General features: G+C 31.0%; 1 protein-coding gene across 1 annotated transcript; it reads right to left on the bottom strand.

Moving 5' to 3' along the window:
• Positions 1-36,732: 36,732 nt before the first annotated feature.
• LOC137929857 (nose resistant to fluoxetine protein 6-like) lies at positions 36,733-69,114 on the bottom strand. The gene is made up of 12 exons (XM_068772978.1): positions 68,874-69,114; positions 47,668-47,849; positions 44,611-44,810; positions 43,914-44,049; positions 43,096-43,171; positions 42,898-43,006; positions 42,513-42,668; positions 40,797-41,306; positions 39,876-40,045; positions 38,708-38,884; positions 37,613-37,809; positions 36,733-36,864 (listed from the first exon to the last, which is right to left on the bottom strand). Exons 1-12 carry the CDS (start codon positions 69,112-69,114, stop codon positions 36,733-36,735), a joined length of 2,286 nt encoding a protein of 761 aa, XP_068629079.1.
• Between the last annotated feature and the right edge of the window lie 2,975 nt (positions 69,115-72,089).

Raw genomic sequence — 72,089 nt, 5'->3', positions numbered from 1 at the left:
GGAGGGTAATATCGCTGGATGCAGACAGCGCAAGACCGGTAGTCGTGGCAAGGTGGCCTACACCTTGCAGTGGGCGTCTATCGGCTGAAAAGAAGAAGCAACTTCATCGTAATTCTAGATACGTTGCGGTTATTATTATATTTAAGCAGGTTTATAATTATTAATATATTGAATACCTTCATCAGGAAACTGGCATATCTTATGACATACATGTTTCGCACTGTACCTACTTTGTAGAGTATATACCCATTTATTGAAAGTAATATTTTGTTTTAGAAGTTAGAAAGAAATTAAGAAATGAGAAAAAGGATAATTTCGCTACTATATGTAAGTCTAAAAGTAGTTGTGGCTTTTAAAGGGGACAAATCACTAGCGGTAGTATTTTACGGTGATACATGGAAAATACGTCCTCCCTTTTCTTGCCAAATCACTCTCGCTGACGAAGATTTTAATACCTAAGTATATGATATTAAATTGAATTAAATTTGTTTTAAGTTCAAAACTTCAACATTATTTTACAATTTACGAGTCACATCGCGATGGATTGTTTAGAAAAGTAAAGTAATTATGGAAGTTCTGTCAGACGACAAAAGAGCGACGTTTTTTGTCGTCTTATATATATAATAGTGAAGAAACGAGAGGGGTTTTTGCCTCACGTTTGAAGATATGCCCTACAAACAATATGACCGCAGTCTTGATAATCAAAAAGCTTGCACCGTCGTCGTTATCACCGTCTTATAACAAAACTGCATCTACAGAAACTAAGCGTTCGTGCTCTTTTCATTCCGATTCATCTGGTTTTTTTTTTAATTTTCTTGCAACAGTCTTGTATGTAATGGATACAACTTATATTGCTAATCTTACGATCGTTGTCGAAAGTTTACCGCCTGGGGATTTATATATTGATTTATTATATAGTTTTTATTCACTAATCTGTATATGTATCCGTGCATGTAATAAATAGTGTTATTATTTCTATTTTTAATAATTATTGATAAGTTACAGTATTGTTTATTTATTATTTAAGAATGTTATTAATTATCCTACTTACAATTGCTATTATTTTTGTTTGCTATTAATTTGCTATTTATTGCTATTTATTTAATTTATATGCTATTTATTTACTATGTGTTCTTATGACGGGGTTGCCTAGCCCAGGAGAACAGAGCTTCAATGTCTTTCGTGTCATTAGATTTTTATACATTTTAGGAGTATGCTTTAGATGGATTATAAGGCCTCTCGTCGATCGCGTCATCATCGTTGTCGGTGTAGACACAGGTTTTAGTCTGTGAAGCCACCGCGACCACTGCGTGTCGCACGCTTTTCTTAGATTAGAAGTTTTGCACTTTTGGTCTGGACGTTGATGATATTATCAACGTTTCTGTAGTAGGACCTCCACTAATAGACATAGATTTTGCTCATAAATTTTTAATAGTACTGGTTGGAAACAGTTTGCATCCAACTTCTTTCGACGATCTTAATATGGTTGTACATCCACCTTGTGGGTGAACCGCCCACTCTAGAAATCTTAAAGCCCCAACTGGCATCTGTTCTGCTCATTTTAGGATTGCTCACTGTTCTTCTCATTATCGCCATAGCCCTCCCAGTTGTTTGATGAGCAACTGTACGCTTGCCACTGAGGCTTGAACTGCACCTTACTAGTATGGTTGAAATTATCAAAAACATATTTGTCAATGTGAATACCTTCTTTAATAACTTATTACGAAATGAAAAAAGTTTATTAAATTAACATGATTAATTTATAAAAGATTTGAGAAAAGTTGTTGACCTTATATAAGGTTACAGGTTAAAAGCGCAACCTTTAGAGGTCGCTATATATTTGAATTGCTCCAGACGAAGCATTTGCTACTCGTTGAACTTTTTATTGTCATAATATCATTTTAACGAAATTTAGTTTTAAATTAAAAGGATTTCAATTAAATTTTATTTTTAATATTAAAACACAACTGTACAAAATGTTACTGCTATGAACTAGAACAATGCAATTATCAACGAAAATCTACACGGCACTGTAAAATTTGCAATTATGTTTATATTTGTAAAAGAATTTACGTAAAAAATGTATTCGAATTTAAGCAAAAACTATTACGCCCTGAGGAAATCATGAACAGAGTAATGAGTGAAGTTGTCACGTCTAATAAATTTGTTAAATTTGCTCCAGCAATTTGAACAAACGTTAGAATATTATAAAATGCTCTTAAGATAGACGACTTCCTTGATTATGTACAGTAACATACTTATTTGAAATAAAAGAAATATCTTTATCTATCTATCTCAGGTGAACGGAACATTGATATGGAAAGACTTTCAAAGTACAAGTTTTGTTTCATAATGTATATCAAAAAAGTTGATGTCATAAATAATCGAGTGTTTGTTAACACACAATAAATATACCAATTTTGTTTCCTCCGTTTCTAACAGACACTTTGTCGCAGTTCGATTCTTATTCTAGGATAATAGACTTAACAGGAAGCTTTAAGTTGTAATTGTTTTTTTTTTCAATAATTTTAAGAAGTATCAAGAAATGTAAAAGTCAAGAAGCTGACGTGATTTATAATTTTGTTTTAAAATTTGTACACACAAATATTTAGATTAATTTAGTATTAATAGATAATTCAATGAGATAAAATTCAAATTTAGATATAAAAGAGAATAGTGTTAAACCGAGCTATGCAAACAACAAGTTCCATTTCGGTGAACGGAACGTGCAGGGAAATATCTTAAGAACATCGTCGCAGCTTAGGATTTAAATTTCCGTATAGCTGGAACACCCGGCACTGAAACCAAATAAGATTTCAATTTAAGTAGCTTTCGCAAGGAATATAAAATAATATTAGCTCTAAATCGTACGAAGAATAATATTTCGGGAACTACGTAAAATAGTTCATGTTTTTTAAATGAAACTGTAAATAATAATTTCGATAAACCCATGTAACGAAAGGAGTAATTTATTGGGTTTATTAGAAATGTTATATAATAATTCAGAATTGATACAAGCTAGAACCCGCTTGTTCAGTTAAAACATGGCAAATACTTAAAACAGACCGACGTGCAAAGAATAAAAAATGCTCAAATTTGATTATGCTGCATCATCGATCGCCGATGCGACAGTAAAACCAAAATGAAAATATAACCTGAATAGTGTTTCAAAAAATAAACAACTGTGATTTCGTGTTCGCAGATTAAATTCACTACAGCTGAACGTTGAAATTGAATCCAACGATCCGCCGCACAGTTATTTCACGCCTGTTCCGTTCGGCTTAGCGTTCCTACAAAACAAGGGCACTCCCGAACGCCAAACAACATTTAACTTCCATGCTTTCAGACAGAATGATTTATAACTTTGAATATTCATATAAAAAAAACAGTACGATATGTCCCTTATCTTTTATATAAATCATAAGAGATAAATTAGCTTAAATATTTTTGGTAAAATATTGCAACGTCAGTTTTGCTGACATCAGCAGTGTGATTTTGTTGATAACAACACATTTTAAATACAACATAATTTCAAACAATCTTTTTATATACGCCTAGGTAACAACAACGTGTTGAGATAACTAACAACTAAGAACTCAATTTATGCCAACTTTTTATTCTTTAAACCTCAATTTTATCGTTACTTTTGTAAAACATATGACGAAATTACGAAAATATGTATAATTATAACGTTTGATCAATTTATTCGTTCATATTTGTATCTACTAAGCCGCGTACTATTTTTGAGTTAACCAGACGAAGTGTAATAAGTGTGTTGAGCATGAAATGTTCAACGGAATCAAATAGTCTCGTATTTCAGGGACCGTAATTATGTTCGCAACACATTTGTGTTATTACTACCCTCATATGCTGCAAAAATTATTACGCTGGCGGCGAGTTCTCAAATTATCCCATCCTTATCTCGCGACGACCGTGTGCTAGTTTAGGACGAAATATTTATTTTGCTTACAGTATACTCATAAATCATATATTGTGTTCCTGACCATTTTGTTGATAAAATAAAAAGTTACACAAAAATAACCTTTTTGGTTTATTAATAAATAAGGGTATCTTTCTCTTACAGGTGTGGTTTTTATTTTATAAAACTTTAGTAAACCATCTGAAAAACCAAATATGTCCATTAATCATCATCATCTCAGCAGTAAGACGTCCATTACTGGACATGCTGAACCGATTGGAAGAAGTTCATTGAGCTTTTTCCAATGTTAACGAGGCACCTGTTCAGCTTGTAGATGGGTGTTGCTCTTGTCGATCCAGAACCTCAAAGCCATGGGCCACTTGTTCTGTGCGTTGTTATGTGGCTTCCCCACTGCCACTTTCATTTGCCAATTTCCTGGGCTCTGTTGGCTACTTACGTTCGTCTACGGACCTCCTCATCCCTGTTTTGTGCTCGTAGAGAAATCCCAGGCACAGATCTCTCCATGTCTCGTAGAGAAGACCATGTTTTACCGCCGTAAGCCTTCACTGACACAAACATAGATCGTATACCTTCGTCTTAAGGTTCTGAGGAATATTGGACGGGAAAATGTTTCGTAATTTCTCGAATTTTACCATTCAACTCGGAATGGATTCGACGTTAGAACTCTATCCCAACATTAACCGGTCTGTTATTGCTTAAAAACTTATAATTGGAATAATGCTTTGAATAATCTATTGATGTACGAAGCTCTTTGATATTAGTTACCAAATTTTATCAATATACCCAAATTAGTCCTCTGCTCTGCGGATTAATTTTAATATAGAAATGTTCTTTTCTATTTTATCTAAACTTTATTATTTACAATATATACATGTAGGTAAAATTATTGATTAAAATGAACATAAGGTTTACATGAGTGCAAAATAGCTTTAATATATATAGTAAGAATGACTTTCAAGTGAAGTAAATCGTCTTCGATTACTCGACCTTGTGGAGAAAGAGATGGCTTACACCCCACACTTATGTTTATACATATTTATTTATGCTGGCGTAACATAACTGATATTACGAGTATTATTGTAGTATCAAACTTTATAAATATAGACTTCAAATCCAAAGTACTATAATATTGTTTACCGTCCTTTTACTAATGATTTAGTTGAAAAAATTACGTGTTCTCAACTGCCGGCCGGAATGTTGTAATTATTGCTATACAATCTTCATGTAACAATAACAAACAATAAAATCACCTGATTTTAAAAAATAGGAGCAAAATACCGTTGAACTAAGAAGTTAAAATATAAGTATAACAAAAAAGATATAAATCTCCCTGTACCAAAAATAATATTCTCTCGAAGCGTAAATCTTTCTAAACTTTATTACTTTTCACGATTCTGTAGACAGTTGCTTAAAAATATATATTTATCTTAGAGTTACCTTGTGGAAGAATGTAGGAAAATATTATATTGTTTTGGTTTTGAGTATTTGTTTTATTTCTTTGAAATTAATCGATGATCGCAGAGAGGTATATTGGTACGTAGACCACGTTGCTGCTCATTTTCTGAAAAATTGTTTGTGAGCAGTGGCAGTCCAATAAATAATGCATAAAGTGTGAATTATTTAAGATCCCGGATAGCGAGCCCGCGCATCTCTACTACTGCGAACTTTTCTCTGAAGAATCTAAATGAAGTCATTCTATTTATTAATTCAAATAATTTGTATTTTTCTTAATGTTATAGTTTAGAAAAGCTTATGGTTACTAAAATGACAGACATGATAAATACCGTCGAGATCTAAGATCTGAGCGAAATAACAAAATAAATGTTAGTTAGTGTTAAATGAACGATAGTTAAATAATGTATTTTTTATTCAACAATAACATAACTGAAAAAAGACTGCCGAGTATATTGCTTTAAATTATTTTCCGTACCATTAACTTCGTATCGATTATTTGTAGCTTAATATTATTATTCAGAAAGCCTTTTTCATTTTTATTCATTTATTAACTTCTAGAACAAGGCTGTGGGGTTTAATTAATGAAAATATATTTAAATCTGTTATAGGAAACATATGTAAATCTATATTTTATTTTTTTATTAGCATGTTTAAATAAAATAAATATACGCTGAAGAAGATTCTGAACAAATAAGAAGAGACACTATTATATTGAAACTTATATTACATGATAGTCGTGCGACTATTTTATTAACAATTATATAAAGTGCGCGTTAAAAAGTAATTCTATTACTTTAGTACAGAAAAAAATGAAGGGGTTATTATTAAATGTTTATAATTTAATTTACTACTATCGACAGTCTGTTTGGTTAAAATACTCTATAACTTTGGCAACATTGTACGGAAGAGCTCGAATAATCTGAAGAAGATAAAAGTGATCGCCAATTTGCACCCTGCACAAGAGGGTCAGAGAGCGATTACCTACTTGCTAGACTGTCAAAATTCCAAAAGCGTGCAACAGCACCAGGCTGGGAACAAAATGTTAGTTGAAACTGATGTACCTATGTTACGTGGAAGCGACGAAGATGCAAAAATTTAATTAATCTTGAGAGAATACATATGTGGCACGGTATAAATATAATAAACGAATTTATTCTGGTTATTTATTTGTCTCTTAATGAAAGCCGCGTTGAGCGATTTAGGGTGAATTATGGTTTGATCGTTCGCCGTTCCCCCTTTGTTATTTGATGTTCGTATAAGACGTTCTGGAAGTTCTTTAAACGAAAATAATTAAAATATTTTCTTGTGCAATAAAGTTTCACCCAAGACATGAAACATTTACAACAGATATTTTTGTGAACATTTTAATGGAAAACATTGTACAAAAAATCTTCGGTGTTAAAATCAAAGCAATTGAAAAAGGTAGATAGAAGTGTTAATTTGATTCTAGTTCGGGCTTTTCTGGTATTATTCTCATGATGTACACAATCATCATCAATGATCATTTGAGACTTAAGATGTTTGCTGCTGGTTGTAGGCCTCCCGCATAAAGTCTAATAGGACAGTTAGGATGGAAGCGGCTTACATCCATCCTACCGACGTCTAATTAAAAAATTAACAAATAAAACAAAAAGTGTACCTTCGAAATATTAAAAGTTAATAGCTTTATTTGCCTACATTACGTAATAGGCTTTTTCATTCGGTTGTTACATTAAATTCGGCGTTTTAAATTTTAAATTCAGCTATTGCAACTAAAATACATTTCATAATTGTGTTTTTAATTTAAAATTGTTAATATTTTTGCATTTAAAAGTCGCTTTTCAAATTAGCTGTTATATTTTTTACTATTGTAAAGATATACAACAACAAACTAAGTCATTAAATAATTTAAGCTTTTGACTTTCGCTTGACTGCTATGTTAAATCTCATATAATAAAATTTTCCTTTTTCTTTTTAAAAAAATCTGAAGAAAAGACTTTCTCAAAAAATGTTTACTTAAAATATAGCTTTTAATAAATTAATATTTTGTTCCCGAAGAATACGTTTGAAAATTTTAAATTGATTAAAAAGGGCAATGATGAATAAACAAAATTGTTTTTAGAAAAAGAGCCATTGCAGCTAGATCCAAGATGAATCAGCGCATCTATTTCTTTAGAAGAGCTTTAAATCGACACAGATTTATGAAGCATTTTCCACTTCGTTTTGATTTATGGTAGCATAAGCTGATTGTCACCCGATGAGCCGGGCTTTGTCCTTTAATGGATTTTGTTCTAAAGAAGGAACGGACGATATGGTACAAAAAAATGATCAATTACTTTTCAAAATGGAGAGATCCTTTTACTGGGATGAATGGAGTAAGTAGCTTTTCTAAGTGATAAATTATAGTTAGTTCAATATACAGGGATATTTATGAGAATATATCTGTTTGAAGCTACCGTAAAACGGATTAAATTACTTTCGAAATTAGAAAGTTTTTGTGATGCGTTTAGTTATAAATATTATCTAAAGTATACCCATCTGATGTAAACGTTAAGCAGAGGAAAAATGTCCGCTCAAATAATCCATTTCAAATTATTCATATGCCTAAATGGACAGCTTTTTTTGATATATGCTTAGAAATGTTTAGTACATCAATGGATGTGGATACATGTTACTGAATTTTTACACACAGTACGCATAAATAACTTATGCAATGATTTGAGATCAAGACTTTTTTGAAATAATACTTTCAGGATAATAGGTGATGAATTTAGCGATATCTTTCTCTAATGGGACAAAATTTAAGGTGATCTGTGCCTTTACAAAAAATACAGTGTGTATATTTATAAATATATTATATTTTAAGTAATTTTGTATAAATGACAAAATAATTTGAAAAAGACCAATACTGCTAGCAATAAATATAAGATTTAGTTGTAACTATAAGTAGCGTAGCTATAAAGATTTCGAAAAGATCTATAAATCTTCTATAAAGAGCTGTTGTTATTCCGCTTATAAAACTATTTGAACAACACCAGTAACAGGAAACTATTTATTTCCATTCATTTTACTATATTTCAATTTTATGTTGTTACTGAAGATATTCTGAAGTTAATGTTACTAAAACATTTATTATATTATATATAATCGATTTACTTAAAACGATCCTGTCGGATTGGGAAACACGTATAATTCAGAATACATTACAGATAGGTTAATAAAGGGTCGTTTGTATCGAACAGAGACTGAGGAATTTCTGAAAGTGGAGAGTCATTAATCGGTCTCTTTGAACATCCTGGATTTTACCAGGAATTTCTTTACGAGATTGAATAGAGAATAAGGAAATCTATAGACGTATGACAGTAACCGACCCAGCCCCGAGTATTAGGAAGCTGGGGCAGTGTCCAGGCCACATATCGCGCAGATCAGATGGTCAAGTATGGTCAAGTACAGTAAAAAGTTCACCTACGGGAAGGACAGATGACTTTTTCCAATAAGCCGCTGAATACGGCCGCTTTAAACCGGCCTTATAGAAGGGCGCGTATGTCTAATATTGAACCTTCAACGGCTGAATTGATGATAAATAATGAGTAATCTCAATATAAATGTAAATGTAAGCAAAAATGTAAGCACCTGCTCGGTGATCTTTGATCTCTGATCACTTCACGGAACTTACGTCGAAATTAGTTAAGAGCAAAGTTGGTAAAGGCCAAGTTCAGACTTTTGTGAATGCTCCCCCTGAAAAAAGAAAGCATCAGTAAAGCCAATTGCCTCCAGAGCTGTGCCGCCATAACACTACTTATCTTTTTCTTTCTTTTTGCATTTGTCAAATTGAAATCTGTATCTGTATACTTGCAACTGTTTCTTTCATGCATGTGTTAGTACCCAATATAAAATTCAAACATGTAATAATAAATCATTAAAATACTATGCCATGTAGGAAAGCATTTTATTTCAATTCTAACCAAATACTAGGCAATTTTGAAGAGAAAAATAAATCTGTTTTTTTTTTGTGAAAATTGGGAGGAGTATTGTACTAAATTAGAAAGATTCCGTTTACGTATAAACAATATTTCACAGGCAAATACTGTCGAACAAGCATCACGGATACCGATATTTCACTAGAGACAGTTATTTGCCGTTAAAGAGACTAACGTTATTTTGGAAGAATGGGTGGCCGCTGAGGTTCTAAGTTTCTAGAATAGAGACGACGGACTGGCAAGCACAGCATAGAACGTCCATCTACAAGGAGGACATATGACCTTATTAAAGTTATACGCTTGAAGCAGGCCGCTTCCAACCGGCTTTATTAGAAGTCTATAGAGAGGCCTAAGTAATGATGTTGACATAATAGACTCACCGAGTAATATATATAAGTGTATCTAAAATGTCTATATTTGTTACTAACGCTATTCTGTATTGTATTGTAAGAATTAAATGATTTATTATTTTTTTTATGTACATATTGAATAATAATGAAAATATCGATATGGTGGTTACAAAATAAAGACTTATTTTCTTTCTTCTCTAAGACATATTTTCTTTTGATAAAATTGACTCCTTTGTAAGCCTTTACAGTGAATTTCTTTTAACGCCTAAAACTTAGTACACAATACATTTAAATGTTTAATTCACCGAGCGAAAGCTTGTAAAAGAAAAATCTTACAATAGTCTTAATGGTTTTGTAATAATGCATCATGAAAATGTTTTTTTTTGTTACTGTATTATACTCTAATTATATGTTTTGAATATGATAAATAAGACCTGAATATGCTACGGGCTGTTTTAAAATCAGAACGTGCAACTGAAGCCCGAGAAGCTTTCTTTAATGATTTCATTACAGACCAACTCAATTTGGTACTACAGTCCGTTCGGGATAACAATGCAGTGAATTATCATTGTTCGCTCGCCTGAAGTATGCTTTCAACAAGGCATTCTTTCGAATGCAATAGTTAATTAGGATCATCTGGCATTCTTTCGTTCACGTACACAATGTTCATTATAATTAATTCAATTTTGAAGATATGAATACATATAATAGTTGAATTGATGAATATTTATATTTAATATCATATCCTTTTCTAGAGACGGATAAAAGTAACCGACGCAGCAGGCTTCGAAGTGTCAGTAGGAAGGTTTTGATGTAGAAACCATAAACTGGCAAGCGCATCACCAGCACGTCCACCCACAATGAAAAGACCGGATACAGGCTGCTTCGCATCGATCTATGGAGTGAGACTTACGCCCAGAAGTAGATTTCTTGTTTTAAATTTGATCATCATATTTACTGGAATACATATCTATTTATTTGTTTGGATTTTGGGATATTATCTGCTCGAATTCCACACTAGTAAATGATAGGCATGAATCCGTATTTAACGTAAAACTATGTACACATAAAGCTCTCCTGATAAGATCGATTTTCGTATTGAGAACGATGTCACCACTAACGTCGAATATATAGCGTGAATGTGCCGTGAATAGAGTGACGAAATTCCTGTACATAATCGTAAAACGTGAAATATACAGGATGTCTTATAAATCAGAGTCAAGTCGAAATCTAGTAATAGAAAAGGTTGTGGCTTACTAAATAAAACTTAAAAGAAGTATCTTAGTTAATCTTTATATTTTGATGTCACTTTCCAACATTTATCAAAATATTGGATGTTTAATCATGTTAAATAAATTGTTTGATAAAAATGAAATATTTTTTCAAAATTAGACTATTGCGTTATTACATGTAATGAACTATTCACGGTAGCATAAATTAGAAGAAAATCAAGAGAAAATGTAGATTTGTAGTTATAGTAATAAAAAGAATATCTCAGATTACATACAATTCATTTACTTTATTGAATGGCAATAATTTTTTCATTTATTTCCTTGAGTTAGTAATTAAATATAATATGATACTAGGATTAACCGCTGATTATATTGGTGATATGATTTTAAATTTATATAAATTGTAAATCAGAATAATTTACATAAAATATACGTCAGATTATATCCTAAACGTTTTTCAAGAATCCTTCGATAATTTAAGGATCACTAATCTTCAGTTACCATAAGAAACATATAAATTATATGAAAATGCCAAGAATTAAACTTGGGTTAAGACAATTAATGTATAAAGGCAATGATTTAATTTTCATCAATAATATTTAATAATAGTTGATAATTAACAAACGTGTACAATCACTTTTGGTCGTCTGTAAACACGAAATTTAATTAATTGCGTATTGCCTGTGATTTTGACATCGGGTTACCGAAATTAATTAGCGGGTTCTGTTCACGAAATTATCCACAGCAGCTAACAACTTTGACAGCGAATGACTTTATTAATTATTAAACTGTAGTTTTAAAAATAAAGTTTATTATTTAACGCAATTTTTATTTACAGTACTTTCACATATTAATTAAGATGTTGAGCATTAACTTCCTTACAAAAATTATATGAATTTTCCACTAGGCAGGTTCAGTGATTTACTGTCTTTTGTACAATCAAACGATTCTAGAGTAAACAAAAGACATTGATTTCGTCTATTTCTTGTAATAGAATTCCTGTAATTAATATTTTCTCTTAAACGTGAATCAACCAAGATATGAATTGTCCATTGTATAAGTTTGAAACAATTAATGGAATGAGAATTCTTACCGGCTCCAAATATATTTAAAAGATATTAATTTTTGGATATTTCGTCTGCAAATAGAACATATCAACATATCGAAGTTAGTTATCTGCTTCCTAAATGTAATAGAGAAGTTCATTGCTTCATTTCTGAATTCAAATACATAGCGACTAAACATATATTTTCTATAATATATCAGATCCTCCGGTCCGAATAATATTCGCATGAAGATTGAGTTTCTGTATGAAACCTCATTTGTATAACAAATTTAATATAATTAAACATTCCAGCTTAGCTTTTACATACTTTAAAATAACATCACAACACAAATAATTGATAAATTGTTCAAGCATTGAAAGCATCAAGCGTTGTAATTTTTTTGTCTTTTTTCATGAGTATTATGCTAGTGTTCATATTTTATGTAATTATAGTGTAAATTAGTTTATATTAGGCTAGTGCAAAGTGTGTTCTTAAGAAATAAGTTTTGTTATAATTCTGTTGTCATAAAATTAGTATTGTTATTGACTTGGCCAGAAAAGGGACCACGCCTTAACCGAGTACCACCATAAATACTCCTGCTAGTCATTAGTGCAATTTAAAGGCCCCATGGGCACACCTTAGCCTTAAGTAATATGTTGATAGTTCAAGATTATATCGGTATATTATAGTTTATATACGGTGTATTAACTTATCTCTTACACCTTGTAATCTAAAAGTAATTGTCAATTTGTTTTTAATTCAGCTTGATCTTTTGGTTTTCGTTTTTTAATAATTATAATTTTATTACAGAAATCAACTGTTATATTTATTTGTAAATAAATTTGGCTTAATGAATTTTTTACTTGTTACTTTTATATGTTAGAGTAAAAAAAATAATATAAAAACAAATTATAATTATTCTTTATTAGCTGATTAGCAAGTGGACAGGCCACATATTGCGCAGAACAGAAGAACGAAACAGATTTTGGAATAGGCAACTATACAGAGAGCATATACACCCCCTCTTTGAGGTCATCGAAAAAGGCAGGCAACTTCTAACCGGTTCTATTTTAAATTTCTGTGGGAGACCTTTGGTCACCAAAGGGCGTTCTACGACATGAAATGATGAATGGAAGGTGTAAGTCTGTAACCGCTAGGTGTTACAATTTTATGAATATTCAGTACAATACGTTATAGAACGTTTGACATTGGTTACTCCACGATTAGATTTCTTTCGATTTTGTGCTCGATAAATGTAGCTATTAGCAACGATGGTAATGGTAATAAAAACTAATACTGCTGACTCGCTACGACTGAGTAGGTTCAATGATCAAGTGGCATTAGATTGGCGGATTGACTTTTATTTTTGAACCTGAGGTGGGGTAATGGAAAGAGAAGAGAATCGATATTACCAGATTGCAACTTGTGGCTGTAGGAATAGTACGGTTACCAACGGAGCCATATTTGGTTCCATTGGTAACGATCGTCAGATGAATGACAATGGTTTTTACTTGTGAGTTCTCCGTGTTCGTCTCATACGTTGGACGAAGAGGCCAAAAAGGAAAACTCGCTCACGTGTGCGTCTTGTTTTTGGTACAAGAGAAGAAGGTTTTCCACTCCTGATACAGAGCGTCGCACATGGCTGACGCTGACGAGACTACGAATATCGGAGTTAAGATTTTTGTTCCCCTGCCATATAGTACAAATCGGTTATAACCCCTTTTAGTCTTTTCCTTTAAGTCATTTTACTTCCAAATAAAAACAAAAAATATTTAAAATTTTACAAATTAATTAATTTTCCGCAAACTTTTAGTCATGTTTCTCTTAAAGAGATTATTACACGAAAACGCTATCGGAAACATTAAAAAGATCTTTTAATTTAAATTACTCCTAAAATCCTATAATTACTGCAACGAGTTTATGTAACGCCATAAAATAGTAAAATTTAAATATACTTTCAAGTTGTTGCATTAAATTACAAGTAATATTGGCGTTTTGTTAAACTAATCCTTTTCACTGTCTCTTTCAGTCGACTTAGTCGATGTTATGTTAATAATCATATATGTTTTTATTAATATATTTCAACGAACGCGTATAATATAAATGTCAAAACGTGTATATTCAAATTGATCATGTGTGCGTGTTTCCCAATTTGAGTCATTTATCAATCAGTGTTCAAAGGCTTCAATCCGCTTTGATACTACCAAATTGATTGAGTACTGACAATTTAAGTATTTATCGTCATTGTTAACGTAGTGATATGTGCGATTTAGTAACTTTTGTCTTTTATTTAAAAGCTTTTATAAAACTTTTATTGATTACTTGTGAGTATTTAAAGGAAAATCAAATACACATTTTTCTTTCTATTTATTTCTACCATTTCTGTAACGATGCATTTTGACAAATTAATTAAGTGAAACTCATCAACTATAAAATTAGATTCCTACTTCATAATAATGTCATAGCAATATAATATACAAACAGAAAACTCCTTATAAATATTATATATACATACATCATATAACGAACTTACGTTACAATACGAAAAAATAATTTATTACCGAAGAAATAATTAATAACATTTAAATTAATAATATATTTTATAGTTCATAGACTTATAGGTTATCGCAAGTTGTTGTTAATGACATAGCAGATTTATAACATACTATATTAAAACTTTAAAAATATATTTACCTTGTTTCTAGTTACAATGATGTCTGCCATGGTTGCCCTTTCTAAATGATACGTTACAGTACTGAGAATATTTGCGTTAGGGATTAATTAATAGTAGGGTATGTTGTAGCGGCTTCGGGTCTCCCCCTTCACAAAAATCTTTTCACAACAGATTTGGAAAGGTTTGAGTGGGGACAAGGGATTGTACTTAAAATAATAAGTATATACGCATTTACGAATTTACTCAGCTAGTTAGATGCAATTTTTTACTTTTAACGCATGTAATGTTACATGATATTAAAAAACTGTGTAGCACAGATGAAAGCCGTCATTTCATCATTTCAGATCTAGGATGTTCACTGCTGAACATAAACTTCACGCATAGATATCACTAAACACCGGTTGAAATCCGTTGCTAATGTAAAATATCTAAAATATCCAATATTTCAGAAAGACAAATATTTTTACTTGGTTATTACCATTGCATAACCTACCACACTTTCAATCCTTAACACACTAATACGTTTGTAGCTTAACATAAATATTATGTATTTCTTTCGATGCAGGCTGAAGCAAGGAAAAATATTCGGTTAATAACATGAACCATATGGTCTCAAAACGATCATTTTATGTTTAGAAAACCCAACAGGGTTATTACTCTAAGTGAAGATTGAAGCTTCCTCATCGGAGAGATTTAAAATGCCATACTTTTAGATATATTATGCTCATCTACTAGCCTCCTATTTTATAAACATAGCGACAAAAATAATAAAAATAATGAAGTACACAGTTCAGCTTTTAAATATTAAAACCAAATACTGTTCTTTCGGTTTCATAAATTTGTAACACTTTGGTTTACTGTGCAACTGCGTATGTTTTTAGAATGAAGACTCTTGTATTTTCCTGCAATAAATTTAAAAAGCTCTTGAAACAAAGAAGTTTAAATCTTTGCTTAAGTAATAGCGCAATACGGCAGTGAATTACTCTAACTGATGTATTAAGGACGTTTGTGAAAATTATCCAAAATTCGACTGAATTTATGTGGACTCTATTTAGATCATCAGCGCGATAGAAACTTTCGTACCCATGTATTTAAAATTGAATGATGTCATAACAGTGGATCTAAAATTGATCGTAGTTTCTGTCTTATTCGGCACCTCTGCTTTTACTCTCGATCTATGTAAGTGATCAAATAATTAAATGAATAATGTTGTGGATGTTCACGGACGGTATTGGACCGTTAAAGAGAACCGTAGAAAATGAACGCCCGAAACTTTCTGCGGATGAAAGATTAATTAAAATGAGAAGGTAATTATTTTTCCTAAAAGCTCGATTTTGCTTTTAATATAACTTCGGATCACCGACATCGTCTGAAATCAAACGAATTAGCTTGTAAATACACAGATATATTGATATTTACTAAAAGGGTCTATAGTTTGCAATGTAAATTTTTATTATTTTTTATATTTATTTGAATTGTCTTTAATAATAATGTTAAAGTAAACCTATTTTTAAGGTTAATATTTAATTGGGAATTTAATAAAATAATGTGTGACTTTTATTACCGTATTCATATATACTTTGTTATTACTAACAATTATAAAACCAGTTTCGTCTTTTGGATATAGAAGTAACTGGCAAAGTTAATAATGTATCTTACAAAGTCTGTCATATTTATATATATATATAAGACATACTTTGTAACCTCGACAATTTGTAGTCATAAAATTATCATAACTGAGGCTATCCTTCTTTATATGTGTTAAACGTATTGAAATGTACAATATGTTCAATAACTAAAAAATAAAATATTTTACCACAATATAATCATATTTCTTGCAACAAAATTTTTCATTCAACAGGAAAAAAACTACTATTTCAATCTTTCAACTCGTCTACAACATTTCCAGTGATAACAGACCGTCGTATTTTACAGGTCGTTTGATATTGTAGGGATAAAACCTTTGAGTTTATTGACGAAAGGATAATTTGACCCTCGTACCTTGTTAAAGTTGTTGTTCAACATAATACCTCGACAGAATGATAAGTACACGTATAATGCTATTATTAAATTTAACACTAAACCCACCTTCTTCTTACTAGTATAGAAGTTATCCTGGCATATACAGCTCTATTTAAAGAGACATACTTACATCATAATTGTTGTAATTATTAATAGTCTTGTAATGATGCTAATATAAAGACAAGTCTTTTGCACGAGACAGTACCGACTGTAAAACTAAACTAGTGATGAACGTAGATCAGTGGATGCTACAATTTTTTCGAATTTCGAAATTCTCTATGAGAAATTTCCTTGAGTGATAAAATTATCCATCTAGCTTTTTTACTTACTTTTTACTGCAAGACAGAGGCCTGCCCAAAAATGTGCATGGAGGGATCTAGTATAATCGCTACGCTTGCCATTCGGATAGGTAATCGCAGTGTGGTATTATGGTAGAGGACGCTGCTGCCCATCCCACATTCGCAATCCTATATTATTAATGCACAAAATGTGAACTTTACGGGATTGTATCCCAGGAATCGAACTTGCGACGTAATAACGCAAGTATCAGTTTTTATCTCTGGGCTACGACTGCTCATACTACTACTACTTTTTACGCTATAGTAATTCCAAAGAGTACTAAATAAAATTAAATATAAAAATAGTTTTGTGCAAGTTCTGACGAATAGCTTATTGTATTATCTGGTCTTTATCTAATTTATAGCTAGAAAGATCTTTAGAAAGGCTTTTCCTTTATTATTACTGTTTAGTTTATCTACAGCGTAAAAACAAGAGAAAGAGAGCAAACAATATTACGATAATTTTCTTAATGACAAGAAAAATTTAAAATAATTTATAATAAAATTTGCATCGCAGTAAAACATTTATGAGTTTTAACGTAACAAGAGAGAAGAACTTTTAATAGAAAAGTTTTAAGCGTCTATTACAGTGTCGCGTGGTGCTAGCCGTCATGAAATTTCAACTAACATCAATTTTATTCTTAGTTTTCTTGCGGGAAATATTCAGTTGTTAATAAAGCATAATAACGAAGCATACGAGTTTGCTAAATTATTAGCCGAATATCCACGAAAGTACTTTCGGACCTCACAAAATTTTAATGGCATGCCGTCAAGGGTACGTGAGATTAATGGACAATCAGAATTAATACTGCGAATGAAAATTTTCATGTGGTGTAAATACATATTTTGGCAGTAACAATGCTAGTTTCATAACTTATAAAGATATTACTTAAATCATGTCTGTTTAATTCAAAATATTAATTCATAAATTTATTAACATTAGTTGATATTAATCTTAGAACGAAAACATCTTAAATGTATTTTTATCTTTCCGCCAAAAATTCTTTGCTACGCAAGATAACAAGCATTAAGCATTAAAATAAAGTGCGTAACCAAAAGATTTTGATTATTTCAGTGATAAAAACTAATAATGACCAAACTAATGATTAAAAAAATATTATTGACCCTTACACTTCAATTTTTGTGTTCTGGATTCGTTAATTATTGTCATACAAAAACTATGTGCTTTAATTCATTTAACAACAGCGAATGGCCTTTTTAATTAAGAGTCATTGCTTAATCTTAGTTTTAATAATAAGTTATTATGACGTGTACTTAAAACGTGCTACGTGTAGGTATTCCGACCTTAGTAATTTACTCCTATTACTCAGGAGAAATGTCTCAAGGGTCTATACAAATATAATAAAAATATGTACACAAAAGACATTTAGAACCCCATATACGTTAATACACTTAATAGTTAATATTTTACTTAACAAATTAGGGGGACCAGAAAGTAATGTCGTTTCTGTCGACATATTTTACAGAAAAACCGATTAATTTTTACCGCTCCGGCGTTGAAAATTTGTTTACTAGATGCCAATAGATTATTGATAACGAAGGTGAATACATTGTTGATTAGAAATAAAAAAAACTTGTTAAAAATGTATTATAAATGTGTGAATTTATCTTAAGAAAGCGAAATCATTTTCCGTTCCCCCTAATACATTATATAGTTACAATAATTTTGAGATTTACGCTATTATAACCCAAATATAACTGAAATTTTAGAGGCTTGAAATTTGGCAGGAATATTCCTTTTACCAAATAGGGCGCAACCATGAACGTGTTTTACGAAATTCAACCTATAAAGGGATTTGAAGAGGCTTACATCTAGTTCGCGGAGCTGGCGAAAGATAGCTAGTATAATACAATTTGCTTACTATTAACTTTTAATTTAGCAACATAAGTTCATTTAATATAAAATTTTAGGCCGATACCTTCGCTCCTCCTGAATAATATCATACTTACCTAAATAGTAATATCTGCAAATGTACCCAAATATAAGTAAAATAAAATCAACACTATGTATAAACAAAATCAAATATTTACTTGTGTTTGTGGAAGCGTGTGTACATGTGTAGGTTTACGTGCATGTGCGTGCTGTGAAAAACATATGTTATCTAGTCCTATAAGAAAGTTATGGCTAAGTCCTAAGTCTAGCAGACATCTTACGTCGGATGATAATGATAACGATGATGAAGTCTGATGCCAGAAGAAAAATGGTCTTCATGTGTGCTTCTAGAAGTTTCTTAAAGTCTCAATATATTCAGTAATTATTATACCTAAATATTAGAACTTTTATTAAGTCAAACAAATTTTGAAAAAAATAAATAACTATGTAAGATCTATAATATTTTCAGTTAATATGTGTACATTATCAGTAGCACAAAATATCTTAGTTAAGTCTGTATTTTAGTTCAGCTTTTAATGGTCACACATCTGTGTATGTATTTCGCTGTAACTATTTAAGTACTCTTATTTATTAATTCTAATGAGATAAACTTTTTACTTTTTCATTCTTACACGAAGTATTGGTTTTCCATTTTTACGGCGAAATTCTAGAGGAAGTTTTTCCATCCAGTCTCATTATTCTCTGTTTCCCGTTACTAGTTGACCTACTGTTGTCTATTTATGCAAATTTATTTTCCGATAGCACATGCTCTAGTTTAAGTGTATCCGAGCAGTCGCTATTGAATTGTAATGTCTATTAAAAAGCTTTTAATTCTGTTTCATAAAATCCAGTTGAAAATTGCCTAGAGCTTTAATATAATTTTTTTACTAAAAAGCTTATGAATGTTTTGTTTTAATTTAGGTAAATAACGTAATATATTTTATATTATATAAAGAGAAACGGATTTTAGTATTTAGTCAAAAAGATACAAAGAGATTAATAGCGTAGCCCTCGTTTGACTTAATTGTCCTTTTGCCTAAGGCGCAACAAGGCAAAGTTTTTATTACGAAATAATTAAGCAGTTTTTTATTACAACAATACGCTAAATTCTAAATAATATATTCTTTTTTAATAAATTAATAAGATATTACATATGTATACTAGTTGATTGGTTATAGGGTCAAAGCTTTGAAGAAAATGTGAATGTATTACTCATTTGATGTCAATGAATGTATAGCCCTTTCCAAGAATTAATGGTTTCAAAAGAAAATATGGTAATGAATAAATATTTAGAAAAACCGTTTTTAAAATCTTTTTCAGTGACATTGTACAGTATGTATGTAACATATTTCACAGTAATCACATTGTAATTATAGATTGAAAATAGGTGTAAATTTTTTTTATTGATAAATGATTATAATTTTATACCTCTATACTGCTTTTACATCGATAATCAATCGCTCTGTATACCATGCCTATTTGTACTGATTATAATTTTTGTTCAAATCATCCTGAACTCTTGCAATGTAGACCATTTTTAAAATATCTTATTAACACACTAAAGTCAGACGCAAATACTTTATTTTTTAGAACCTATTTCGTCTGGAAGGCTGACATCATTGCTCTTCTGACAACAGCAACCACACTTCATGCTTTGTAGAACATTATAAATATATTTTTTTACTTTTGTAATTTTTAAATTAATACTTTGTCTACTTTTAATATTTATGTTATACATAAAGTACGGTTATGGATTTTCAACAATAAAACCTTATATTGACTTATCTTGAAAGTTAGTAGACCAATGTTGAGAAAGATTGTCAAGGGATTATTATATTCAGCGCAGTAGCGTTGAGTTATTGAAAATAGAGCTAAATATTCCCTGCCTGCCGTCTCAAGTGATTTAAAGGAGCTTCAGGGATGCGGAATTTTAAGATGAGGTCTCTCATCCTTCAATAAAGCAAATTTGGCGGCGGTACGAATTGGTAACAAGAGGGACAATAGAGGAGGAGGTCGAACCTTTCCGCGACGTGCACTGTACTCATGTATCGTAACATTTTTAGTACATAGGTCGCCTTCAAATTATTAATAATGAAAACTGAATGATATTAGGGGGTAAAACATTTCATTGTCTTATAGTAGAAGGTACAGTGTCTTTCAAGATATTACCGCGATGCCTGTGTACATTTTGAAATATAAGAGTCGTTCAGTTGCTGATAATGACAATGACAAATGGCTAATATTATTAAAGTAATCTTTTTTTAAACACAATCTCGAAGAACCTTCATGTATTTAACTAACAGAGTAATAAAGATCCCTATACTCCGACAGTTCGAGCAACAAACTTCATTGTGCCATTGTTATTTATTGCCATAACTATATTTACAAAATATGTCTATAACATCAACAAGGCTTACAAAATATACATCTATCGTATGGTTTATACCTTCGTATCTCTATATAAATACTTAAATGAGGTTTTTGTCGTAAGGCATCAAAAATGTGTTCTTACGTTAATAATTATTTTTTGATAATCTGGCAATTTCATCGCGAACACGCAGATATTTATATGAAAGTACGTCTCGTTAAGAAAAACATCTGGAAATAGTAATTCTTATTATATTCCATCTTATTAACTGGCGCTGTAATACATACTCAAAACGTTGCTAGCAAAAGTATAGTTATTTCTCTAGAATGTAATTCCGTGTAATTAGTTTTAAGAATTATCAACGAAAAATATTAAAAATAGGCATATTATAATATAAATAATGTTTTATTTAAAACGATTTTTTATCGTTTAAACATATTCAGAAACTTCATTGACATTTGTGTATTGTATTACGCAAATATAAGAAAGTAGTACCCGACAAAATTAAACTTAAATAAAGAAAAAACAAAAACTGGGTTAAATTAAAAAAAAATAAGACAGGTTATTTATGCAGATAATTAAGCGTAAAATTTTGAAATGCATATTAAAGTCCTTTGCACATAATTAAAGGATTATTAATGCACTTTACAATTTAAGATAATTTATTATTATAATAAATATATATAGAAAAGTGTGCAAGCGATATGGTTAATAGCAATATTATACATTACCGTGTAACTATGTAATTCATTATTTAAACTCCCTTAATTAAACATATTCTTATGAGACAAATATTCATAGAAATATAGTTTTTAAAGTACATTTTATCGAACATTAATTCGAATAACAGACAAAGGCTATTTAACAAGTTGCCTGTCTGGAATAACCGATAAATCTATTACAATTTGCACTATTATATTTTTTTAAATAAAAATAAACAATGGAACATTCTCATGTTAACACATAAATATTTATTTATTATTTCCAGCATTTAAACATGGTTTAAAATGATAGACTCTTTATTTTGTTTTTGTTTTTGTTCATTTGTAATCTTTATTATTATTACAGTTTTTTAATCTTTTAAAATAGCCACTTTTTAAAAATGTAAAAAGATGTGCAAATATTTTAGAGCCAAATATAGAGCGTAACTGTAATTGTCTCTTTGTATCGTATATTTACTGTTTGCAAATAGTACAAAGCTCTAGTAACATCTGTTCAGGGCAAAATTATGTTCCAGTTCGGAAGCCAGCAGAAGTTTGTGTTTTATTTCAACACGACAATACTGTTGCGGTTCACGGATGTCGCTATTCAAGACCATGACATTTCCTATCGGAAATTGAATTTGCATCGGCAATGACTACTCGCAGCTATGTTTGATATATTGTACGTTGTTATTACCATACAGTATTGGTGTACCGCCAACTTTTAATTAAATTGATTAATTAAAATCAGAAATTTAATTATTACCCTGAAGTATATGTTTTATGTATCTTGTTCTCCATCATCTGTTTATTTTTAATAAAAAGACAAACTTGTCGATGAGTTAAGAGTATATTTAAACTTGTATATTTAAGTATTTTTAACTGGTTGTTAAATATTTATAAAAAAGTTGAATATTACAGCTTTATCAATATATTACAGTTTTGTCTGAAACACGTAAAATAGATTCATTGATTGGTCCGAGCTATTTATTTTTGTATTTTTTTTTATTGAAAACATTATAACGGGGTTAAATTTGATATGTTGACGTTATGAACATCGTATACTGTATATATATGATTAATTTGAAATAAATAGTGTTTATTCATACATTAAAATTATTTAATTTTCAAACAAAAACAAAATAAAATTATAAATAATTTAAAGAAACAAACTAAAAGAAATATTTTTTGTAATAATTTTTGTAATCACAGTTAAGAATTTACGAAATAATTTTATCGTGTTTATCATGTAGTTATATAGTGCCTTGTAGATAAATGTACTGTGTTATTTTATTTAAATAACAACAACGTGAGCTTCGAAATCCATTGAATATCCTTATATATTGAGATCGGTTAATAGTTTGATTGCTTCAATACGTTACAAGAAGTATTCACACTTGAGCGGCTTCTTAAAATTCTAAACACGTTTCGGGAGATCTTCCAGGCTCAATGCCGATACAACTATCAATCGATTCGGTTCAAAAAACTATTTGAAGCATTTATCTCTCACATACCAGCGGGTAGTCTAAACATTACCCACTCGCCATTTCTTTATAAGGTTACAATTAATATAAGAAAAATAATAAAGAGTGCATTTTACTTTTGTAATTTCTTCTCCTTTTTAAAGTGCTATCTTCTTCAAATCGAAGGTCAGCGACGGTCAATCTTAATTTTTGAAATCGCGGCTCGCTCTGCACATCGAACAGGTGCCCGTTCCAAACCATCGTATGTCATATTTTTTTAATTTACACGTATATTATATAATGCGTGTAAATAAAAAATAATAGTATATAGAAATACATATCATTTCATCTTAATCAGAATTATTGGTAAGAAACCATTAAAAAGGTAAATTTTTATTTTATTTGTCAGTAAAAAGCTTCAAAACTTTTCTAATCACAGTATATAAAGTGATCTTTCTGAACTACGGAATGCTACAGGCCAATGACGTTCGGCCTAATAGTAAGTCTGAGTTCAAATTTTTAAAATCATTTTACTTACAGTATTAACGTAACCAAATTTATTATTTTCGAAACCTTTGACTTTTGGACAGGATGTACCTTCATCGATTAAGTAAAAATGAGCATTGACCCCTACAAAGTTTTTACTCATATAACAGAGGACGTATAAAGCTGAGGAATGAGGCTTACCAAGTATCAAGCAATTGATTTTGACAACACTACCTGAAAGAACGTGAAGAAACTGCAGATTTTACCCAAGTGCAAAAATCATCACACCTTTCGAAAACCTTATTGTTTTTATATAATTTAACTATTACATGTATCATCTTTAAACATTATTTGATCTTGTATATAAAAAAAATGGTTTTTATCCATCATTATGCCTGTTAATAATTTCTGCAAAACGCAATAAACCGATGTCGCTTCATTAAATCAATTGACATCGTTATCGAGTTGTATATTCTCTTCGGTATAATGAGTTCAAAAATCATCGAAAGGCTTTTCACTGCATCTGTTTAATAATGCGTTATTACGTAATGAAGGGTATTGAATATAGGTGTACAACCTCTGAATGGACTCATTTGCTGCCATTTAACATATAGTACATCCTACTCAAAAATCAATTATTTTAGAAATAATTAAGAAATTAAATATAATATACTCAAAAAAAGTAGTTTATACATTTCTGATTACAGCAGATTTTATAAATTTCCGATTATTACAGAGGTGACTAGTATATTTCAGAGCGATCAGTTTATACAGGAATTGCAAATAGTTCTAAAAGCTTATAGCTTTTTGATGACAAATAACTTGTACTTACCTATTTAAACCTTTTACACCTATAACCAATCAACCTGTATGTCTGAGTACAATGTAGTCATGATACCATATTTAAAATGACTAGGACTATGTCAAAAATATAATATATATATAAATATTTATTCGGGTTTTTGAAAAAGGAAAACTATTTGAGTAATGGCATGTCTTTTATATTTATATAAAAATAGTTATATTTGTATTAAATGGTTTTTTTATTTGACCTATTTTTATCCTTGTCATTTCCTTTTTTTTCTTTTACAACATTTACTTATTTTATCTAGGTTATTCATGAATCTATCTGTGCACCGCCCAAATATATAGTTCACTGGTAGAAAAAGCCTTCGGTATTAAGTTCGCCGTTATACATACATTGTATAAGAAGTGTTTAAATAAAATAAATAAATAAAGGCTGTTGAAGTAATTGTATTATTCTTGACTAATATAAAAGTTTAAGTGGTAAAATAGACAAGAATATCGAACACGAGCAGTAAAACTTTAATATTCAGTCTATATCACAGAAATATAATTTACACTGAATTACATTTCTACGTAATATGGTTGAATTCAAAAGACATTCAGTGTTTGTATTTAATTTACCTTCGTCATTCGCTTTATTTATATTCAGCCACCAATCCAGGCCTATACATATTTAAATCAAGCGACGATGGTATTGTTTTATTTGCTCGTTCGTTAGAATAATAAATGGGATGCGAAATTATGTATGTCCCAATTTTATTGCGAAAAAATTTTATTTAGCTTTGTGTTAATTTATTGCGAAATAGGCGTAAAACAATTATTTATTTCAAAGCGCAGGAGAGCCTTCATCAGAATTCATGACGTGTGGGCGTGGTCGTGGGAGGGCATGAAAATTTAAAAATTAATTTAACCTTGCGCATGATTCAAAATAATTTTTATGTTTTCTTTCTAATCACTTTCTTTGCATAGTAATAATATAGTAAGAAATCTGAATGATTGACAAAATATTGAGCGATTCGTCCCAGACGCGGTACGCTTGCGACCCTTCAATCAAAAACTGTCTTGATTGAAGTTGGACGCCCCGCTACCAAACACACGATGCTCCGCTAGTGACTCCACTAGTCACTCTTGACGTTGACTTTTGATGCGACTGCGCCGTCATATTTATTTCAGGGAAATATACAGCGATAAAAATTAAGTTAAAAGAAAAAATAAATATAATATAATACATACTAATATTTATATGATAAAAATTAAGTTAAAAGAAAAAATAAATATAATATAATACACTACTTAAATTTTTACGCCTATAGATAAAAATGGAATGTAAAAGAGGAGACTTAAAAATCGCACGATGTGTTTGACTAAGACTAACAAGTTTTGGGATTAAATTAGTAGTTTTACTATTCAGGCTCGTCTTTTACAAAGAGGCAACATTTGGTTGTTAAAATATCAAGAAGGTCTTGTGCAAACTAGGGAAGATGAAAACTAGAGTTTTAAGAGTGAATGATTTGCGTAGCGTGAGAATTTAGAAAACTACGTAACATTTCACTGCTATAGCATTCTTGTGTAAATTATCTTTCTTAAACCAGAATAATGAATAAAAAGAGTAGTTCTAATTAATACTTTATAAAGTAATTTAAATTTAGTACAAATTTATTTAAAAAATGTGTGAAGCAATGTTTTATACTTTAATTAATATTAGCAGCAGCATTTAAAATACAACCTACGTACGTTGAGACTTATGATATTCGATTAATCTATATCGGTTATCAATGAATATCTATTCCAAAAATAAAAACTCTCTAGTAACTTTTTTAGGTTAGTATTTTGTGGGTACTTACTATTTTTGTTTACCAAGCATATTCATTACTGTGAAAAAAAAGGTAAAGAATAATTGAAATAGCACTGCAACTGTTTAAAGACAGAACCCTTATTGATCGGCAACTTTTTTAAATCTATTTAATTTGACTCCACTTTACTTCTGGAAAAGAAGTAGGCAAAACTAAACATCTTTTAAAAAAATTACTAATGTGATTCTATTTTACAACAGAATTTATGCTCATACATTTTCAGTAAGATATAGCCTAAACGGAAACAAAATAATGACGCTACATTTTTTCCTACAATTATTGTAATTTAAATATTCGAATAATTTACTTTTTCCATCAATTTAGTTTTAAAATGCATTTTGAATTTTAAAGATGGTGGACCAATATTGTTTTGCGGAATTTATCAAAGATTTATTAAAAAATCTCATTCCGTTTATCTCAATGAGTTAGAGATTTTTAGCAGTCGAAATTTGGGTACAGCAAATTTTTTACGGTGCCTTGTAAATGTACTATGGACGTCCCCAGTTTTTTTTTTAAATTATAATTATTGTAAACATACTAAATATTACTGTAAATTTTAAGCCGTTTTCTCAAGTTTTCTCATTTCTTATACCCGAAGATTAAAAATTTGAAATTATGAAAAAAGAAGAAACAAATAAAAATGAATCTTAACTATTTTATTTTTTAACATGTTTTTTAATAAAAAAAGAGTCACTGAATGGCGGTAACCAAAAAAATCACATGTTTTTATTAACATTTCAACATGCCTTACAGTAAAACAAAACATTGTAATGGTCTCAATAACAACATACACCTTTTCGTTTGTGGTTTTAAGCGGCACAATAACAGCACATTATGTAAGATAAATTGTACTTTTCGAACAGTAAGTATTCTATTCAAAAGATTTACAGTGTGTTTGTAGTACTCCAAAAGTTGTAGTACTCCGGTTAATTTGTCCTTTTTTGTATTATTTCAGTGATCTTTATTATATATATTTTTAATAATTCTAAGCTTCTGGCGGTTCTTCCTCTTTTTAGTTGACTTAGACATCCACTGCAAGATATGCCTTTCCCAAAGATCGCCACGAAGACCTGTCTTGCACTGCCTGTACTCAGCGACTTCCTCACACTGGACTTGAGAATCTTTCGGCCCTAACGGCCATCGATTGCACGAGCGATATGATCTACCCACTCCCTTCAAACAGGCAACTCTTCGAGCTACGTCATTGACCTTGGTTCTTCTGATACATTTAGGACTAGAATATTATTCGAAGCGTCGCGAGCGCTGCCCACCCGTGATGGAATGGATGAGTGATCTCTTTCCCGAAGATTTTCCCTGAACGGTTTGTCCCACTACTAGAGAAGCACATCAACTTCGTTATGTTCATATCAATGAATAACGTGACGTGACAATGTGTATTATACGCGTTAATAAATCATGGCATTTATTATAACTATATTACATTTTGTTTTTATTAATAAGAAAATATTTCCTTTAGTCATTCTAAAGTCACGTTTTAATAATAAAATTATGAACAAAAAACATATGTTTAATAAGTTCACATGCCAATTTATGAAAAAAGTAAAAATTTTATAAGCTTTATTTATAGTAACATAAGTTTTTTTCTTTCCGTAAGAATAAGTGTGAATTGGATAATGTAAATGTTTAAAAATATATATAAAGTCATTTTGAAGTCTGTCTAAATATTGAACAAATTCTCGATATTTCCAAGCGAATGGTTTATGTTAACCGCTGAAAACTGTTTTCCTTTCGTCCGCCGGCGCCCGCAGCGAGGCTTTGTGAGTACAAATAAATAGGACTTAAATAAATAATTTTCTTCTGTAATATTTGTATGGGTTCGAGGTATCCAATTATTATTCTGTTTTTCACGGAATTTTTGGGCCTCTTTTTTAAATTAATATACTTTTTAAAAAATCCTAGTTTCTCTGTCTAAAACAGCAGTTGCTTTTTTGCTATATATATATATATATATATATATATATGTTAGTTTTAGTTGAATAGAATGTAGTAAATAAACATTCATCATGTTAGAAGAAAATTTATGTTAAAATAAGGAAGTTAACGGAAAAAAATAGAATTGTATATATATATATATATATATATATATATATATATATATATATATATATATATATACATATATATATATATATATATAATTCTATTTTATATATATATATATATATATATATATGTGTAAACTAAGCATAAACTTATCACTTACGCAGCTCTCCCCTGCTTACACTGATAAAAATGTCATAAATAACCAGTTGACTTCAAAACGTGGAGATAAAGTTCATAAAGTTTGTTCTCTTTTTTATTTTGTGGAGCATAATAAATAACAATGATTTACATAGATAAAATGTATAAAAAGTTTAAAAAGGTAATCATGTATGTAAGTTCAGTTCTACCATATAAATTTAAATCATTAATGTTTACGTTGTTAAGTTTGAAAATCAGAATTATTTGATATATTAAATTTCTTCTGATTTTCATAAAGGCTTATATTTCTTTCAGTAATATAATAGGTAATATACGATTTGGTATTCTTTTAAGTATTGATGTAAATAAATCTGAAATACTTTAGAGTATTCCGTAATATCTTGCTAAATGAAAATAAAAACAATTGTTTTTCGGTTGCCATTATTACACGTACAACTCCATGCAAGTAAGAATTTCAGATTGTTTACGTTCCAAGTAAATACGATAGTTATTTTGCTTGAGTAATAAAAAAGAATATTTTGTCGTGTAATACCAGTATTGTGACTACATAGGTGTTGCTTACGAGTTGGTTTCACTGAGACGTTCGAAAATTGATTTCGTTGATATTATTTTACAAAAAGAAAGCCTCAGATAATTTTTTTGATCGTTTACTCTAAAGAATTTAATTTGTTGTCGAATAGATACTTAATAAACATTTCCGGGTTCGCTCCTCCCCGGCCATCACGACTTTGTCATAAAACACCGGACGCGCATCGCTTACGAGATAAGGAGAGGGTAATTTGAAAACCCACCGCCCGGGAGGTTTGTAGCATACGAAGCCTGTAATGTCGTAAATGTGTAAGCATTTTGTAACTTAAAATAGGTGATAATTAAATTTAATGACTAGAGATGGGCCATAAATGAAGCAAGATACTAAAAGGTATTTTGGGTCTAACAAATTCTCTGCATGTTATATGTGTATTAGGTAAATACAAATAAAAGCTTGCAGGTTTTATATATACATATATAAGGTTACACGGATATTCTTAGTCGTTTCCTAATGACTGAAGCTTGTCGCCAAACAGTCATTTTTCGCCGAGATTTTCTGTTTTATAAAAATTTTATGGTGCTGTACACGAGTGGTGTTGCATCCTTTTGTAACTGTTTCAGTCCAGCTATTAGGTGGCCGTTCTCTAGTCGATTTACCTCTTTTTTCGGGTTTTATCGGGCTCATCGTGCTAGCAGTCCAGTTCCTGTGAATTTTCTTTGCGAATAGACAAATTAGCGCGGCGCGACGCACTGTTCACGAAATTCTTAACATTCGGCGCCTGTGTAAGGTTAACTGTACGCATATATTTATGTTGTATATATTAATTAAAATACAGTGAAACATTACGTTTATCAAGAATATCTTAAAAATCAAATACTGCTACAATTTCGTAATGGCAAAGTTAAGGCTTAGCCTGCTGCAAAGGTCTAATAAAAAATGCATAAAGGACACATATTTCAGATATTTCTTATAAGATTTCATATGTTAATAATAACCAATGTTTACTTAAAATATATTTCTAGTGCCATACATTACAAGACTATTTAATATTATTATGTTTTCACTGTTATGCTTCATGGTGCTACAGTAAATTAAAAGGAATGTCCCAAAAATTTTATTTTCATGTTCCTAGGAATTTTAATTATTTTCTCCATAAGAAATTTTCTCATGGCTTAACGAAAATATAAAAAAGTTGGACGATTTGATCTTCGAAGAAAAAGTTATATCATTAAGAGAAAGTCTCATAAAAATAAATTTTGCACGATACGTTTAGTTTATTTTCATAGGTTAACTTTTATTAATATAGGTTATTATTATTTCTGATTCCACGTACCAAAGAAGGTAATATATAAATTTAATCATATTTTATCTGTTTAGATCATTCACAATGGTCACTTGTGTATGTTGTGAGAAGAATACCAAAATACCCAAGATGACTGAAATTATTAGAATTAGATGTAGCTCTCTTGTCATGACATTCTTCCATTTAAAGCTATGGATGTTCCGAACTAACTTTTATCGGGAAATAGCCCGTAACAAACTTATACGGTATTTTCGTGGTCAATTTAAGAATATCCTTAATACTATTACAAGGTCACCGACACTCGAAGAAATGGTCGTCGGTGGTGGCAATGGGCAGAGCACATCGCTCTTGCATCTAATGGCCGTTGGGGATGAAAGGTTCTCGAGTGGTCATCACCAGGCGATAGACGCGGCGCGCGTATGCTCCCCACTTGGAGGACCGACGGTACAGGGAAGGTTCTGGAAAGCGTATGATCGGTCAAAACCTATGCGTTGCAGTGGGCGTCTATCATCAGAAAAGATGAAGTTCAGAGACACTACATAGGTGTGCATTGTTGTACAGTTACTTATACAAGAGTTACTAATTTTAAGAAACCTAGAGAGGGGCATAACAAAGGTACAACAAGATATATCTGACTTCTACATTCTGCTCAATGCAATCTTTCATTCGATTATAAATAATATCCAAATTCACCGTAAAAGATCAATGTAGAAGTGTGTGCTTATTTCTTATTTGTATAGCCTGAGATTTACGAAGTAAATCCCCTAGTGAGAGATTTGCAAAGATTTTCCCCAATTGCAGACAAGTGATTTTCCGGATCATATCATATAACGAGGATAAAGATATTCGTCTGTTCATTGTTTAGTAAATAACTGCTTTATGTAAAAACTTCGATGTTTATTATTTAGTTAATTATATATTTTATGAGAAATTAATAAAAAAAATAGTTTTAGTCTGTGATTGGTGTAATTATATCAAAACTTCATAAGTTAAATCCAACCATAAATATTGTATGGTCCTCAACTACAAAAAAATTTGAATGTTGTCTTATTGTGATGTTTATCTTAGACACGCGTCGAAATGTTTAAAATTTTTGCTATGGCGTTTATGAAAAAGTAACCAGTTTTATAATAGAAATATGTGCTCTTATTCAATAACTAGAATAACTAACCTAAGTTTTGGAAAGGTTTAAATTGCGATTAACGCTCTGAATTCTTCTGATTTTTTTTGGATAAAGAACAATGTTTATATGTACAGCGAAACTAATTTTTGTGACTCTGTGTTAAAATTTTTGGAATTATTACCTGCATTTGCTCTGTAGAAGCCTTTGCTATTATACATACTTTGGGGTAGAATACCCCGCATTTGATTTAGCATAATAGACAAAAAAAGAAGATCGGAAAAATTCGATTTTGTAGAACACTGTCTATATCTTACAGTACTACAATACTTTAGTAAATATGTAGAATAAATAGTTAAAAGCGATTAAGTATGGAAAATGAACATTTCCAATAAAATTTATTTCCGAAGTGACTAAGTGTCGTAACTATACAAATATTTTATAATAAGCATTTATATACCTATGATTTTATATAACATTTTATATACCTTTAAAAGTGTTAGGGCGTATTCCTCTCTTTCATTCGGCAGCGACGCAGTGCACCAAAATATGGTAATTAGCACTTTCAAAGACGCCGCTAACAAATCATGACCGGAGAAAAATAATTTGCTTAAACGTGAAGAAATTTTTAAAATGTTCTATCTATAATTGTTTATAGGTTGAGAAATTTTAATAAAATTATTTTAATAACTATTGTACATATAATATTTAATATATTCGAGTAAAAGATACGGTAAGGCCTCCAAAGATATGATTTTGATATTTAAGTAATAGTATTAATATTACGAATTGAAAGGTTAATATGCTAAGCTAGTAAGCTCAGGTATTGGCATAACATGATATTTGATAACAAAATTTCGGTTTACAATTATAATATAGACTATGTCACGTAAACCTTTCAATAAAAAGTGACAATAAATTATTCCTGAATTATTTTAAATTTATAAGTCATCTTTATGTACAAAACCTATCGATACCAACTTTATATTCAATAATGATTCGTTCGTGGTTTTTCTTTATTATGTCGGGTGCTTTGCAGAAAACATGGTCAAACTTGAACGTCCATATATCATAGCTATTCGTAGATATTTTAAAACTTATAAATCACTTTTGTTAGTCCAAACTAGTGAATATGCTCTGTTTGGTCTTGAATTTAATTTCCATATATAATATTAATTAAGTGTATGAAACACTTAGTCATTTACTATTAAAATTTGTATGCTTTTATAATTTCAATAGCCTCGCAAATCATCCATAGTAGCAAATAATGTTTTTTTTTTCTCTCGAGGATTTGTTGTTTATCAAATCAAATCAAAAATAACGAATAAATTTCATAAACAATATTCGCGTAAATCTATAAGTCAAATTATTTTTTTACACATTTCCAAAATCCATTATGCTAATATCACCGATCATAATCTACCAACGCATTTATATATAGTAGAAACTACTAAGATAGCGACTAAGGGTCATAAAATCGTCGGTAATTTTATTCCAATAGATAATTTCTCTGTTTAAATAGACATTTATGATTCAAAAGTTTCCAACAGTACGTAAAAAACTGTTTTACATGTTCAACGCAGATGAAACGAACTAAAAGTTCCAATGGTAAGAACATAACCTCAATGTGAGGAGAGAAATTTTATTGATGTGGCAAATACGTGACTTGGTTTACGTAGTCCCCGTTTCCGTTTGACATGATTGTTTCCTACCCGTTTCTTCATATCTTCATTTCAAAGCTTTTCTGTTGAAATTTTAAAAGAAAGATAAAAGGGAATTGGATTACACGAATTTAATATTTTACTAAAAATATGCCTATGTACATGCCAATTTAATTAAGAAACTCAACGTACATTTTAACATAATAAGGTAGAATTTAAAACGCAAATATAAATATGATATAGCCATATATATATATATATGTCACGAAGAACACAGTAAGATAGACAATATATTCACATCGTGATGCATGCGCTACAATTTTAATTATTGGATAATTAAAAAACAACGAAAAATTAGAAATTAGGTTAATAGTTATTTCGTCATTTGGTTTACGTATCAACAGGTATTGTACAAAATAAATAAAAACGCCACATCCAGCATATGTCGGAGTACGTTCAAAGTCCTTGTTACAAGTAAACTTGACTAGCAGTTTCATAAGTCTTGAATAGAGAAATGAAATTCGAAATTTAAATTCAAAAAATTTTTCTCTTCATAAAAATTTCATTTCAATTTTTTTTCTATTAGAATGGTTCTATTATTTCACACTGCTGCAAAACTCCGTTGTAAGTGAAATCTTATTGGATTTCCGAAGTACGCTTCAGCACCTTCCAACGGAGAATCCATAATTTAAGCAGGACGCTGACATCACTTCGTTATTTGCTTTTGAAAATATATTCATCAGGGGTATTTTAAAATAACTGTAAAATTATTTATTTACTGTTTGAACTAACAGCATATTTTTTTTATTTTTTAATAAAACACTATTGATAAGTTTATAACTAAATTCTGTTTGTTTTAAAAAATGCTTTTATAATAAGCGCCCTCGTCTTAAAATAGTAAATAAATAATGTAGACAGTAAGTCATAAAAGTTGTGTGTTGTGATATTTAATATAAATTTCTATTTTTAAGATGAGATCTATTTTTCTAAATTATTATGGTAATAACTTGTTTTTTCGTTTGCAAATTCTACGCCTGGCCTAACATATCTTTTAAGGTAAAGAAGCACCAAGTTTTCTTGAGGAGGCTACTGCTAATTGGAGCTACATACTACTATTAACCGAATTGGACAAATTACTATATACTTATTGTATCAAGTCACTATTAGACTCTCCACCGTCTGCCATAAACGAGTACTTAAATGTCAGGACGTCCATTAACTCTGAAAATCACCGGCAAAGTAAAAGAACATGTGGACACAGTCTAATTTATAATTACACCACTGTGTACTTAGCCGTGATCCTACGAATTGAGAAGGATGCAAAAAAGAGGATATATAAAGGGCTTATATGGCTTCCGAATACGGGACGATTTTTGTCCGGTATTGAAAGCCGGTATTTATGTAAAAATACCGGTATTTCGGTATTACATTAGTTGATGAAAATTGAATTTATGTAGAATATAATTCCAATTAAAAATAATATTAATTAATTACAAGAATTTTTTTTAAGATATACTAACAATATCATTGTATTAAAATCTATATCAGGCACATTTATAACACAAACGAAGAGGAGTATGGCACCATCGAGAAGCGGCGGTGTCGGCATTATAAAGCGATTGTTTATGTTTTACGTCTACTGCCCAATGAATAGATCTCGTCTATACAAATACATAAAGTATGTAACACTAAAATTATGAAATAGTTTAGATTAGATTGTTTCATTTTCAAATCAGCTGTAGTGTTAACAAATAAAAATTGAACGATTGAGTGTTAATGTTTTTCAAGAGCATACTTTAATACTCAAAACGCATGTTATTAATATTATTTCAGAAATACTTTCAATTTAATAATATTTTTTTCTTCTTTAATGATATAATACCATACGAGCCTATTATAAAATGTAATATAGAATTTAATATTGGACTTCATACATTATTTGTTAATTTATAATAATTTATTTGCTATATTGACTTGCAATATAGCAACTGAGATAAGTAGAAATGTAACTAGTAAATTTTTATTAATAATACCGGCCTTAATACCGGTATCTAGGTATTTCAAATTGCAAATATGAAATACCGGTATTAAGATTTTAGTTCGGTATTGTAAGCCCTAGATATATTACATTGAATAAGTATTTTATTATTATAATTTAAAGTAAGTAACATTGCCCAACGGATTGCCAAATCGAAGTGGATGTGGGCAGGCTGTGGGCAAACTGGTGGGTGCAGGTGCGTTAGGATTCTGGAGTTGAGGCCAAAGACCGGCAAGCGCAACGCAGGATCTTCACTTTGACATGCAACTTTTACAAGGCCGAAAAACGAAAGAAGCAAGCCGCTTACAACAAGTCCTTTTGAAAATCAGTAGGACCTCTCCATGGACAGCAGTGTTACATCCAAACATTTTCATTGAAGCTTCACATGTCAAATATTATTATCAATTTTTTTAATATGTTCTTACATCTAAATAAAATAAAACAAAAACTGCATTTAAATATTTGTATTATTTAACATTATATTTACAGTCGTATGATTATGGTATTATATAAAACATTTACACGGTTACATAAATGTGGTGTGTCTTAAAACATTGGTCATGATAAAGTTTGGTTTTTGTTTGATGAATATCACATATTGCTTTAAAATCGTCAGTTAATGTCAAATAATGCCTGTTGCTTAACACATTTATTTTATTTTAGATAAAAAGTTTATCGAGTTATATTTACATTGGATAATAAAAAACGCAATGAGTACAGAAATTCCTAGAGATATACAAATAATACATTATTTACAATTATTTTAATAAAAGAAAATTAATAAAAAGAAAATTGTCGTATATACATCATCCATTTCATTTATAAATATATAAAGTCAAATTACATTAATTACAACTATTTGGGCAACTATTGCTTAAAAGTTACTATTTGTAAATACTTAATCGAAATTACATACTAACAGAATAATTTCAAAATATTAAAACGAAAGATAAATATAAGTATTGGAAAAATTGCAGTAGATAAACATGTTCATATAACTAAAGACATTAAAAATATTTCCTTTTATTTATTTACATCGATTTACCTAGAAATATTTATGGTAATTATAACAATAATTAGTAAGAATCATAAAACATTGTCTACAGTATTTTAAGTAACATATATGTTGACTACATTATAAAACGTATATTTAAAATAAAGCTCTTATTCAGAGGCATTCAAATATTTCGAGAAATGCGTTCATCGTCTTATTTCGAGCAACTTCACTAAGGCACTCGTAAAAAAAGGATCAAACACGAGAACTCATGTGTCATTGACCCTTTTTAATATTGCTTCCTCCACTCACAATTTTCAGAAGTCTCACAGCTGGTGCTTCGAAAGCTAGTGATATGGCGAATGATGCCAGAAACGCCATCACAGCATACCCAGCGTATATTGTTAACTGTAACAATTGAAACTTCATAAATAATCAATATTTTCGAAACAGTATTTTTTCAGTATTTTTCAAAATCCATAAGATATAATTAAATCATTAATAGAGTCATTTACAGTAATTTATTTATAAATATAATAATAAAAAGATTTTTTTTTACTAAGAATTAAATGTGATTTCAAATGCGAATCAAAAAACGGTAACGATTTTTTAAAAAGTGTGTATATTGGAACGTTCAAGATTACCTTCTCTAAACTGTTGGGCGAATTATTAGTCGCATAATATGATCATACTAACGTTTTTCTACTAACGTAGATATAAAAGAATACTTCATCATCATAATCATATCAGTTGATAGACGCCCACCGCAAAGGCACGGGCTTTCCCTATAGATCGCCTCAATAACCGATCTTCCTTTTTAAGGTCGCCACTTGAGAACCTTTCAGCCCCTACGGCCGACGGATGCAAGAGTGATGTGCTTCGCCCATTGCCACTACCGACGACTAATTCTTTGAGCGTCGGCGACCTTGTAATAGTATATGGTTAAAATGACCACAAAATACCGTGTAAGTTTGTTACCCACTGTCACTTCAAACGTGTAATTATTCGAGTAACGTTAGTGACTTTGGTTCTTTTGTAGGTCACTCCATTTCGTATTCGTTTTTTGTTCCTAGCATCACATTTGCTTGATTTGCATTTGCCCTCTGAGTAACCTTAAGCCATCGTATTTATAGGAAGCCTTATATATAATACTCACAACTATAGAATTCTGCAGATGCATCGGGCCATCCATAAGGAAAGATGTGTACATCATAATGGTTGGATGGATAAGGTAAGCGCAGTAGGTGAGCCGGCTAAGTGGGAGGAAGCCGTGGTAAGACAAAGCCGAGTTCACAAGACCGCCGTATCCGCAACAGCACGCCACAGCGACCCACGCGAGAGCGACTCCCCATGCTAAGGAATTATATATTTATTATTTTCGAAAACCTACAGCTAGATTAAATTATAATAAGAGAACATATATATAGGAAGGCCGTAAAAGTTTTCACAAATATAAAAAACTACAAATTTATTCTGTCAATACAATACACAATTCGGTTATTTACATATGTATATAATAATCATTATAAAATTAACTTTAGTGAAAATTATAAACGACATTTTAAAACTTAATTTCGTGTGGGTTTTCTTTTTTATGCCTTATGGTTCGTTTTTCACTGGTTCGGCTTTCCTAATCCTGTATATATTTATTAATTTATATACACCAAAGGCGGGCTGAACGATTTGATTACAGTACTAACATATTATACGGTGGTCTTCAATATAAAGTGTACTTGACGTGTTTTTATAATGAACAAGATTTAAGTTATACATAGTGAAAAGAATATAAATGAAAACTAGCAACTATTTATTGTACGTGCATGATATTTACTTGTATTTTACTTAATTTTATAAGTCTGGTTAAATGAGAGAAAAAAAATTAAGGTAACAATTAAGAAAATATTTTGATTTATTTTTATACGTTCACTGCGGGCCCAATTTTGAAGAACTTTCAGCTGGTGCGGCTGAGGTCGAATCAGCCTCAAGCTGAACTTCCTAGTAGTGCGGTTGAGGCCTTTTCTGCCTCATGTTCATCAATATTTTTTTACAATATTGAGTCAATGCTTCGCAGACATAAAGAAAGCTAATTTGTCTTTGTCATACCTCATACGGTTGAGTGTAAACAGTCGCCGCACTAGAGAGAAAACACGAGTTTTACGCGCCGCACCAGTGCAAAGTTTACCATGAGGCTGAATCGACCTCAAGCCGCAGTAAACGTGTTAATAAATAAGGATAATGAAGTTAAATTTACCCGTATGTCCGATGCTGACATAAAAAGCGGTGGGCCAAACTTCAAAGTAGCCATCGACCATGCCGAAAATGAGACTGGCCATTATTACCAAAGCGCTTGGCCATCCAACAGCAACGAGCCAGTACGGAATTTTTACCTGACATTTTGTTTTATGCAAGTACCATCCGACGATCATACCTGTTAGACAAATGAATATTAGCTTATATTTTAAATGTCTTAAAGATTTTGAAGAAGTAGTGTTAGGTCTATTTAACTAAAGTTTGTCAAGAAAGAAACTACCAGACCGTCTATATTTTCCGCTGAACAGTACAAGCATTACTTTGTTCCGCCTGCACTATAGTGTAATTCAGGTTGCAAATTGCTTGGGTATGAAAACTACTCTCCAAATGTTACTAAATCATTAGATGACCGAATTGCGGTTACACAAAATTAACTGAACACTAGTTCGAACTCACTAAAGAGTTTTATGTTCACAATTTTTTGGATTCTTCAAGAAATAATTTTAAATGTGATAAAGAAAACGTGTAGAACCGCTCTTCTACCGTCCAGAACTTTAAGTACGCTGGAATAAAAATCTATGACCTTGGCACATCAAGATTTACCAATCATACCTAGGTGCTTCTCTCCTGATAATTGGTCGACTTGCGACGATTTATTTGGACCTAATATTAATCTCTGGCAGTTCTTTTGGACAACGGTCTCAATGTTAGACGCACTTTTTCTTTTTGCGATTTGGGCGCCAATTAACGAACTACCGACATTGTACAATAAATTCAAAAAAGTAACTGACACTTTCTGTACAAGTTTTGGTATTGTGTTCAAATTTAGGGCTCACTTAATCTAATTTATTTAACATCAACTTAATGTAATTTTTCTGAAGATGTAACTTACGATCCTCTCTTATTAATCTTCCGGTATATTGAGACAGTCGGACCCTGAAGTAATTTGTATCAGTATTATAAATATAATCTGTACCCGTAAAACAAAGAATGATTCGAATGAATTTTTACCGATGGTCTATAAGGACTTAGTGTAGGGAATTTGAAACCGTTTTCCATAAAATAAAGTTTCACGACTTTATGAAAAGGGATCGATTGAGGTAATAAAATGGGATGGGGATTATTTTCGTGCGGTTTCTTTACGGGCGGTGAGGGTTGTACGAACTTACCGACTAAGTAGGGACCAATTCGTGACCACGGCTTATCGTACAACGGGTCGAACATTTCAAAGGGCTCCTGGATACGCGCTTTGTACTGGTACCAAACCGATATGTAGATTGTGGTCGCCCATGAACTGGCCAGCAGCATCAGAAGCGATATCATCGCGAATTTTATATGCCTGTTACAAAGTATAATTTATCATTAAATAATACTTTTAATATAAATAAAATACAAAATATTTCAGTTTGTTTTTTTTTTTAATTTCTATTTAATTTTATTTATTTACAAACTTCATATCTCTTAATTAAAAAAAAACAGTTTTTTCGAGTAACAAATATGGTGGTGGCTAGACCAAATCATCATAGATAAACGTATTTACACTATCATCATCATCATCATTATCATTTCAGCCGTAAGACATCCACTGCTGGATATAAACTTCTTCATAGATTTCCAATAGAATCGGTAGGAAGTCGCTTGCATCCAGCAACGTTCACTTTAAATCTCTATTGCTTACATTTTATATCAAAGTATGACTTCTAATACCTAAGTAAGAAAAGGACCAATATCTAGCCACTTCCGCACATGTAGTGGTAGTCGTGCAATACAATTCACCGCCCGCCAGCCCGCTGATAAATGCGTATGCGGCAAACAATGCGAATCACACAACCGCCACCGCCAAATTACTCAACACGTGTTTCACCCCTCCACGGGGCATCTTCAGGAGTTATGTTACACCGATTAGTGCCAAACACATGTGCGAAAGTGGCTCAATATTGGTCCTTTTCTTACTTAGGATGAACTTCCGCGAGGTAACGCCCGATTACATTAATATTCTAATAGCTAAGTTTTATAATTGAAATAAGAAGAAGAAAATTCCTGTTATTTATTGTATAGTAATGAAAAACTGATAAAAAATTTTTACTCACTTCACAGATATCAATAATAAAATAATTCCAACGACATAAAACTGCGTATCGTTCGCCATGTACCATGACCACACCATACACATTTCCTTCTGTGGGTACAGATTATTTATGTAGAGGAGATTGCGCCACCAGAAGAGATCGCATGTGATGTGGTCGAAAATAGCCGGCTCGAACACAGTACGGTCGTGTGTGTATCTCAGTGCCAACTCATTTACACCAATCACAAAAGCATACGCAGGTGTAAGTCTTACTATCCGATACATGAACAGAACAAAGAATGATTTGGTCATCCTATAAACTTCTTGCAGAGAGTATATATTGGTCTTTGGCTTGTCTAGTAGGTCCTCATAGAAGGATTGTTGACTGATTACAGAGACAGATAGAGCCGAGTTCGTGAAGCCGTTTGTGTTCTTATTTATATCTACATTCGCTTTCTTTTTCTCCCTCAGTAATCTTCTTTTCGTCGCTTTGTCTTCGCTTCTTAAGAAGAGAACTGTTACTAGCAAACCACTGAAAAAATATTTTTACAGTTATGAATACAAAAATGGTTTATTTCAATACACAGTTGCAATGTAGCGAAAGAATAAGATATGTAAAATATACAAAAGTTAGTAACAGACTTGCTGATATCTAATGGTATTACTGATGTAAACATTTTTTCAGATATACAGCCTTGTCAGCCTAGTGTGAAGATCAACGCAAATTATTTGCGACAAAAAAGACAAGTCGTTAACAAAATTATGATAATACATATGGTTTTTTTAATAATTCTAATTTGTATCGTCAGTGATTTTTTTTTAATATTTATTTTTCGCTTTAACTAAACGCAGACAGTTGGGAGAGGGTTGCCGCTATTTGATACGGATCTTTCTTCTCCCAGCTGCGAGGCACGAGAGCGTTTTATAATTTTGTACAATTTTTCTTACACAATTTTCTCTTATACATACAGCTAAATTTTATACATATTAACAATACAATTTGGAAAATCCAATTATATATTTGTTGCTACATTATTTTATTTCAAGTCGTCGTTTTGTTTCAATTCATATGGTGTTATTATATATACATCATCATGAACATCAATCATCGTAATAATTATGAAATTTTTCGAACAGTGGTAGCCCAGCGGCAGACGACTGAGACTTGCGATAGTAGGTCGTAGGTTCGATTCCCGGGTTACAATCCTATATAATTTACACTTTGCGCACAAACAAGTTTTCAGAGGATAGACAGCAGCACCTTTTGCGTACCATATTACCACACTGCGATCGTCAACTCGCCTGTCAAGTGAGGCGATTATGGTATATCCCCTATAGATATCTCTTGCAGCGGGCGTCTATGGCGACGATGACAATATAGATTTAAAATTATAGTTTGATTTATAAGATTATTAATTTAATTTTTATATTAATATTTGTGATTTTTTTATTAACAAAACAACAATGACAATTTATGTAAAAAATAAGTCTAAAGCCAGGGCTGAGTATCATACTCGATTATACTCGATTGATTTAGTACTTAGTTAACTAACGCAAACTCATATTTTATATTGCTGTTGGTGTGCTTGTTCGAAATAAATAAATATTTATATTCAGACATTTCTCATCTTTGTTTAGTGTAAAAAAGTTGCCCGTTTAATTCATATTGCAATATTTTTACACCAATAAATGCGAAAAAAATGTTTAAGTTTAATAACAGCATGGTAATTAATCTCACCTGATAAAAAAGAATGTGTCGACGCAATATGACGCGTTGCCAACTGACTGATATAAAAAGTTCCTCTCGGTCACTATCCTCATCGTCTTATTGTCAGCGATGTAAAACACGGTCAAGTACGTGTGAACCATTATTACCCATATCACCGACATAAATCTTGAAAAAAAATATAAAGTATGAACGTGACATTATGACGTACGTGTTGCTTAAGTTGAAGTAAGAACTTTTAATATTTTTACGCATAAAATTAAATGTAGACATTATTTACCAAGAAGGTTACAAGTTAATTTAATCAAGGCATGAGAGTAGTGTAATAACAGTTTAGTGTTATTTTATTAACCTAGTTTTTTACTGGCCAAAACTAAAAAAATCTTTCTCAACACACCTCATTCCATGTAAGCAAGTTAAAGCTCCGTCGCTTGGTCTTTGTGTGCTAAGTATCGCTCTACCATTAGATAAGATCGAAAATGACAGTAACAGTTCCGACCAAACTCCTGAAATATAAAATAGCACATATTATTCAATAGTTGAATGTTAAATTAGTTATATAATTTATAAAATAATTTACACTTCAATAACTGACCACATCTATCCCTGCGTAATTCTTTAAGTTCTTCATCATCCACTTTTTCTTCATTTTGCGATAAGCTTGTGTCTGGCTGTAAAAGTAATTATAAAAATTTGTACTTATAAATATAAATAAAAACAATATTCTAACGCATTTCAAAAATGCTATGGTAATTTTTTTTTATTACTAACATAATTGTATTTCGTTATATTGAATAGTATTATATAAGTATATTTGGAAATCGATTTTAAAAACAATGTCTGTAAATAGTTAATTTTAACGGAACGGTCATTAATTTCTTTTACAGTCGCCTAAGAATATAGGGGTTGCATTATCCTATCCTATCCTAGTACTGTAGAAGCTACAAACAATGGCACAATTGTTAACCCCCAAGTTCCATAGTAGCGCAGGATATGAACTGCTTGCTGAGGCGACGTTTGTGAACGCGGTGTCTTGTCGTACTTTAGGAGTAGAATACTTTACGCGTTACTCGAAGCTCTTAAAGTCGAGTTGCATGACAAATAAAACAATTGTTCTCGCTTCACTGAAGTGCCATCGGTTGGAACCAGAGGGTTAACAATTGTATACTTCTAGAGAGGCATTTACAGGACTTTAACATTGAAAACTTTTTGTTGACATCTTACTTTTGATCTTTATATAAAAATAAATATGTGTTACATATCGTTATCATATCATATCATCATCGTTTCAGCTGATAGACGCCCGCTTCAAGGCACGGGGCTCCCCCACAATCGCTGCAATGACCAGTCATGTGTAGCCCGCCACCAGCGATTCGATTGTTAAATATATATATCATTATAAATAGTACTAACAGACGATTTGTAGTTGTTGTTCTGTCGGGACACCTCAAGGTCGCGTAACTCTGCGGTCTTCCGATACCTTCTCTCCAAATATCCCTCGTAGAAAGACGCAATCAACATCCATAGCGCGACCACTAGCATGACCGTTCTGCAAAATAAACACAAGTTACATAACTTCTATATACTTACATGCTTTAAATGTTCTTTTATTAATTTCTTTTGTTTAAAACTTTTATATGTCAACTTATGTTTGCAAATCTACTGTAAAAGTTTTACACGAAAGTATTCGTTTAAAACACAAATTGAAAGTACATTTAAATAATTTAGAGCCTTTGTTCAAGTAAACTTTTTTGAACTTATACTTAATTTAAAATTTATGATACGAAGGTAGCTACCAAAGAAATTATTAATTGTAATTTATTAAAAAGTTACTGCGGCGTTGTATTAAATAAAAATAGGTTTTGGGAATAACGTAGAAATGTTTATTCTGCCAAATTTTTGATATATGAATTATGTTAATACTGGCATCATCGATAAGATTAAAAAAAATGTATTAATATTATTCTAGTATTAAATTGTTAAAATTAACTTAATTATTGTTATTGAAAAATATACTCGTATGTATTTAGTTGCCTTAGGTAATAGGAGATTTCGAATAAAATTTTTAAGAAAAATTTCCTAGAGCGTCATTTAAACTATTAAATCTTACCCCAATATTTGCAGTTTGACATCAGCAAGCAAACTATACGGACCAGGTACTGGTCGTACGTAGAGAGTCCGGAATGAGGCGACAATGCCTTTCACCAAAGCTCTCTTCTCAGCAGCGACTTCAGCACGCTTCAGAACCGCCTCGATATCACTACTGTTGCACGAAGCTGGCACGCACTGACCCACTAACATTAGCCTACTCTGAAAATAAAAATTATTTTAGTATAACTGGGAACTTTTTTGGCAACAGTGGCAATCCTATATAATTAAAGCACGAAGTGTGATGTATATAAGATAGCATCCTGGGAATCGAACTCGCGATCTACTATCGTAAGCACCTGTCCTCTACCACTTTACTAGCTACCACAGCTTTATTATCATTAAAATCTTATTCGTATAGAATCTACGCAGTTTCATGTGTAATAAACTAAAAAAAAATCCACATTTTAGAGGCTTTAGACGATAGTATATTGCTAAAGCATAAACAATTGCTTACAAAGAGTCACTATTTTTATGATGCTTAAATATGTGTATTTAATATTAGTGTTTATTTACATTCCTTTATATCTTTTATTTATTTACTATTATTATGCACATAGACATGCTTATCATATATATATTGAATATCTCAATAATAATTATAGTTCTTACGAAATGTAGCATGAGTGCTAGTGTAAAATGCAGCGGAAATTACAAAAGTTGGTAAATAAATAGATCACGTTGCCACTAGCATGTCGCAGTTCCAAGTTTAAAACTTGATAAAGTGCCCTGGCAGATGACATAGTTCTCATGTTTTTGTTTAAAAAAGTTTCTAGAACACTTTTTAAATTAATGTCACTGCACTTAGTAGCATATTTACTTTGTGGCATTTTTATACAACAACTTTATTTGATATTAAATTTACTGTAAAATAAATAGTAACTAAATTACCGTTATATTTTTACACCTATTTTTTTATCTAACCTTATAACTAATTGGTTGGAATTAAGAAATGGCGGCATTTTAAAAAAAAATTGCCGGGAGCTTTGATTTATTTGTGTTTAATTCAAAAATACGAAAGGTATACAGAGCACATTCGAATGCAATGATTTTTTTTACTAAAATGTATTAAAAGTTTTTTATAAAAATAATGATTGTGTTTTATCTGTAACTGCCATATTGCTTGTAATATTACAATTATCATTTCAGCCAAAGGACGTTCGAAGCCGAACATGTAGCATCTTTCGCCTACTTTAACAAAGACGTATCTCCATCTTGTAGGTGGAAGTCTTATTTTGGTCTGGCCGATCCGCGATCTCCATGACAGAACATTAAAGCCTCAGTGGGTATCTGTTCTGCGCGCTGTGTAACCTTTAATTGGTGAGTTGGCAAGCCATAATAATATCTATTAGATAGATAGATGACGGCTTTAAAAGTCGCTGGATACAACGTCACTCCCAACCGGTGTTATTTGAAATTTCTAAGAGAAGCCATACATATCACATAATGAATGTTCTACAGATTAAATTATGATTATGAAGAAATGTACAAAAGAAATAAAGTTTTATGTTAATATAGTATTCTATCTATTAAAATGAGATATTGAAATTCTTACATTGAATTCCAAGTAAAAGTTCGATGTGGATATATACAAATTTACATTAGAGACGTTAAAGATTAAATTGATCGATTTCAGATAACCATGATTCAGCGCTCACACTTCGCGTCTGTTGATTGACGTTTTAACAAAAGCACATTTATTAAAAAGCCAACAGCCACCAGCTGCCTTCACTCGCGTAAATCTGATAACGCAAGTAATAACGAACCGTTCCGATGTATTGACAAGCATGTTGGCATATAAAAAAATCGAAATTTTACAACGTTATATCTTTTTGTCTTCCACTGAGGCTTGTGTATCATAGCATGATGTTGTATTTTTTTTAAATTAATTTGTACAGAGAGTAATATTAATTAACGTTCCGCCTAAATTGGGTGATGGAATAGATCACTTCGTAGAAAATCTGTTTCCTATTTTAAAGTGTTACCTATGTATGTGATGTTCTTTCTGTTAATGATTACAGATATTTATTTTTTTTGTTTTTTTTTTTTCACTTCCATGTTACCACGAGAAACCCTTAGTAAGCGACAGACAAAATTTCATACTGCAATAACCGGACTTAAAACAGTATTTTTACCAAACGTTTCCTTTATGCTCTTTACTTATATTTTTTTATGTTTAATTATCTTTGGTTTGCCAATACATGTCCTATCACAAGGCTTGACGTTGATTTATGGGACTTGTATACAACTGTGAGATATCTTATCACCTTAATAAAGTGATATCTACGTCGATATAAGCCGAAGGTAATGAGTCGAGGTCAAACATTTCAGACCAGTTGGCAGTATATAATAGTTAGTATTTTTTGAATTATGACGTTGTCAATAAGCAAATCTTTTTTATCTGGATTACTTTATTATCTTTTACATTTTTGTAACCAATTAACAATTTATGGGGAAACGAACACAAAATTACATACTGTAATAATAATATGCAAAATTATTTCACTAAGTTAAAAATAGTTAAGTTGTCATTCATTAAATAGTGTATCAGCTGCTCCCTCCCCTTTGCGAGTTAAATTTCGTAAAATCATTTTTTAGCTTATATTTTTAACTAGCCTCTAATCGTCGAAAGCGACATTTCTTCCAAATTACAAATCTCTTAACCTTATGGTTCTAGATATATCGCACCGCTGTGTTTTAAAATGTTTTAGACTTTATATTATACTTATCATTGGACTTATAACTCTTTTATAGGTAAAATTAATTTAGTTAAATGTTTTAACAATTGGACATAATGATTATTGATTATTTATAATCAATCTATCGATAATTCGCACTTAAGAATCGATATCATCATTTTGAATAACTTAAGTCAACTCCTGATATTTTTAAAAATGGCCGGCGGGACAAATATCATGTCTATAGTTATTATTTTCTAGCAGACTCCTTATAATAGACATTAATTCTATTAAGTAGATGCTGTAGTGTGTCTCTATTACGTGTAATAAAAATAGCTTACCTGAGGTATATGATCAGCATCGACGGTCAGATTGATTTTGGCTACGAAGAATGTGGTATTGAAGGGCGGTATTTGTGCGTAGTACTGTTTCAGCTGAAGGTCGCTGCAGGCGTTCTGCGATCCCATCCAATACTCGTTGCCGAACATAATGTTAGGGCTGTAATGTCCCGATGCATCGAAAACTGAAAAAGTAAAAACGGTTGTTTACTTTTAATAAATAAATTAATAATATTTCATGTAACCTCTTTAAAGGAAAGTTAACACTATAGACATTTTTATTCATTTTTAGAACCGAATATAGCAAACACCTTCAGCTGCATCTGACCCTGTGTCAACTTCTCTGGATAAATCTAAATCTACGAGGGAACCATTTTCAAAGCGTTCCAGCCGAACCGTTCGATTCCTGACGCGTCTTTATTTGTAACTGTATTCCTCTGTATCCTTAAACTTCAAGTTTTAAACTAATGTTTAAATACTAAGCACCGTGTTTGTTATCCTTGGAATTTTATGATTTTGCTTGCTCGTTTGTAATCATTTCAATTTGTGTGTATTAATGTTTACTAGATTATCTAAATTCCCTATGAAATCATCATTATAATGGAAATCATTATAATGGAAGAAAGACACTACACACCTTATTGACATCATGTGAACGACTTTATCTTATAGTAATTGGTAACAGTTTTATTATTTATTATTTACACCTGTAATTGGAGACCTCTAGTGCTTTCCTATCAGTTTTTTGATACAGGATTTTTTTAGTATTACTTTTCACATACTTTTTTTATTTTTACTCTTCTTTTATTTGTCATATGATCTAACTTTCCTCTTCATTCAACAATTTAATTCTATAATTCTCTAGCATTCTTTTACTTACTATTTTCCTTTCATGCATCACCTCTCTTTCTTCACTTCGTTCCTCAAATATCACAGGATAAATCAGGATAAATGTCACATTTTTTCTCTTTTAGGCTTTGTTTTAGTGCTATTTTGTTTTGAATTCTTATTTCTTATATTTGTTTAATACAGGTTATCACATTTTATCACATACACAATTTTCAATTTATTTACAATTCTTTCTTTTATTTATATCTCTCTATTTTGTTTGTGATTCATATTTTATTTTTGTTTAGATCATCTCCTATTAACTAGGTAACTAGTAACAGTTACCTGTCCCATCACCTGTCACAAAGAATAATAGTAAATTCTACTCATTTCTTTATCTAGCCAACGATTAATTTTCTGACTAGTAAAAAGTCAGTCAACAGTTAATAAAATAAAAAGTGTCATAAAGAACTTTACAATTTATGTGAGAAAATTTTGTCTATGACAATACTTACAAGGACACAATTAATCTTATAAACGATGACATTTATAGGAAGCCATTAATCGAGGAGTGCCCGGAAAGAGATCCTCAGAAAAACAAAATTGATTGTCTAAAATGCATGTTTTTCAATGTTATATCTATAAAAAGATTTGGTAAGCATAACGCTCGAAAGATTTTGAAATATATGGTTCATATATAACATTGTTAGGATACCTGGTGTTATAAATTACAATGTTTTCGTAAAAAACTGCACACTTTGTGATAATTATTATGAGCAGTGGTAGCACAGCGGTAGAGAACTGATACTTGTTATCCTAGGTCGCGGCTTCAATTCCCGCATATTTTATTACAAGCCACACTTTGTGCTTTAATTGTATATGATTGCCACTGTTCATAGACATGTTTCAGAGGATTGGTAGCGTACTCTGCGTACCTTGATACCATATTGCGACTGTCAACTCACCTGTCAAGTTAGGCGATTCAAGTATTTCGTCCCATAGATATCTTTCGAGTAGTCCTATGCCTTGCAGTAGGCGTCTATGAGATGAAACGACGACGACGGCGTAGCTGAATTCTTTGAAGGATGTCATAGATTATAGTCGAGCTTAATTTTATTATAATTTATATGCAATTTAGCTTTTCTTGTATACTTTGGTCGTAAACGAGTGAACGCTGTATATTTTAGAGTAGGCATGAATAAACGTACAACAAAGTGTCATGAATATACTGTAACTGCAACTACAGTTCTGGCGAATTTATCAAATATACATAAACTTGCTGAAAACAAAATTAACTAACAAATGTAGTTGTGCAATAACATAAATTTCTTTGAGGAAACTTGAGGAAAGTAACTAGGAAACTTTAATCGAGTAGATCTTATTGCGAGTAATGGCAGTGTGCATTATATTTGTATAGGCCTTTCAAGAACTTTTCTCTTTATATGTATATGGTTTGATATATATGGTTATATATGGTTTTCTGTATTCCTCGCTGTTGAGTAGTACGTTAATATAGTAATGAGTTATTTTTAACCAAATTCTATTTAAATTCGTTTTTTATATTGTTATTAGTCTTGTTAAATTTTCAATGTTGGAACATAAATCTTATTCATCTCGGAGAAAAGGTAAGGGCTAATATCCACTACCCAACCGTACAGTGTATTTGCGCAGTACGAATTCATTACGTCATATTTTTTCAAGTCCTCAGGTATGTTGGCTTCATCACGATATTTTTCTCCCCTTTCTTTAAGTAGTGGCGAAGATAAACAATTGATTCAAAGAAGTTCGCCTGCAGATTCAAACCCGAAATCTATTATCGTAAGCCAAAGTTTTTAACTGCAAGACTAAACAGGGTGATTCATATTATAGGTGAAAGCTTATACATAGCTTATATATTATATATAGTATACGCTATCCACAAATCAATGATTCAGAAATAATAAATAAGGTATTGAAAAAATAGCAAGGAAAAGCATGAATCAATCTGTCCCTGCAGACTTCGTGCTCCCTGAGATTATTTGTCTGTTGTTTATATCAGTGTATATATAACTTAACACGATATTAATGATTTATGTAGAAAATTATTTTACATTTTTAGTTGTAATGAATAAGAGGACCTAAAAATAGATATTTTTTAGTACTTTTCGAAGGTTAAGCATGGTTTCTATTTGTTACTTTATCGTTTCTCTTAGCGCTGTCATAAATTAACGTTGTCAATGACATTATTTCTTGGAATACTTTTACATCATAAGGTGGAGGGCGTCTTTAGCAAGAGGCCGACTATTCAGGTTAGCTGTTGCACAAGTAATACAGTGTTCCGGTTTGAAAAGCACAGCGTCAAGCTAAAATTACTGGGCTAATTAGACAGAAACATGCTACGCTTAAAATATTTTTGAAAATGTATATAAAATTCTCGTCCTCGTGTGAGGGTGAAGGAAAATGACGACTTCGTGACCAACAATACCAAGGTCTCGACTGTCGTGGATTTCCTGATCCCTGGAGATGAAAACCTTTTTTTGATTATGCAATGTTTCACTATAGAACGTGAATATCCGTGTCATAGAGCTTAGTCATAGTTTTTTTGGCCATACCACACCCTCCTTGTTTCTATTGCATTACCTATATTACTAATGATTGGATACAGGTAGCCGTTTTGTTTCATAAATTTAACACTCTATTATTAGCCAGTTACAAGGGGCCGTCTAGGGAGCGAATGGACTAGAAATGATTTTCTACTAAAATAATAATGTGATGTGAAATACCTTCTACAATATAACACATTTTGTCGAACAAAATTTAAAAAAATAAACACGATAGATAAATATAATCAAACCATTTTAACCAAGCCTTCGAGAGCATTGCTTATAGCAATACTAAGGAAAACTTTTAACAATGAAGAGAAAATTCTATTTGATTTTTTTTCTTTGCATGCTAAACGTTCCCCATTATAAAAGACTTCGGAGACTTCAGATCAGTTGTTGTTTCATGCTAACAATAGAACTAACTTTTTCTACGATCCTTTGGATTGAATTATTGTTCTAACTTTTCTGGCATACTCTGAGGATAGTATTGTTTCGAAGATGTTAGTTTACTCTTGTACAGGAGTTCAGTTTTGTTCTTGTTTCATCTGCGTTTTAAAATTTTACCAGAAATATTCGAATTGTTATTTAATCAATTTAAGCAATAGTATTCGTTGCACTACATTGTGCAATAATGTTTTTAACAATCATTAATTATGGTTTAGATAATAAATTATACACCAGCCAAATATGATACAATAATCATTTATTATTAGCATCATTACATAAGACGATAAAGAGGAAAAAGAATAAAAAATGCAACTGTAATGTAACAAGTATGGCTTCATTAAAAATAAGCCCCCATATTTTTGGTATGAATCATTAAACTCGCGGATTTTGCATCGTAGAAATATAAGAAAGTAGAAACATTCGCCGAAAAAAAATATTATTATATGCCGAATACATACTTGGGTTTTTGAGTGAACTTATTTATATAAATAACAGTAAATATAAATCTTTTCTTTTATGTAAATCTAAACTATCTTATAAAACAGTGTCTGTAAACAGAAAGTATTATATGTAATAGTTTATCGATAGTTGCAGATAAAAGTAGCAAAACTCTTTAACGGAGTGTCGTTTGATGCAACAGGAATAACACAACGACAGCTTATCCTAGATAACTGCACCATTTTGCACTGGAATCGGGTCAATGCTGTTCCGTTATTTTAACTTCAGAGGAGCTATTTTTCACAGCAATAGCACCATTTATCTGTAATAGCTTTTAAGATGTTAAATAATAGTCTGAATCGCTAAGTGACGATTGAATCGAACACAATAACATTCTCTTCTTGAATTTATCTTTTGAATATTCATCTAACAAAAAGTTGCAAGTCACACCTATAGTAATAATATTAAACCCTTATATTCTATTCGGTGAACAGAATTAATACTAGAAAAAGAAACAAAAGAAGAAATAGTTTTTATAGATTATACGTGAACATACGTCGAGTTAAAATTGAACTTGATGTTTCATGTCTGTAAAATAAAACTTTTTTTCGTACTTCAATCATTAATGATTGTGAATTATTAAATAGTAATTTTTTATATTACGTTGTAAAATAATCGTGACTTAAGCACTAAGCTAAAGTTGTTGGATGAAAATGCATACTTTAAATTTATTTATAATAGTGGAGCCTACCATAATCCTCTGTCCCTCTCACTTACTTACAAAAGTGCGGTCGAAAAAGGGTTATATTAATTGTTTTCGGAATATAGCATAGTTTTTTTTTTCCAAACTGGTTTAGATGGCTTCGCATAAAAGTAAGTTTTCACGAAAAAAATTATTATATGTATATAGCATTTGTTAAGAAAATAACATAATAAAGATTTAGAGAAAGTTAAAAAGTGTTCACACTGAACTAGTTTTTGTCGTTTCAGCTCATAGACGCCCACTGCAAGGAATAGGCCTCCCCTAAAGATATCTATGGGGGGATAAACCATAATCGTCACGCTGGACAGGCGGGTTAGTGATCGCAGTGATATTATGATACGCAGAGGTCGCTCCTGCTCATCCTCTGAAACCTTGTTTGTGCGAAGTGGCAATTTTATATAATTAATGACCAAAGTGAGGATTATATAAGATCAAGCATCCCGGGAATTAAACTCGCAATCTACGATCGCAGCTCTCATTCCTCTATCGCTAGGCCACCAATGCTCTAGTTCTGTCACTGAACTTGTTTTATTCGAATAATACATTATATTACAGAAATAATATATTCTTATACAATACTGATGATATTCTCTGATCAAATTTTTCATACAAAAAGATTCTGGGCAATGTTTTTTTTTTTAAATATAAAGTATTCCTTTATTTATTTACACTTTATTGTGCATCATAGATAATAACTAAAAAAAGGAAATTATTAATCAGGGCAATCTTTATCAGACAACCTTGTTTTTTTAATAGTAACTCATTTATTTTTGTTATAGATATCCACATACTATTAAAATTAATAATATAAAATCGTTGTAATATTTATGAAATATATAATTAAGTTATAATTGCTATATCTAAATATTTTCATAATTAAATATTACAAGGTGAATATGGCAATTAGCGTCTAATTCAGTAGACGTCCTCCAATTTTCGTACTTTCACTTTAAAGTATCTAATTTTATTATTATAATTATCACGTCAAGGATTATCTTTAGAAATATTGCTGATTGTTAATATTGTAAATAATTTTGTAACACTATTAATAGTAATAAATAATTCTGAAGATAATCTTTGCAATTTTAAGTTATTGTAAACTAATGTATGAAAAGGTTGTGTAACTTCCCACATACATGATTTCTTCATAACGTTTAGAGTAAGCATTTTGGAAATATTTACAACTAAACCTGGTGACAAATAAATGGTAAAAACATTTTGTTTCACGACGTTTTTTTGATATTTCGGTTGCAAATATATTTGATAACATTTACCCTACTACGTTTAAATATAACCTTTTTTCGCCGTAAATCTTCAATATAAATAAAGAAGAAAAGATGAAAAAAGAATGACTTTTAAATATATTTTATATTCTATTGCTAATATGTTAATTTTCGTTGACTGATTTGATTTCTGCATTATTTATTTTTATTTTTGATGTTAATTGGCAAATAATTATTAAAATAACATTTTTATTTAATTTACAATATATTATCTTCATCATTACAGTCCATAGAGGTCCACTGCCAGAAATAGGCCTTTTCCAAAGATATCTATGGGGATATACTATAATCGACAAGCTTGGCAGGTGGGCTTGGCATGTAGAGAACGTTGCTGCCCATCATCTGGACACTTTCTTTAGAGCAGAAGCAATCCTACCTAATTAATGCACAAAGTATTAATTATATAAGGTTTGAACCTGCGACCTATGATTGCAAGTCAATCCTCTGCCACTGCTCAATTTTCAATTTATCTTTCATTCTTAGTCACACAATGTCTAAAACATTATATTATTTGTATTATGAATAGTATTTTTATTATATATATATATAATACAAATATATGATTTATGTATTTTTCTTAATTAAAAATCGGATTAATGTTTTCATTATTTTGTTTGAAGAAATCGTTGTTTATCTACATCCACTTATAGTGATGTTACTCAAAGTCCTTGGTTCTTAGTTATATATTATATTTGATATTTTAACTGCGGCTGTTTGAGTTCAAACAAATAAATAAACAAGTGAGGAATAAATTTTGCCTGTGTGACAGGAATTAAATGCATTAAAGTTTCGGAACTGTAAGTTCGAAATGTTGGGTCGTTAAATGGAGATAAGCTAAGATTCTGTGATCACTGCAGCGTGTCGTCTAAAGAGTCATGGTCGTGCGTTGTCCCACTTTACGGACACTTCTCCGTTTAAATATTGCATTTCCTCGTTTTGATGCATTTGATGTTATCGTGACATGGTCTTAAAATTAATATATGAATTATTTAATTCTTTCGCCTTGAAAGTAAACTTTCCCCTATATGATATAAGTAGCGTAAAGGTATGTATAAAAAATTCAGAGTGCGATGAAATATTCTTTAATTAAAATAACAATACAGATTTTCACTTTTAAAAGATAATTAAATAATTTTATACGTTGGAATAAATTCACAATAAAGAAAAATATAACAAAGGATTATAACATGAGCGAAATAAATTATTGGTATTTAAAAAGTAAGTTAATATGTGTATTACACACCGGCAGCTTTAGATAACTTTACACGGTATGTACAACAATGTAGCAACAGCACGGGCACTGACCTTTATTCCGTACCAACTGTTAGTAAAAGGGAAAGTAGCAAAAGGTAACGATAAATCAATAAGATGTAGATAATTATTTTTAAATTAAGATGTTAATGGGAAGATTAAAGCTATAATCTATATGGTATAACTGTTCATTTATTTTAAAAAATATTGAAATAATGTACTCGTACTACGTACTTCAGCCCTCAGGCCGAAAACAATGGACGCAATTAAAAACATTAGAATAATTAAAAATATAGATGTTAACGCTTAAAACTAATGATCTGTACGTACACCCTTTTAAAACTTTTTCTGATTATTTCTAATCACCTGTCTAAAGCGGTCACTCGTAAATATGTTATATTTTTTTTCATGTGAAATGCGGCAGGTTAGTAACTTCTGACAGTGCAAAGTCTGCAGGAATAAATTGTAAAGAATAAATATTTTTAATACGCAGATATCCGAATTTTGATAACGCTCTTTTATTATTACACTTATTATCACTTTATACTATTGATTTTTGTATACGGTCAAGTCGTCGGTTCAGCCCATAGACGCCCACTGCCAGGCAAAAGCCTGCTCGAAAGATATCTATAGAGGCCTATACAACAATCGCCACGCTGGGCAGGCGGATTGACGATAACAGTATTATGGTACGCAGAAGACGCTGCCGTCCATCCTCTGGAAACTTGATTGTAAGCAGTGACAATCCTTTATGATTAACGCATAAAGTGTGTGTTGAGGATGAGGATATTATGATGAGGATATTTGCAACTGGAACCAAGGTCCTTGTATAGATCATACACATAGCTTATTGAATAAGAAGATATTATAATATATGAAGGTCAGATTATAACGATTACTAAAGCTGAAATAGAATTTCTTCTAACTTTCATTGGTTAAAAGTTTCATGTACTGAACATCACAGTGTCTTTGTTTATCGTACTAATTTAATTAAATCTTATAGCATATTTGATTAATACTGTAAGCAATTTCGTTTTATGTTTTGTTAAAAATAATAGCTAAAATAAAATAGCAAATAAAATCTAGCAAGAAAATTTACTCTCAACAATTATTATTTATTAGTAAATAAGGTTTACTTTTAGTACATCAACTTCGTCCAAACAAAACGTTATTATAATTTACATCTTGACAATATTTAACAAAATCCGTACTTTTAAAATTTCAATATATTTTGTTTATAATTTATGACTGTTAATAAGAGTTGGATGTTACATCCAATAATAACAACAAAACCATATATTTAAAAAAAAAGTAGTTGATATGTACTCCAGACACACATGGAATCCTGCATTTTGAATTAAAAAACTTTGAATCTCAACATTTTGTTTAGCGATTCTGAGCATTGTTAGTATATTGTTATAGCCTGCTCTATTTACATATAACACTTGGTATGATTTACATCAAAATATATCAATATTGTTATGAAATAATGAAGTTAGAAGGTTTAATCAACTAAATCGCCATTATTGCAACAATAAGTGATCTTCTGTTGGACATAGGTCTCACTTATAGATTTACCATAATACCGATTGGAAGCGGCTTGCAACAATGTTTTTCGCCGACCTTAACAAAATCTTCTGTCTACTTCGTGGGTGGACGTTCTCCACTACAACTTATGGGCTATCTGGCTTGCAAGCTGGTATATGGTCTGGTCTCTGCCACTTCACCTGGCTAGTCCGCTGGACTATATTTGTCACTTTTATTTGTCTATGAACCTCTTCATTACAGATTGATTCAATCTTGTAGAGAAATACCTAGCATAACCATCTCTATAGCTCGACAAGCGGCAATAGTTATTGATAATTTGCGATAATAAAGACTCTAGGGTCTTTTTAACATTTAATGATTGTCTAAACAAAATGCCATTTACGTATATATACACCATGTGGGTAAATATTTGCATTTAAAATGGTTAATAAAACAGCTCTGTAATAAAATAGCTATTTACCTATTTGTCGAGCCCCGACAGTGTTTTAGAGGGTCTTATAAAATCCTAGTTTTCATTACTGTTACGCTCCGTTATTGTCCTTAGAGACCCATCAACTTTTCCTCTACTATAGTGGTAATGCTCTGGTTCGTACGCTAGCAAAACTTTGTATAGCTGAAAATTTCCCAAACAGAATAATGAATAACAAGCGTGTTACTTTTACATATCGACACATCTCCGTAACATGTATAAGTAATTGCCATTAATGTAATTATTAAATGAATTAATGGAAAAGTTAATTAACGTTTCAATTCTATTAGCTTGTTCAACAATTCACTTTTGTGAGCGGATCGAGGTGTTCCGAAATGGACCCATTAACATTATAAATGAATGAACACAGAATATGTAATGGCCTTAATATTGAGACAAGGGATGCGAACACCAGAGACGATATTTTAACGAAGTGTTTTTTTTTTTTCACTCCAACATTTTACTCTAAAATATAACCGTGAACATGGCATAATTTACAAATACATACGGGATGATTGTCTATACGCGTAAAAGAATTGAAGAGATGATTAGCAAATTTTTCAACAAAATTCTTTAAAGCTTTCACACCTATTTTTTATCACTCTGTATAAAGTCACGACTGAAATAAGTTGTCCTGTCTTGTCTCTGCGGGATGGTTTCCACAACCATGCGGCACTGCACTCGTTTTGCCTCACTGTAATAAGTTACATTGCTTTATTATCTATATGGATGCGACAGGCTAGAACTCCTGACAGTACAAAGTCTGCAGGGACAAATAGTAAACAATAATAAATGAATTTTAAAAATGTTTTCTCATCATATTATCATTACGTTATTTATTAATTCTAAAACTATTGATTTTTGGACAGTATATGCAATATTAATAGGTACAGCAAATAAGCTAGACGTTAACCTTTAATTCGTACATACGTATAATCAATCACATGATGACATTGACAAAAACATATTGTTAGAAGTATTTAACTAAGACCCATGCGTAGCGATTATTTTAGTGTTTAGACATTTTATAGTTTAGACATTATATTAGTGTTTAAATATATAATATTTTCACGTAAATCTGTCGAAATGAAATTTAAACATGGCTACTGGGACACGTTATGTAAAAACAGGTGACATACACTTTTTCCTTAGCCGACTTGTGTTCTACACGAGTTTTCTCTTCTCCGTAATACATAAAACTGGTTTAAAATTGAATTCTTGCGTTGTCGAGTCAATTCAACCAATGAATAAATCTGATTTATTTTTATAATATACATTTCAATGTTGAGAGATTCAATTTTAAGAGAGTCTACTAGATTATAAAGTTCAATTTTAAGAGAGTCTACTAGATTATAAAAACATTGATGGATTTATTATTAGATCTTCGCTTGAAATAACCTTAAAATAATTTTTAAATGAAGTAAAATTTTATTGTAGTCGTAAAAATGACTTTTTCCTTATTCTTTCTTAGATATAAGAAGTTTAAAAGAAAGGCATTCAAACAAAACTAATTATAAATAATATAATGAAATAAAATGTAAATTTATTTTATTAATAAAACTGTACAGCAGTTATTAACTGGACGACTATTATTTTACTTAAAAACTAAATAAATCCGTGCTAATACTTTTGAGAACTAAATGAAATGCTTTGTTACTATAAACTCTTCTCTTTGTCTCCAAGTATGACAAAGCGGTGTTGATAATTGTCAGCAACACTCTTCCGGTCGAAATGATTAATAAAATAGATATTTTTTAAAATCATTACACTATTTTAGAATAAAACTAACGACTTTTTGAGCGTGTAAACATAAGTTTTATAGCAGAAAAGAAAACATTTCAAATAGTTAAAATCAAAACACTTTTAAATAAGTCGATCAACTAAATCACACTGAAATAATTGGACATAGTGTGACCAAAAAGTAAGGTAAAATTGTCATTAAAAACCGACGAGAGCCACGTCCAAAAAATCAAAAATTTAGTGACTGAAAATCATTGCCAATAAAGCTTGGAAAAAAACATTTTGAAGGATGTTTTGTGTGTGTATTGGTCATATTGTTCCGCTACCACCATATTCGCCTGATTTGGCTCCATGCAACTTCTGACTATTCAGGAAACTCAACGGCAAATACAGTTTTGACACAATTGAGGAGATAAAAACCGAATCGAAGAAGATCTTTAATACTATACCAGAAAAACTATTCCGTCTGTTTCGTGGACTGGAAAAAGAGTTGACAATTCTGCTTTTTATCATACGGGGATTACTTTAAAGAAGATGAAAGTGATTTGGAAAAATAAATAAACAGTTTTTTTTTTTTATTTACAAATTCACTTGACCTTTTGATCACAGAATTTTAGTTAAATAAAATTCATTCTCAAAAATTTTCAAAAGTTAATTTCACCTAAACAAAGAACCCAAAACCGACTATTTAAAATCTCGTTAAAATTGCTATAATTTTATTATTAGTTACTTATATAAAATAAATTGACCATTACTTCAAATACAAGCAACGACTTAATAATATACGTTCAAAATCTTGAAAATTGAATGTTGTTTGCATTATTACATGTAATAATTAAAATTATAATACTATTATTTTGATCAATAATTCCAGGTATATTGAAGGTGGTAAATATATTATACTTTTGAAGTTGATGTAATTCTAGACAAGAATAAAATGAAGCATGTTCGTTAGCGTGTAACATCTAACGCCAATGCCGCAACGGTCAATGCGTGTGAGTGAAAAGAATTGCTCACTTTCACGGATTACTTATGAAATTGTGATTTACACATTACGCGCGTTTTGCGCAAGCGGGCGCGGCGCGCGCGGCCTTATGTCACAGGCCCCTTTACAGTTGCCCAATGTCTACTTACAATAAATACTGGTACCCATCTCCAACAATCGCTTGATTAAATATTATTATGTAATCATTTATTGACTACTATAAAATATACAAACACTTTTAGAGTAAGACCGCTCTTAATTTATTCAATACCAATAACCATCATCATAATTTCAGCCGTAAGACGCCGATTTCTAGACATGAATCATCCCTAAGATTTTCTTTTTTTTTCTTTGCACCCTTAACAAACTCATCTGTCCACCTTTTAGGTGGACATTCAACCCTGCGCTTGCGAGTCCGTAATCCTCACTCCATTACATTAAAGCCCCCGCAGTCATCTGCAACCGATGCGACTAAAAATTTTACAGAATTCTAGTTCGAATTTTAATTTAAAAGTCTTTCGAATTCGGTAGCTGTCGCTGTCATCATTGTTCTATTAGATATTATATTGTTAATGGAAAATATACATAATAATGATTTTTTTTCCTTTCAAAAAAGTAGGAACAAATGTGTACGTAAGTCATGTACTCCACAATAAGATAAATATATTCCTCCTCATTGGCATCCACGATACCGATCTTAGAAATTAAAGATTATTTGTTTTATGAGCCCTGAAAGTATCGACTAATCTAACTCTAACATATTAATTTAAGCGAAATAAATGTTGTATCTTTGTATGCAGTTTATATTATTGCAGAAGATAGGTCCGAGGAAATAATTGAATTCGACAAAACCACGTTGTCTATTTTTGTTACAAAGCGGTAGTTTGTAAGCGTAACTAAGTCCCTGTTTGAATGAGACTGGAGCTTAAAGATAAAGTCAATTGTGGAGTTGAGGTGTTTATTTTATCTTAAGCTTACAAATACAAAAGCAGAGCGTAATAGGATTATGCTTTTCAAACGTGTATCACTAACTCGAGCAAAAGTAGCTCAGCGGTAGAGGACTGTGACTTGCGAATCCAGGTCGCGTGTTCGGTTCCCGGGACACAATCTCATATAATTCATTTTTCATATATATATATATATATTTATATATATATATATATATATAAATGTGTATATATATATATACATGTACATAACAGCCACTAATTACTTATAAGTTTCCAGTGGATGGGCAACAGCGTCCTCTGAGTACTATAATACAACAGTACAATCGCCAACCCGCCTGCCAAGCGTGGCGATTACGGTATATACCACATAGATATAGTCTTGGGGTGGGCTATGCCTGGCAGTGGGTGTCTACGGAATGAAACGTAATTTACTAACATAAATTTCCAGTACGTTCTGTTTTTTGATTTCGTTTCGCTTCTTTTCGCGATTAAAATCAATAGTTTAATAGGCAAAGCTATCTATATACACAAATCTTTTTAGATAATTTTGTTAAGATAGTTTAAAAAAAATAATTGTTGCAATTTTAATATGTTTAAAATGAACAAAAGATTAAGGGCTCGCTCAGGAAGCTCGGTTCGGACCGTTACAATATAATTTCATCATTTCTCTTTCATATTTAAACTTCCATTTAGAAAATGGTTTTTATATATTTTTATAATCCTACTTTACTTTCTCACCTTTTAAAAGGTATCGGTAAGACAGTATTTACTTATTTCAACATAAGTAATCTAACAAACCCATATCATGATTGAATGTAGCAGCTTCGCAAGAATTAAGTAAGATAAAATTAGTTGAAACATGCGTGTACAAACTCTGCGTCATATTCACCCATAGATTATTATCGAGGATATATAAAAGATATTGTTATAAAAAAATTAGAATCATTTTGATTTTGAATCTTTGTGTGGCAATAGACAATACGCGTAGAACGTAGATTAAATTTATGGAAATTATGTCATTAGTTATTCCATTACAGAAAAATATAATAAATTAGATAGAAATATTTCGAAAATGTTTAAATTTACATTCATCATTATATCACTGAAGCGTTTACCGCTTGCAACATTTGTTATCGATTTGCGGAATTGAATATGTGCTATCGAATTTATAATACAGTTACATTGTTATTCCAAACGATTTCACTGAAAAGCAGGAAAATTTGCTATTTTTAGTTGATATAAACGATTTTACTTTTTTAACAAGTTCTATTTTTTAATAGTTTAAATATAACGTGAAGATAATTTTTGAACGGCGAACGTTATTTATACTATTTCTAAAGATTAAAGTAATAAATTTAAATTTTCGAATTTCGATCAAAAATTGTAAATAATGACATAGGTTTACTTTGATCGCATCATGGAGTTTTAATCTTCTTTCGATTATTATTAAAGTAACATCTAGACCCGAAAAAGAAAAATATTTAAGTCAGAATAGTTTCATCATCATCACCATCACTGCTAGACAAAGACCTCACTGTTCATTTTCAATAGGATTGAAAACGGCCTACATCCAGCGTTAAATAATAAAACATAGTTTACGTATATCGAATGTATAATTAAGAGCAATAACCTACAGCGGCCATAGATTTTGTAATACCATAATCCAGTTTTATATAAAAGCGAGTCGTTGACTTACATTTAATTTCATTCATAAGTGCGAGGCAAACGAGTTCTATAATCGAAAACAGGTGATGATGTAATAATTGTAGTTTGAGCAATACAGATTTCTCTTGAGTGTTTTAAAAAATGTCGCTATGGTTTCAAATATTCCAAACGCGATGAAATAACACTATTCACGTCAAAATTTCTATACGAACATGACTACGCAGTTATTATTGGCAATTTGTTTACATTGACGAAACAAACTCTTTCTTTTATTATACTTTCGTGTATGTGTTATTTTGCTATAGCGGTTAGTTGGCAAAAGAAAACGCTTTTGCTAAATGCTTTAGCAAACAAATAGCGCTGTTTAACACTTTTACTTTAAGTAGGACTGTTTGCAGGCAACATTACAAAAGAGTACGAGTGTGGTCCTGTTCAAGGTAGATAGAAAGCAAAATTACCGGCCTATTGACATATATCTTGTTACATAGATTAGAATCACTATGGGATCGAATTGAACTAAAAAAAATTGAAATGTGGAGACCCATAGAAGAATGAAAGTAATTAACATAGCCCAGTGGAATCGTAAGTTGAATAAGAGGTAAGTATGTCACATACGGTATAGAACACATGATCGCTGAGAGCTCTAGCTTCAGGAGTGGTAACTGCAGACCAGCAAGATGTCTTTGTTAAGATCATCAAAAGACACTGGATGCAGGACTAATCTAGTAGTGGATGTCCTACGTCTTTAATGATGACGATGATGATGATAGTGATGAATTTAATAATGATCGTATATGTATTACGAGGGTCTATTATTACACAAAGTACTTTATATGTGTTTTTAAACGAATTGATACAAAATCACAGTTATCTTGTATTAATTTATAAAACAATAAACTATTTTTCGCGATTAAAATATGTTTAAGAATTTTTATAAATTTGTAAAAGGTTTACAAAAATAATATTTGTCTATCGTCTCAAGTGCTAATACCACTTTATACAGCTTATAAAATATTTCGCTCACACTCTTGAAAGAAGGTCCAAATAGTTACGGCCGAAGATAAAGGAATACTTCAACTAAATGACATCGGCCTCAGTTTTTTATGTTGCGATAAGTTTTTTATTTACCAGACGTTGATTTACTTAAATATTTTGACATAAAAAAGTAAATAAACCTTAATAAAACATAATTTTAAAAAATGACGAGAAGAGATTTAGAAGCTGTCACTAAATTCAGGAAGATATTAGTAACAGTGACGTTTTGAGTTCATTATTTTTTTTATAGTAGTACCGCGTATGGCATATGTCCAGGAATTGACGTCTTACAGCTGAAATAATAGTGGTGATTGTTGTAGAGGAAATAAAGAGTATACAAACATGATAAAAAGAACTTAAAATCTAAATAAAAAGTGGCAACTCTCGTTGGTAAAACCATAGTAGTATTTTAATTTTACTAATAGAAGATAAATCGTCTATCACTGGTTGTAGCAGACTTAAATTACTAAACTAAAGACAAGGCAAAAGATACTGCAAAAACTATCAAGTCTCGCGTTAACCTCAAGTTTGGTAGAATTAAAAATCTAAACTAGTTTATTATTGTTGAAACTCCTATTGTAGTAATTGCAGGTTGACAATAAATCTAATTTCGGTATTTAAATTCAAGTACAGAGGCATTCTCGATGCATCTGTACTAGAATAATAATAAAAAGTAAGTTTCTACACCTTTTTTTAATAACAAATAAGATTCTTAATTAATATTTTTCTTCTATTTAGTCCTATTCTTTTAGTCAATTATTATAGGGGCCACTGTACGGCCCCTCCCGTAATCCTTCATTATCCTTTCCTCTTCTTAGCGCTTCGCTTCGCTTTCTTGATTCAAGAGCGATTCCGTAAGAGCCTTTACAAGATCTGTCCATTGCAAAGCCTTTACGTTTTTGAGCCATTCACTCTGCACTGAACAACAAGACTCACTTTTTAGAAATGAACGATTAAGCTTGAGCTATTGATTTAATTTTTGTCCATCAGAAAAATAAACTGTATGTACGCTAAACATATCCATATAAACTCTTTTAACGAAAAACTGGATTTAAACTTATAACCTTACACAACACCACAGCGGGTTTAGAGGAAGATAAAAGTTATAAATTGTTAATATTTTGTGGTATGTTAGAAGCATTTTTTGAATTATAAGTATATTTTATCATAACAGAATAATGTATAATGTCGTTCAGTTTTATTTAAGTTACTTTAGTTACTATATATATATACTTTCCGTAAAAACTGTCAATGGACAAATTAAAAAAAATTGTAAAAAAATCAGTTTTTACGAGATTATTTGTGAATCATGGATAATCGTTTTTAACTTAAACAATGCACCGGATGATTAATAGAAATCGATGTACTCTGTCGTACATCAAACGTGAATGAAAACCTCGTGCGTGCTTTATGAACAACGGCAGAGCTTTAGTGTCTAATGACGAAGCTTCAAGCAGTGTTGCCGTAAGATAATGTCATTATGATTGTCCCCGAACAAAAAATATATTTATACAAACAATAGTATAATTACATAGTTTTATGCAGAATAAGATTACATGTGAATTTAGAGGACATAAACGTACTAGATTATAATTACGTATATATATATATATATATATATATATATATATATATATATATATAATAAAATAAATCAGAAAAGTATTGTTCAACGCAAAATTCGAGAATTGCTTTACCAATTCGGCTAAATTCTTTTTCCACATCTACGTTAAGAACCGAAGCGTATTCTTATGAAAAGTTATTCAAAATTGCGAAATCCACAGATTAAATAAAAACACTTGTTATTTCGTGTGCCATTATTTATTACAATAAAAACTTGTGATTATGCTTACTAACATCTTTCAGTTCACAGAAAAAACGTAATAGTATGTACTCGTTATTTATTATTGAGATATTAATTCGTTAAAGAAATTGATCTCTCTTAAATAGGTTTTATTTTTTTAATGAACTGCGACAGGCGAATAACTTTTGATAGTACAAAGTCTACGGACGCAATTTGTACAGTTTTAATTATCGATTTGTATTATAAACATAATCTTAATATTTATTGCAATATTAGCGTGACTATTGTTTAAAGGAATATTAACGATAAACAACTAACGTAATTAACTCATACATAACTCGCGTGAAGATAAGATCGTCTTTCCTTAAATTACGGCACACGCGCGGCATGCAAACAGATACTTTGTGTCTCGGCATAATAAGCCTTCGACTGAAGAAAAAATAAAAGATTTTTTTTTTAATTACCACAAAAATAGGTCAGTGTTGGAATAGTGGTATCACTGGCCGCGACCCACTTGCATTAGTGCTGCCTCACGTTGTTGCCGACGTGCGCTGGGTCGGTTGTCTTTTACCAACACCTAGCTAAGATTACGTAACATTTTAGTGTACTTACAAACATAGTTTTGACATTCTATCTTCACAATCCTTACCTTGTTTTTGTATAATAATAAAACAAAAGCAATGTCAATATTGTGAGACAAAATTTACATCGAGGATATAATATACTACACTAAAGTATATTCCGGAAATGTTTGGGAATAAGAATTTAATATTGTTAGCGAAGCGACCGTCGTAAAAATATGATCAGAATCCGTCCAAACCGAAACATGAAAGTCGAAACTAAGTAGAGATAGATATCTTTGTTCCAAGATGTTGATAGCATTAATGATATATCCAATCCATCAAAAAATTGAAATCACTTAAAAATGCTTCTAATTTTTTACAATGAATATATAGAACAAGGTTATTTAAAATGAACTGGATTGTAAAAACTCTGTTATAGTTTGACAGTGCAGGCATAGTGAGGTAAGCGTCATGTATGAGAAGATCTCTTTTAAATTCAGAAGAGTTTTGTCAGTGAGATATTAGCGTAAGATTATTTGGAAAGATATTCAAATGGTGATATATATCAATCGATAAACAAGTTCGTAATCTTTGTATTTACAAAACAGGTAGAGCTGGACTTATATACGCAACTTTACAATTAATGACGACTGCTTTACTAGAAGCCTTCTTGAAATTACACGGTTTTGCTTTTCATTTATTGTTATAATCTTTTGCGGTATAAATAATCTACGGTATATCGCATACTGTTGCAGATCAGACGGCTGACTTGCTAGCTGCGGGATTCTGCGTCAAGCAACCTATCAGATAGATAGCAAATTGATGTTCACTTTATCTTACGAACGTAGAAAGCCTCTCGTGTCCTCCATCAGCCATTCGACTTATCAGAATATTTCGTAGTTATATACTATCAATAAGAAAAAAACACTTTTAATACCAAATCGCTTCGTGGCATTTTTGTTTACATTTCGTCACATATAAGTGTGAATCTTGAAAGTAGATAAGTTTTTTTTTTTACTTACAAACTTCAAATGACCCCAACCAAATATTATACAGACTTTCAGACTTTAGTTTAATAGGTAATAGGTATAGGTAGTATATTTAATTTTTATAATTTAACTGTCTACTTTATAGAAATCACATAAATTATAAAGTCTTAACTTATTAATTGTAAATATATATTATCATATAAATTAGCTAATAATTTCAAAACACTGAATAACAAACATAGCTAATAAAGCAACTGTTATGAATATATAAATTATAACTTTTGTAACCTCTATGAATAAGTAATTTACAAAAAATAGAATGGTTAATTTAACGTTATGAACATTATCTTACTTAACATATCTTGCAATGATATATTTATTTCGTAATTTAACTTTTTGTTGTACACGAGCGAAGAATATAAATCATATAAATTAGGCAAAAAAAGTTAAAATAGTTTATGACGAAGCCTCTCATAACAATAATCCGTCCCCATAAACTTTTTGGACAAGCAACGCTCAAAATCTTTTTACCCGAATAAATAATCTATTTAAGATCTATATAATTGATACTTGTAGCCATGACCACGTAGTAAAATTGGTATATTGTTAAAAATTAATTGTTGAAGGGAGACGAATATTTGCAAGCCTTGTTGGTCGGTATAATTCAACAACGGCACAGTAACGGAGTTGTTTTTTTTTTACTATGTCTTCTTTCATTCTTTACATTTTAGTGTACACTCTTTTCTTTCATTCACAATCCTTCCACACATCGGTTCCCTTACTTTACCGCATTCTTATATCACAATTTAGTTCACAATCTCATATTTTTATCCTTGTTTCTTTTATTATAATTATTCCTTAGTTGACAATTCTTTTTTAATCAACCTTATACTTGGATTTTTGTATATTTTTATTCTGTTTTATTTTTATCTATTCCTTTATTATTTTGTAACAATATTTTAACAAATTATGGCGGCGGTCTTTAATTTCGATTATTGTGACGATGGTACCACTTTCTATCCTTACTACTGCACCTCGCACTCACATCTTTACCTTGCGAATACTGGACAGCTCGTAATTGCGTGCATCACGAGCTGACCCAACACTGGGTCACAGCTGTACTAGGGATTCTCCATGAGTTTAAACCAGTACAAGTACTCAGCGAATCCCCCGTGGCCCGTTAACATTTGGCCCAGAACCGTATCCTCCTCCACTTTACGCAGCGTTATCGTTTTACAACCTTAAGGTCCCAGTAATCTGTTCAGTACGGTATGTGACTTGCCGAATGCTAATTCAACTTTCCAACCAAGGCTACTTCGTTCATCTATTGGTCCCTCGTTCCGGGGCTATGGCTCTCTTGAGCAATTTTGAGCAAATGGTGTCTAAGGGTGTGTTATTGTCAACAACATAGAACTGTATTATTCTTTTTACTTGCCTGTAGTACTTTTGAACTCTTCTTTTTATTTATTATAATATTCTGAGTACATATATTATAATGAATTTTATTTTAAATAAAGAATATTTATTTGTGATACATACTCATTTTATCATTATTTATATTAGATATAATCACTCAATTTTACATCAGTAACAACATATTTATTCTTGATAGATTATTTTATTCTACTTTTTCTCGGAACTTACAAGATCATCTGTACGAAATCGCGAAGGTGTATAAGACCGCTAATTGTACTTCTATATTGTTATTTTATTAAACAACGATTATTAAAGTGAAAAGGAATAATAAATAGTAGACAGAAAGGAAGATTTTTTCTAATTCTTCCTATGACACTTAAGAAAAAGATTTAAGATAATTATAATACGTACATATGTACAATAATAGTAAAAGTATTGATATGCATAACTCACTTTTCGAAGCCCACAGTTGTCCTTCGTTTAGAGCCACGACGTAACTGCGCAGGTCCGCGGCACATTGGTGTTTCAGCATCAAATTCGCATCTAGAACCTCGAGCCAATCGTGATGATCCACTAACCCCTTAATCCACGCCATCCGGGAACTTCCATTTGACTGCACTTCGTCCCTCGTAGAGTTCACACTAGCACCAACTACACCCACACTCAATACCACTAATGCAATTAACGGTAACATCGTACTGTATATATCACGTAAATTGTTTAAACACATTTTCAATTATGAGATTTCATTTTATATCTTTTTGACTTTCTTCCGATCACGTACACCGTGTTCCGACCATGTTGTTATATCTGAAACAATTAATTCACGTTATTTTAAAGTGTCTGGCATAAAACAAAAAGAATTGTTTTATATGAATAATAAAGCAATTAAAATCGACGCCCATGAAATTGCTTTCAAACTTTGTTTACTCCAAGAACTTACAATACAAAGCGAAAGCCGTGAGAATGAGCCCTTTGAGTAATAGGTTGCTGCAGTTAACCTTGTCCAGTATTAGGACAAAAGCTTTAAAACTAGGCTCGGTACAGTTTTTACGATATCAAACAACCCGAATTTTACGTCGTGTATTAGTTTTTCCTCGATTCGATTTTGTTGTACTATGAAATCTATTAATTTATGTAGAGCAATTAAAACAAATTGTATTCATAATTAACATTTAAAAAATTTCAAGGGAGCTATTTCCGATATGCCAAATCAAGTGCCGGTTACCACAATGGAAATAAAAATAAGTCATAGTCCGATGCTTAGGATATCACTCTTCCGATGAAATAAATCATTTCACATATTATTTGTATTTTTTTTAAAAACTATTTTTGTTTAGATATAATTAAACTACAAAATCAACAGCTTGATTGTTACAATAATTAGTTATGTAAAAGTAAATTTACATTAACGATTAATATTGACAATTAGAAACTGCTATATTTTATTAATAAAAACTATTAAATTAAAAATGACATATCTATGAAATAACAATGCGTAATGATATTAGATAATCTTTTCGCTTTTCTTCCGCAAACAGAGAGAGCATTTGCATTTTTATTCATCATGACTTAAATTTCGCTGTCGTTACGTATTTTTTTGCTTTTATTACATTGGGCATTCGTTAAGGGACGTGTTTGGCCGACGGCAAACGAGCTCCTTTAGCTAAGAATTTATGCACGTACGTTACAGAAAATTGACGTCTTTTTATATTTTTCCTGGAAAGATATTGTTACATTAACTCAGTAAGGTTAATATTTCCGCTTTAATATTGCCTCTGCACTTTACGGTAAACATTTTATAACATGAATATTTTGTAAGCGCTTACAGTTTACGAAGCCCTTAATAATATTTCATAGCCACTTCAGGAAAAGGCGGAATTATGTGTCACAAGGACTTTGGTAGAAAGAATTTGAAATTAACCTATAAAATGTAATATGGTAGTGTATTAAAATTGAGCATTGATTGCCCAGCGGTTGTGGACTGTGAAACCTGCAATTGTAGATCGCGTTTGATTACCGAAATCTAATCTTATAGAATTCACACTTTGTGCAATTATATAAGATTTTCACTGCTTACAAACAAGTTTTCAGAGGATGGGCAGCAGCATCCTGAGACTATGATAGCGTTGCGATTATGGTAGATCGATGATCTTTTAAAAATAATCTATGTAAACTACCAAAAACTGCTTGGACTTACTTCTCATTTGGAATATAAATTAAACAAAAAGATTTATCCTTTATTTTTATATTCATTTTGTACTACATAAGAATCAAAACGTTTTTAAGAACCAAAGTTACAAAGTGCTCTGAGTGTATTTAAAAAAAGAAATCTACAAATGCAAAATCGCCTTGTATAATACAAATTAACGAGTTATTAATTTTATTTGGTATATATATATATTGCTGACGATAAGAAAGATATATATAAAATATATAAAAATATCTAAATGAACGTTACACGAAAGCATCATACAAAAAATATATTTCAAAAATATTTTTAAAATTATCAATTCAGTCATCATTTACCAGAAGGCATCCATCAGTGTTTCCTTATTCCGGAAGCAAATTAAATTAAACGCTAACATGCCTAAACGAGCAAAAAATTACCGTGGGAGAGTATCTACGCCTCATTCATTACGCGGCTCTATGGATTGCAACATCTCTATGAGAAAGTGCGTTGTATCGGCGTGCCGGATAGTTATATACTAATTATATGACGAAGCCAAGTACACACTGTCATTAACACTTATGAAACAAAATTTAATAATCCAACATCACACAACAAACACTTCGTAATAATAAGGTTAATTAATAAAATAATGTGTTATAGGATTGTGTGTTTGCTTAATAAGATATACACTTTTAAACTAAATAGAATTTAATAATATACGGTTTGCTACGTTGTCGAAATTATTACATACTTAATTTGACCTTTTCTTTTGTATATTTAAATTTTTTGGCCATCGAAACATGCCAAATAATCTCTACAGATAACTATAGTTTTTTATTATTTTTTGTCGTACACTGATTCAGTTAGTTTGTCTTACAACTTCATCGTTCGTTTTAACGGTTATAGAGCGTTAAAACGATTACTTAGACTAGATTTCTTCACAGCTCTTCACAATTCCTTCTGAACTGGTTCCTATCTGGTCAAGGTTGGAGAGCTCAGTAGTCGTGACGAAGTCAACCACAGTAAAACTAAAAGGAACCTGCATGTCTATTAAAAGAAGCCAAATACAGAAGTGAGAAAAGTATCTGAAAGAATAAATATATCGGAATATATCGGAAAGAAGTGGAGCGGCTGTTTTTATTTCCATAGCGAAGTCAAAGACGAGGAAATAGAGATGTGACGGTAACATGATCTGTTTTTCCTACAATCCGTGACGTAAATGGTACGCACCGTAAATGCGGACGAGGCGTGAGAAATACTCATCCTCTATTGTTGAATTATGGTTGGCGATGGAGCCAAAAAATGTTGCATAGGGACTAAGAAGGGTCCAATAATCCTTAGCTTGATCTACTTGGCCTCTGGTGATCCTGGTCTGATGGACTAAAAGGATTCCATTGCCTGAGGTTGAGAAGTAAGGGATGCTAGATTCCGTCGTGTTTTTACTTTGAAATTTTTGTTCCCTGGGTCGATATGCGTGAACTTGTATAGTTCCGAAA

Source organism: Battus philenor, unplaced genomic scaffold, assembly GCF_028537555.1.
Source record: "Battus philenor isolate CCGP_79_NKW_IND1 unplaced genomic scaffold, ilBatPhil1.0.hap1 SCAF_5, whole genome shotgun sequence".
NCBI lineage: Eukaryota > Metazoa > Arthropoda > Insecta > Lepidoptera > Papilionidae > Battus > Battus philenor.
This window is presented reverse-complemented; position numbering and strand designations above follow the sequence as displayed.

Bases quoted from the DNA above. Each gene is read 5' to 3' on its own strand.
- LOC137929857 (XM_068772978.1), bottom strand. From the start codon at position 69,114: ATGTTACCGTTAATTGCATTAGTGGTATTGAGTGTGGGTGTAGTTGGT. The intron at 47,850-68,873 runs GTGAGTTATGCA...TTACTTTTTCAG, and splicing joins ACAACTGTGGGCTTCGAAAA to TTTTCGATGCATCGGGACAT. The intron at 41,307-42,512 runs GTGAGATTAATT...ATATTTTTTCAG, and splicing joins GACACATTCTTTTTTATCAG to TGGTTTGCTAGTAACAGTTC.